The following is a 69,791-nucleotide window of genomic DNA, read 5'->3' on the forward strand; positions in this document are numbered from 1 at the left end:
GGGCAGTGAAGGGGCTTGTCTAATGTGCAATGGGAGGTCATTCCACAGTTTAGGACCGGCAGTGGAAAAAGCTCTATCCCCCTTGAGCTTCCGTTTAGGCCTGGTACCTGCAGGAGCAGCTGATCAGCTGACCTCTGAGCAAAGACTGTAACACAGGAACAGAGTGAGAAGGGCTAACACTGACTTCTCGTTTTCCCTTCTACATCAGTGTGAACTCCACAAGTTACCACAAACAAGGATTTTTTCAAGTTTCTATAGATACTGTAGCCTCAACACACAAGAACCAGTACACATGGGAAAGTCCATGCAGTGTAGACTTGATGCTTTTTTTGAGACTGTTATAGGAAATATGGCTTTAAAAGACCAAAATGTGTCACATAATGTTGTACAGCGTCCTCAAGGACTGGAGTCAAATAACCAAGGAATACCAAGGGGATTCACATCCTACTGTAAATGCCATATTTGTAGATTAGTCACAGTCAATGACTTGATGAGTAACATGAGTAGTATTTGAAGGCTATTATGGGTATGACTCAGCGCTAGCCTAGGAAATTGCCAAGAAATGAAAGGAATAGGACAATTATTGAACATGTGAATGGCAATAACATAAATATTTAGAGGATCATTGACTCACACATCTTCTGAGGCAAAATGCAAAGATATCAGCCTTCTTGTCAAAGCATAAGTTACACAACAAGATATTTTGCTGAAACAAAATACAGGTCTTAAGGCTCAAATGAACAAACATCCGCATGTTGAACGCCGGTCATTCAAAGTCAATGACCAATTTTATAGGGAATAGATGTCCTTAGTATAAGGATAAATGTCGGAGGGCAGATGCAGAAATATCAAGTTAGCTGAAATCGTTTCGGCTGCGATGACATTATACTTGCTGGCTTCCTAAATATAGCAACACAGTCGATGAATAATTTAGCACAGGAGGGCTAAAGGACACGAGATCTTCAAACTGCATCAACAACAACTTCTTCAAACAGTCAATTATCACTAAAGTTAACCTTTTCTTGAACGAACAACTACATAGTTCAGTGCTAATACTAAAATCTCTCATTTTAATATTTGATTTTATATTTGGCAATATTTCTATTTAGCCTACCTCTTTGTTTAAGTGCCTCGTGATTCACTGTTACTGCAGAGCATAAGCTATCATAACTAAATTAATCTTACCATCGCATCCAAACAAGTTGAATTCACACCTGTAATAGCTCATTGGAGAAATGTCATGTATTGTTCAACACACACAAGGTGAAACAAATCTGAATGTTTTCAAATGATTTCCCTCATGATATAACACAGCTCTCGTACACTGACGCTGCTGCTGATGCATGTCAGAGAGCTCGCCATCAAAGGCGCTGGAAATAGGCAAAGGCCTGGATTCACTACTGTTTCTGTCAGATTGAATTGTATGACTACTTAAAGAACAAAAAAGAAATCCTCTCAAATGACCTCATGCAGTCTGTCAGTCATGGGGAATATTGTTTGTCTCTGGAACTGCCAAATATGATGTAAGTATTAGTTTAAATTGAGCTAATTGAAACAGTATAACGACACATTTTAATGTATAAACCAGCCTACAACTCATAAGAAGTGGAAGATAAATTCAGTCTCCCCCATTAAAGCCCCATCAAAATGTCCTTGAATATGAAATATCAGAGTCTGCCTGTGGTCAGACATGCTGTCTGTCTTCCTGTCACAATCACGACCCTGCACTGTACAATTGTGAACAATCAGCCATACTCCTTACATTGCATTCTTAGTTTGGAGTCGCAGACTTTCTTTATAGCAATACTAAAAGATCCAAAATAGTCAAAGCGAGTAAGGCATGATAATAACAGACTCACAAACCTCACATTTCATTCAGCAAAAGTCAAGACGACTAGTAGGTCATCTATGCAAGCCCATAGATCTCAGGACAGGGCAAAGATTCTGCTTTTCGATCATCACTCCTGTCTCAAAACTAAAGGTTAGTTAACAAGGATTAGCTGCGTAATCACCAGATCGTAGAACAAACGGAGAAACAGATATCTGATACGCTCCAGGATTTTGGTTGCAACAGCTATTTATAAATCCATTTCTAAGTCCTTCCTACATTCTTGATGGTTCTTTCATTCAAGGGATTTACTAAATTGGTTTGCACCAGTAGAAATATAAAAAGACTTTTGTTATAATGTGTAAATGGGTGGACGTTGCTAACAAATCAAGATGACGGTTATGATTAATACCAATGTGATATGTGTCCAGTAAATATAAAGCTCACGTCAACATTGGGTTAGCTTGCAGCTAGCATTGCTCTGTTTGAACACAATTCACCTCTCAGCCCCTTTAAGGCTCATAATTTAACACGCTTTTATCTTGTTTACCGAAGAGAAGCCTCCAGTTGAAATTTAGATAAGCTGACAGCCAGTTGGTGGAGTGTGAGCCTTATATTTCCGTGAGAAATATGAGATTGGTATTCTTTGAAATCTCACTCTCCTTCAGAAAACAAATGGGCATTTTCCCCCAACATGTCTAACTATCCCTTTAATGGATAAGAGGTGGTAAGCTACGCAACCTTCAGCGGGAAACCAAAAAGACAGAGCGATCGAAATGCATTCATTCAATCATTGAGATTCTCATTAAGGACTGGATCATATCCCAGCATGCTTTGGTCAAAAGGCATGCAATTATATTCTGTCCGTGTACTGTGGGGTAAAGTGTACAACTATAAGAACACCACAAGAGCATGCAAAGTCCACAAGGATAAGAAAAGAAGTAGAATCTATTTAGAAAAGGATTTTGGACTCACTGTTTTATACTGAAGACGTCACATTTTCTCATCCATGATTAGCCAATAAGCCTCTCACATGGCTTCACTGTGATCCATACATGTGTACTAATAGAAAAATGTGTTTACCGGTGCAATGTTTACATAACAAAAGTAACACAAAACTCATTCAAAAGGGTTATGAATCTGACTAGACTCATAGCTAGACATGTTTTCCTCTGTAGACGACTGTTAGCAGCGTACAAGCTTCTGTCATGCAAAGCACTGAACCCTTTATCATGTGTCTGAAGTAGATTAGGTTGTTGGTATGATATGTACTCTTTCACCCAAAAATGCTCTGGGGATTTGTTTTTATATTTAAATGATTTTCAAGACAGTGGGGCAGGGTTTGTACTGTAAATAAAATATGAAAGTGTCGATAGGGATCTTAGCTGAATGTGTGGCACACTTAGTGGTTACAGAAGCAGGGACATTTTTAATGCTCAGATGTAGAATGGTAGGTTTGTTGGGTCAAACAATGGCAATACAATCCGCTGTAAAAATGATTCAGGCAACATTTGCTATTTGAAGGTTTGTTTCCCTTTAATCCCATTTTTAAAATCAGATTTCATAGACCTTGTGTCAGAACTATTTGACTGGTTTACGATCACAACAACATATTTTTGAAGGAAAATGATTGGGTTATTATTATTGATAGTCTTTTATCCTATGTGGGTTTTTCTGTGTGCTAGTCCACCATTACAAAATAGCTTTACCTCTCTTGGTACGATTCTAGAAGAAAATTCCTTATTTTGCACGATTAAGATGTTTTGTTGCCACCTATATCTATAAGTCAGTAGATATGGGTTTAAAAAAGTAAAGACAACAAGAGAGTGTATGTATTCCAACACCACCACAACGTGGCCTTGATGTTACATAAGGACTGAAAACCAAATGTGTGTATCAAAATGACAAAAAGGCTCCTCAATAAACTGAAATGCTCACAAAAACGTGTGTCAAGAATTCATTCATGTAAGAAAATGTCAGAATGTGATTTAAGGCTGAACCGAAAGTCTTTTGTTTTTACACTCAAAACCTTTTTCAGTTTTATTTGAACTTGCCCTAGAATAAGATGTATATCCCTGACTCAAACCAGATGAATAGACAGGGAAAAAATAATAATGAATAATGTCAGGTTTAAGCGTCTTTGAGCATTAGGAAAAGGGCTATATAAATCTTATGTATTATTATTATTATTAAGAACAACTCCAGATATTTCGTATTACCTTAGTGTGATACTTCCCATTTTGTAAACTGTATATATGGTCTATGTTTTAATATGTGCTAGTGAGTCATAATATGACTGTCTTATGGTTCTTACACATGTTTAAGTGCTGAGTACAACAAGTAACAAGATAAGAGAGACCTCCTGGTTTCAGATTACTCCTTTATATTGTTCCAATTATCTGAGTATGTAGGATATACACCATCAAATCTCAAATAGGCACATCAAAGAAAAGCTGACAACGTTGAGTATCCAAAGGTAGATAGATATCAGTGGCTTAATGAATACTGGACAACAGGAATTAAATACTACTAAAGATTTGTAATTTAAAAACAAGCTGTTGATGTTTTTTTGGCTTTACTTTCCCGAGCATGTCTCTTTTTTTCTAAACACTGGTTGGTCCACACCACCTGGTCGATGAAGGAGGCGCTCTTCTCGTCGACCTCCGTCAGACGGATGTCACACTCTGTCAGGCTGGTGTTGTTGGACATGGCCTCCTCCAGAGCTTTACCTCCATCCTGCACAAAGAGTCAGAGACGGAGAGGACAAACACATTTGATGCATGTCCCCCTCCGGGCAACTCTTGCTGTCTGAAATAGCCCACACTTTGTAAACTGCTTATTGTGAGTGTCACCAATGTTTTATTGTTATGTCTGAAACAGGCCTTCTATTTTTGTGAACCAAGGTCACGGATATTGATGGTGAGGCACATCGCATTTCTGCTATGCGTGGGATTTTTGATCTTCCGCACTGTATTCCAGTCAGACACACACTTTATGAAGAGGAAAGAGCATGAGAAGAGGAACACCTGACCCACCTCTCACCGTGATACACTGACTGTAACTTTCCATTATTTTGTGTTTTCCACACATACAGTATCTGTGAATAATTCATGGGACTGATTCTTTCAAGCTATTCTGTCTGTTTCCTTCAATGCGGGCTGTGTGTGCAGGCACCAGCATGCCTTAGGACGGAAATACAGTACTTAAAAAAACCAGTGTTTCATAAGATCTGGTACAGAGAGCCACGTGCTGTGCACATTCTTAAAGAAACACAGTTTAAAAGATAACAGTTTAAAACATATTTGATGTATCTTTTTTATAGTATATTCTGTACATTTTTACTTTATTTTATTTCCCTTTTTGAAGATTTTTCATTTATTTTTTGTGTAATATTTTTTTTTATGTTCCAATCCCAAAATAATAAAAACAAATACACATATTATGGTTCTTTGTTGTAAATATAAATAAGCATTGACACAACATTGTGCTGAATAAATAATGTTCTAAAAATAATTGAAACAAATGAATCTTGCCAATCTATGTCACCCTTCTGATATGGATGATTGACAACCACGCCTTTTCTCTGGCCCCGCCCTCAGGTAAACATTAATTTTTTTAATAACCCCCCCATGGTCATAAGGTGTAGTAAAAGCAATTTACTTACCACTCCCAGGTTATTGCAGGAGAGATTGAGGCTCTTCAGGGTGCTTCTCTGATCCAGCACTTTTGACAGTACGATGGCAGTTGGCCTTGTCAGCTCGTTGCCCCCCAGGTGCAGGTGAAGCAGGGTGTTGTTGCTCAGCAAGGCCTTGCCCATCGCCTGCCCCCCCTCATCTCTCAAACGGTTGAGACGCAGGTTGAGCGACAACAGGGTAGAGTTCACGGACAAGGCATGAGCTATAGCTTTGGCCCCGGGGCCTCCAATATTGTTGTCGCACAGGTTCAGGGTCTCCAGGTTGCTCATGGTGAGCAGCTTTCCGATGGCCCTGGCTCCTTTGTCTCCGATCAGGTTGTGAGAGAAGTCGAGTTCCCTCAGGGACGGGTGGTCCAGAAGGTATTTCACCAGCAGACGGCACTTCTTATCCTCCATGTGGCTTAGATGGAGCCTTAGGAGCTGTGGAAACAAGATATTATGAAGATTGTGTGATGAGTAGCACAAAAACTGAATCACCAGAGCACAGGTAAGACGTCATAGGGCGTAGAACAGGAGAATAGCAGATGCTAATTTTCCTTTGAACACTCCACAAAAACACAAGGCACTGTTTCGCAAATGCTTCTATACATGAGGTTAGCCTATTGCACAATAACATACATTAAGTATATAACAGAAAAGAAAAGATTTGCAGCTTTTCTCTGTTTTATCACTGTGACTTCTGATTCAACAAGAAGTCAGAATTGTAATCTAGGAAATTGTGGTGGGCTGTATTTATTCTAGTATATTTTAATCTTAACTATTTAGTGAAAATGTAATTGACTCATAAGCTCCAGGCCTGATACCAGGTCCAATAATATATTGTACGGTTTCCATGTCAGACACAGAAATCAGTAGTGGATACATTCCCTGTTCTCACATAGTAGCAAAATAAATGTGACAAAGCTTTTGTCAAATTGTGACTTATTTAGGCTGCAGCCAGACGCTCTGGAGTATTTTATTTGACACAAATAGAGCAGATTTACTGTGCAGCTCCAACAACAACTTTCCTGTTTCACACATCAGGGATAGTAAAATGTGTAAATGATGCTTTGCAGCTGGCAAAAATACTCCAGATATTTAGGCAAAGGAGCTTCAAAAGGCAGCACGCTTTAAGTAAAGAGGAATCATTATTTACCTTTAAAGTCTTACAGGACTTGACAGCTTTGGCGAGGGACTCACAATCTCTGTCGGTCATCTCAAACATCTTCGACTCAAAGTTCAGACCACATTGTTTGACCCTGTACACCAAATGGAGCTCTTCCAGGTTTGGCAGCTTGTCGAGCAGGATGTTAAAATCAAAGTGGTCCATAGACGGTCCGTTGTACTCATCTTCACTTGCCAACTCGGAGCCATATTCCTCCTCTTCCTTCTGCTGCTCCTTGATAGGCGGCAGGAGCTGGGAGATGTTTAGCCTCTTGATGTAGTTCTTACAAAGAGGAACCATTTCTACTACCTTTTTTGTCTCTGTTACGTCTGGGATAAAATGCTCAATCATGTTCTCCATTTGCCTCTCAAAGAACATTTGTTTCCAGCTGTTGCCATAATGAGTTAAGTCATAAAGGCCCCCCTGCGCCTCGCAGCACCGCTTCCAATACACACCATCAATGATCAGGTTGGCTGTCACATGAAGGGGCACGGAGGTGGACAGTGTTTCCTGCACAAAGTCTTTCTGGATGGGGGAAAGGGCTTCCCATATGGGCTTTTCTGTGAAAGGAAAGCTTGGGTAAAGTCCGGTTTTATAAAAGGTAAAGTGTGTTTATTATCATCAATTTGGGTAGTAACGGTTTACATGTAATGTGAATTATGCAATACTATATTTGACTACATTCAACCCAGATTACATTACAAAATGCAATAGGATTATAGAAACATCGGCAAAGATAAGTTGAAAACATTTTTTTGTCTTGAAAATATAGCAATTTTAATTTTAATTTCATGATAATTAATGTTAATAACTTGATAAAAAATGTCTCTACTTGCAAACTACTTTTTATTTGCTAATTAAATGTTAAATTAAGTTAGAAATGTTTAAAGAGTGAACAATTTGTGTCCATTTTTCCAATTTGAAATAATAAAAGCTATTTAGATTTCATTAGAACATTTGTGGTCCATTAGATTGTGTCACCTTATACAAAATGATGTCGTTTCTATTCAATTCTGTTTATAGTTCAATGTAATCTGACCCAAACCTGATGAAACTATATTAAAAACAACAGCATACCCTCAAAGTTCCTCACAATAGATTGCAGACAGAGGTTGGATAAAAAAGGTACTGTGTTCAGGAACCAGTGAGCATCTTCGGCGATGATCCTCCTCAGCTGTCTGAAGTCTGCAGCTGTGGGGGGATCAGGAGACTTGGACATGGTTGCAGGATTTCGAAACCCTTAAAGAAACATTCAATCACACATTAAAAGTTGCACATCACACCAAGTGTACATAGTATGTAAACTATACGCATACTTTAATCACAACTAATTATACAAGTTTGAGCTAACGTGTGCTATCATACTGTTGCTAGCACAAACTCCAAAATAAGTTATGAGCTAGCAGACCCCCAAAGCTAATGTTAGCAAAAACGCGATTATTTTTCCTACTATGGTTATTCAGTAACAGTAAAAAAAATAAAAACGTGTAAAAACGATACAGCTTCATTTTGTTTTAAAGTATTCATTTACTACAGACATCTCAAAGTGGTGCGTTCAAACGTTACCTGCAGTGCACTGGAATGGGCTATACTTGTCTCCTTGGTAACAAGACGCACTGTGTTGACTTTTTGAAACCTCGGAAATTTGAGCGCTCAGCCCTGACCGTTACCTTAAGGCCAGTCAATGCTTAGCTCTACGGTAAGTGTTTTTTTTAATTATAATTATTTTTAAAACATGCTGTAACTACACTTTTAGTATTTCACATTGTGCCACTATTTAAAGAATGTCAGATAAGAGAACTTGTGAAAACACAGGGTGGAGAAATTGGAACTGTGAGTCAACAATAGCACTGCATTAATAAAATTGTCATAAAAGCTGATTTTCCGATTTTCAACGAATGCAACACATTAAGTGCAACGGTAGTTTTAAAGCAGCCCACTTCATGCAATTATGAATCCAAAAGAGGTTAACAAAAAATTGATAAGACTTATGATTGAGTGCGTTTTCAGATTTACAGGATGCTGTGTCTTGGAGCTGCAGCAGTGTTTGGCCTGATCACGCTGTGAGGAACATTTGGATTCTACAAAGCAGGCAGATGGAGCATGGGCTTTTTGGATAAGAGAATACTGGAGTGAATCCATCCTTCTTACAAACAACAACACTGAGCAGGTGGAAAGCTCTGTGGGCACGTAAATATCACTGACTATCAACTTAAGAGAATCCTGGTTGTTATCCAAAAAAAAGATATCAGCGAAAACACTGTAAATATGGTTTATTCTGACCCCACAATCACTTCTGCTGCTGAGCAATACTATGATAAATTGGTTTTCTCCTTCCTTCCTCAAACACTACGTTAATACTTAAATGAAATTCAGTGGAAGTTGAATGAAGAAGTCAAAGCAATAATATACCAAAGAATATGAATAGCCTCAAAATTTTCAACCACAAAGGCTCTCCAAATGTCTACCCAGTGATGCATAACAACAACCAAAAGAGAAATAAAAGAAGTAGAATGCAATTTAAAATGACCAAAAGGACAAGAGAGATGGTGCTGTTGCTGACTTCAGGTTGCTCCCAGAGTCTGTTGTAGGGTTGAATGGAGGACTGAGAGGCTCCGACTGTAGCCCCGAGGCACCATCACTGTCATCCTCATGTAATACAGACTGACAGACACACGCTCCCCTCGTACTCCGGCTTTAATGGACTGCCGTGACATCCTCAGCATGGGAGGCCGGCTCTCTCTGTGAGGGGGGAGTCAGTGTGGGATGAAACACGGTGTTAAGTGTGCTCCTGAATCCAAACCAAGAAGTGTCACGGGAAGGTTCACTGATCAGGGAGGCAATTCATTGTCCTAAAAAAGACAGCATGATTCAGCTGTCAACAAACATAAATCAATGGGGAGTTTCTCAGAGAGGATTATGCAATTTTTAACTGATAATACACGAGGCGAAATCCAGCAATAGAAATGTTCTTTCCAGAAATTGGTATGATATATTTTAGATGAATTGCAAAATGCTTGATTTTATGTTTGCAGTTGGCTTAAAGTAGTCAAAATGAAAATATATTTGGCCTAAATATAGTGGAATTCACTTAAAAACACCCACATTGGCAAGTTTCTAATGGACACACACACACACACACACACACACACACACACACACACACACACACACACACACACGCACACAGATCCCAAGGCGCTGTTGCATTAGTTGCTAGGTTACACAGCATGTGTGTTGCTGTCAAGAAAAGGGATAGTTTTGCAAAAATTGAAGTTTCTCTCCAAGATGTAAAACCTATTTTGCTCACGCGACTCTAAATGTTTAATATTTTGTAAAACATTTAAAGTTATTATATATTTAGCATCAGATCAGTGGCACAAGTCACAACCCCAGCTCTACTAAAACATTGGTTTTTAAACAGCTTAGCAATTTAACAACTTTGCTTTTGCTAAATGGTAGTGATGCGATATGAGCTTATCTCTGGAGCGTTGCCAGTGGGAGTGATTAACGCCCGGCCCAGGAGCCTTTCAGCAAAGCGCCATAGCTCGTGTCTCAAAAGGAGCACTTCCCAGAAGGGCATGGGGAAGAACAGAAAGCAGGAAATCCCTGAATGAAACAAAAAACAACAATAAAAAAAGGGAAACATCTCATAATTCTTCCAACATGATTGGTGTCATTTTAAAATAAATGGTATCATGTATCTCTGCAGGCTGTGCAGTGATAGTTAATGGGGATTCAAGAGTGTGTTCTGTGAGACTGTACTGTGGTGCTTCAGCCAAATGCTAGTTCAGTGTGTTAGCATGATAACAGAAAGTTCCTATTCAGGCTAAACACAAAGCAGAGCAAAGGCTGAGGAGAATTTCCCCAGTCTCGCAGGTGTTTGTCAAAAAGTACTGAGCATTTAAAAAGATAACGTTTCATATCTAGAAGTTATTGAAATAGTTTACAGTATAGAAGAAACCAGTGAGTACCTGGAGGCACAACACGAATTGCCTGAGGTTCCTGAGAATAACATCTAAACCCACCAAATGCTTCTCGAGATATTTGGCCTGGACAAAAATGGTTTGTTAGTAGTAGACGGGATTGGTGGAAACTATGCTTGGACAAAGTCAACATGTGACTTCAGAAATGCATAAGAAGAAACATTTTTATTCCTTTTTTTTTCAAAAACAAAGAAAAAGAGACAACAGATCATTTTACAAAAAGACAAACGTAAACCTCATCTGAATCAGGTAAGTGGACTCACCAACAGACCAAAACGTAATGTACTATCTGGGGACAATCCAGGGAAATGCAAACATCAACACCAAAAAAGTCCAATTCACATTGCAGGCCCCGGGACAGAAGGGCTAATCGTCCAACACATCAAGGCTTCCGTCAGAGTCGCTGTAGGGCGTGCTGGAGTCTATGTGGACGCTGCTATACGTGTCCACAGAGACCACGGAGCTCAGGCTGCTGCCGATGGACACCATGCTGCTGTCGCTGCTGTCGCTGTTGCTGCTCCTGCTGCTGTCGTCATCGTGGATCACCATCACCTGAGCACCCGAGTCAGCTGCTGGAAAACACAGAAACAGATACAGTGAGAGTTTCTCTTTGGGGATGCACTTTCAATTCCTCTACATACAATTTTAGAAACATTATTCTAGAGGTTTTTCTGGTAAGACAACTAAATCCATGAAGGGATTTAACCCTACAATGCATCCGTTTGTCTCAGAGTACTTTCTGACTTCCCTAACCTGTTGCCCTCAGTCCAAAACCTATTGACTCAAAGTAAACATAAGCAGAATGAAATATAGGTTTTGTTCTTTTTATGGTCATTATTAAAAACATTTATAATATAGTTTTTAACATTTCTTAATTCTCATAGCCTTTGTTATTTCTGTTTTGTAGCACAAATGACAATGCTATGTTCTGTGAGTCCACATTTGTTGATCGAGAGAAAGTAAGCTCAGTTTCAGCACCATCACAAATGAATAGAAACAGGATTTCTTAATACATTCTGCCTTTTTTTGTCGGATACTTATACCCAATTGAATCTGTTATTTGACTGTTCCTAAAATACTATCATAACATACACAGAAACAAAGGAAGCGAATCAGGCTCGTTGTGCTGCCATCTTGTGTCTGAAACGTTAAAGGTGATCCACACTCAGGACTCCCTCGCTCAAGCAACAAGCACATTTAAAACCCACAGGATACAGGGTGAAGCAGCGAGTGTAAATTAAATACTCTTAAGAGGCTTTGCAATTTGCTCAAGGACACATTGGTGCGTATAGCTATGGGTGGGTGGGGGTGGGGGGGCGTAAGTCACTGAGCTCAGCCAGACATGTCAAGGCTCCCCAGTCATCTGATCTGATGAATGTGGCACTGCACACCTCTGCTCGTAAGTACAGCATCAGTTGGATATTTATGCTATATGGGTCAGCCATGTGGAAACTTGTGCACGAGTGTGATCCTGACGTGAAGTTCATCACAGCAGAACAAAAACTCCACCGAGAATAATGTAGCAGGGCAGGGATAGGAGCAGTTTGAAAAACTAGCAAAGCTTTATTTATCATATCTGTATCTGAAAACCGATTTAACTTAATATTATGTTACATCTCATATGTTAAAAAGTTGAAAAACTAGGTGTGCTGTGTAAGACGCCCTCTTACTCCAGCCAGCAGGTGGTGCTGCTGCTTTTTCTTTTATTTCTTCTGTGTTTCTTTCAGTTTTACTCTGTTGACTTGTGGAGGTAAAACGTCTTATTAAAGAGGATAAACGCTTGCCACTTGTCGAGGAGTTATCTGTCTGCATACAACAGTGAGGGCAGAACAGTAAAAAGACACATTTGTCTACATCATCAAAATATCAGGAGGATACACACGTCAGTCTTCCATAAGAAACTAAACATGTCTCAGCCACGAGATGATGAATCCACGTCAGTCCACACTCATGCATCAAAATTATCAAAGGGCTCCAGTAAGTCATCTGCCAGCATGGCTGCTGTCAATGCACGGGCTAGGGCGGAGGCAGCACGAGCCAGAGCGGCCTATGCTCAGAAGGAAATTCAAATGAGAGTAAAACAAGCAGAACTCAGAGTGGAAGAAACACGTCTGGAGGCTACATTGGAAGCACTTCATCAGGAACGAGATGCAGAAGCAGCTCTCGCTGAAGCCAATGTATACGAAGCTGCAGCAAGCGAAATAGAAGAAGACCGCATAAGCTTTCACCTCCCACAGACATTTCCCCCATTAGAACGCACAAGTGAGTATGTGAAAGACCAACTTCTCCAAAATGAGAAATTAACCCCACATGCATCCATGAAGCCTAACGAGGCCCCAGCGGGTTCAACATTTAACCAACTCAAGCAGGAAGTTGAAGCGCCTGATCCGAGATCTCCATACATGTTGCTGCCTTGCAAGAACAATGCAAATGACCGAGCATCCCAGCCATCTAGGAGCTTCGCAGTACATGAACAACCACAATGGTCAAGTCCTCGGATTCCCCCACAAGAAACCTCAAGTATTTATGACCTTCCCAGATTTCTAGCTAGACGTGAGTTGCTCACTGGAGGCCTTATAAGGTTTAGCGACAAGCCAGGTGACTACTGGGCGTGGAAATCCTCGTTTCAAAATGCCATCCAAGGTCTACATCTAACAGCCAGTGAAGAGCTTGACTTGTTGACAAAGTGGTTAGGAGACGAATCCTCACAACATGCAAAACGCCTCAGAGCAGTGCATATTAACCACCCTTCTTTCGGTCTGAACAAAGTGTGGGAGAGACTTCAAGAGTGTTATGGATCCCCTGAGGCCTTAGAAAAGGCTTGGTTTGATAAGATAGAGCAGTTCCCCAGAATTACCAACAAGGAGCCTCATCTGCTACGTGACCTTGGTGACCTTCTGTTAGAGATTGACTCTGCTAAGAGCGAAGGCCATATACCAGGATTGCTGTACCTTCGACTCGAGTGCTCAACACCACGGAGTGTCTTTAAATGATGTCCTTCTCACAGGCCCCAATCTCAACAACAGCCTGCTGGGTGTCCTTATGCGGTTCCGCGAAGAGCGAGTGGCAGTAACTACTGACATCAAGCAGATGTTCCATTGCTTCTTGGTGCGAAAAGATCACAGGAACTTCTTACGCTTCCTTTGGCACAAGAACAACGACTTGGAGCAACCGATAGCGGAGTACCGCATGAGGGTGCATGTCTTCGGGAACAGTGGCGATCTACGCGCTCAGAAGAGCATCCGAAGACCAAGAAAGAATCGACTTTCAATCAAAACACCTAGTTGAGCGCCATTTCTATGTTGATGAGGGTCTCATTTCATTTCCATCAGAAGACGAGGCTGTTGCGGCTCTCAAGGCGGCCCAAGATACGCTAGCTGCAACCAACTTAAAGTTGCACAAGATAGCTTCTAACAGCATCGACGTGATGAAAGCGTTTCCAAAAGAGGATCTTGCAAAAGGCTTAAAGGACCTTGATCTTGGAGCAGACTTCCCACCCATGTTACGAAGTCTAGGAATAAGCTGGGATGTTACCACTGACGAGTTTACCTCCAGGTTTCCAGGACAGAGAAACCTTACACTCGCAGAGGGGTGTTATCAACCATAAACAGCCTTTATGACCCGCTTGGTTTTGCAGCTCCAGTCAGTGCAGTGAGGTCAGCTGGCCTATGGGTTATTGGTGGAAAGCGGAGTATCAGCTCCATAATTCACAGCTGTGTGACCTGTCGCAAGCTTCGATGGAAAACCGAAACACAGAAGATGGCTGACCTCCCCACAGACCGCGTAAGCCCCAGTCCACCATTCTCCTATGTTGGAGTGGATGTTTTCGGGCCTTGGACAGTAACTGCTCGTCGAACTCGTGGAGGCTGTAGCAACAGTAAACGGTGGGCAGTCATTTTTAGCTGTATGAGTGTCAGAGCCATACACATTGAAGTGATCGAGTCAATGGAGTCATCCAGTTTCATGAATGCATTGCGGCGATTCATCTCTGTCCGTGGCCCAGTAAAACAGTTGAGGTCTGACTGTGGGACCAACTTTCTAGGCGCATGTAAAGAGCTTGGCATCAACTCAAGACACTGCAACAACCAGGTGGTACAGGACTTCTTGAGCGACAACGGATGCACATGGGTGTTTAACCCACCTCACGCTTCACACATGGGAGGTAGCTGGGAGCGCATGATTGGGGTGACAAGACGTATACTCGACTCAATGCTTTTGGGCATTTCATCCCGGCAACTGACCCATGAAGTGTTATCCACTTTCTTGGCAGAGGTGACAGCTATCGTGAACACAAGACCTCTCATCCCAGTGTCCACCGACCCAAGCTTCCCTGTCATCTTAACACCAGCTACCCTCCTAACCCAGAAGGTCGGCGTTTCATCAATACCTCTTGGTGACTTCAAAGACGGTGACCTCTACAAACGCCAGTGGAAGCAGGTACAACATCTCGCAAACGCCTTTTGGCATCGTTGGAAGAACCAATACCTCTCTACCCTACAAGGCCGCAGGAAATGGCAATCGGAGAGGCCTAATCTGCAAGAAGGGGACCTTGTGTTGAAGGACAGTCAAGCCCATGGGAGACCTTGTGTTGAAGGACAGTCAAGCCCATGGGAATCAATGGCCCATGGGAATCAATGGCCAATGGGCATGGTGGTCAAAACCTTCCCCAGCCACGACGGGAAGGTCAGGAAAGTAGAAGTCAAGGTTTCATCTGGAGGAAAATGCAAGGTTTTCTTGAGGCCCGTAACTGACACTGTCCTCCTCCTTCCTAACACTCATGATGGGGACAATCAAAATAAAATGTAATTGTGACATCTCATAGATGTCAAGCGGGGAGTGTGCTGTGTAAGATGCCCTCTTACTCCAGCCAGTAGGTGGTGCTGTTGCTTTTTGTTTTATTTCTCTGTGTTTGGTAGCAGCCAATGGGGAGGCCTCAGTGGTCGACAAGGACAGAGATAATTATCATGAAGTTTGAATCTGCATCCATCCTTCTTCGCTATGTTGTGGATAGCATTGTCTGTGAGCATTGTGGTTCCTTACATATTCACAAGTGGATATCTATGTTTATTTAGATGTTTCTATGTTAAGTGGATCGTTATTCATGTGGATATTTTGTGGTTTTTGTGACGTAATGAACCGTGGTGTGTATATTTTTGTATCACAGCTAAGGGTCTAATTTCTATGTATATTGTGTTTTCTTTCACTTTTACTCTGTTGACTTGTGGAGGTAAAACATCTTATTAAAGAGGATAAACGCTTGCCACTTGTCGAGGAGTTATCTGTCTGCATACAACAGTGAGGGCAGAACACTAGGGAAGCAAAACACATTCTTTTTGATTTTATTCTGTCACAGCGAACCTTCACATTCTTATGTTTTCAGAATAAAAGCATCATTTGTGTCACATATTTAAGACCTCCAATGGGGGCAGATTTTTATTGAATTTCACTTCCTTTAGACAAAAGAAGTGTAAACCAATGAGAACGTATTTTCAAATGAGAATTCTGTGCAACGTAATAAAATGAAGAGCCGATAAATAACATCAATGAACTAGAGCCAAAGCCAAGATACAGCCTGAAAAAACCCCCACTAAATCTAATAAGCAACAACACTGACTGTGAGGATGATTTGTGTTCAAAACACACCATTCCCAAAAGGCTGGTATATAATTCAACTTCTTCCTGTCGATTGAATCCTGTTCTCGATGAAGGACTCCCGTACTGAATTCAAGGCTGTCCACTGACCTGAGCTAATGACCCTTTTTGTCACAAGCTTACTTTGAGTAATTTGTGTTACACTTGTACTTTACTCTGTAAAAAGACTGTAAAGTAATCTTTAAAATACAGTTCACCGGCAACCATTATCTATGACTTCTATTCCCCACTGTTGTTGTTCTCTTCAATAAGAATGAGCAATAGTTTAATATTATCAACAGTTATAATGACACTGTCAATGACGCACCTCTCACCTTTCCTCTCAGCGATGAGGGTCTGTCGCCTCGACTTCATGTCCAGGCTCAGGTTCTCCACCATGCTGTCGATGCAGTTGTCCAGGGCCAGGCAGCGGGTCTGGGACTGGATGGCCCGCCGGCAGAAGGGACACTCGTCCTTCTTTTTGCGCCACTGCTTGATGCAGTGACTGCAGAAGCTGTGAGCGCAGTTCAGGATGACTGCCTGTAGAAGGGATCAATTCAGATCAAAAGGTTAAGGATAAAATCACCTCAAAAACTAGACGTTAAAAATGTGTTTTCAATACCACGCTTCTGTTAATCCTACCTCAATGAAGAGCTCGGAGCAGATGATGCACTGAAGCTCGTTCTCCAGAACTTCAGTTACTTGTGTAACTACTTCCTCTTTTTGGGCCCTCGCCTTTTCTTTCTCCTCCTGCAAAAACAAAAACATTAATGTATGAAGCTTTGAAGATAGAAAGCATGTGTAAATGACTTTGAATATTGTCATACCTTTGACACTTCTAGCTCTTTGTTTTTGGCCAGGAGAATCTCTTCGAAGCCCTCCCGAGAAAGCGCAAGTTCGTCTATTACTTTCTTTTGCTAAGGACAGAGAAATCAGTTTGAGAAGTTTACTTCAAAATACTAGTCAAATTAAACCATACAAGAGCCATCAAAGATATAATACATCCATTTATTGTAGACATAAATACTTTGTCTGGTGGCTATCTGTGGTGACAAAATACATAAAAGCTTTCGTTTTATGCAACATACCTCCTGCAAGGCCTCATCCAGCTGTTTCTTTAATAGCTCCTCTTGTTGCTGTGTTTTCTCTGCCTAAATACATTAAAAGGTACACTTTTTAAATGCATACAGAAATTGTGAAACAAAACAAATTGAGGGAGCTAGACAAGCACAAACAAACACGATGCACACTGTTGGGAATATCAATCTATAATAATATGAATTATATATGTTTTCAACACGGGAAAAACAACCACAATGAAACACAGCCATTTATGAAAAAAATAACGTTTAATCTGCACACTGGAGTTACAGATGTTGATTATGCTTATTACATGTATGAAAGACGGAGTTATTGTAGATCCCTCACCTCTAGCTTCCTCTTCGTTTCACTGAATGACTTTTCTAATGTCTCCATCCGGTGCATCTTGGCTCTGAGGGTCTCCAGCTGGCCCTGCAGCTCTCTGACCTGCTCCTCTTTGAGTGGGTCGGCCTGCTGCGGCTCTCCCCCAAGAGACGCCACCTGCCTCTGGGTGTCGTCCACCTGCTCCCTCAGTATCAGGATGTTCTGGCTGTACCTGCAAACAGAAATTAATAAAAAGAAAGACAAGACTCAGTCTAAAACAATAACTAGTCACAGAATAAGGTGGCGTTAATTATTAAATTACAGATTTCACTAGATTAAAATATTCTTTAGGAGGAAAATTACAGAAATATATTGGTCTAAATGTACTTTAAAGGGAGATGCAACTGTCTAGAAAAAGGCACAAGGTGTGGCTTACATTTGCAAATTGTCCAGGTCACAGAGAGTGCTGGAGCCATCTACGGCACCGTCTACTTTCTGGACTTGTCTGCTGGGTCCCGTTTCTTCCGGCTGGGTGCGACTGAGCCTCTGCTGCCGTTTCACTGCTGACACAGGGCAGGGCTTTGCGAACGACTTGTCACCAGAGGAGCAGCGATAGAGCTTGGGCTTTGAGGTAGAGGCCTCAACCTCTTCCACGTTCAACTTCCTCTTGGACTTCTTGGAAACCTGGGTTGATTTGGTGCCATCTCTGTGTCCCTTTGTCAGGTAAAGTTTAATGTCTTTCAGGGGCCGCTGGACCAGGATGTAGTCAAACTCCACATAGGTTCCAGTTATAGGAACTCCAAGTTGTATGGAGTCTCCGAGCCTCAACTGGTGTGGTTCGTGAGCGGATAGGCGGTTTCCATTCACCCATACACCGTTGAGGCTCTGATGGAAAAATCAACATGTCTTTAGTGGCTGAAGTTGAATACAACATTCAAGACAAAAAAAACTAATATAAAAAGTATTATAACAATAAACTAGAGAGAAATATTTTCATTAAATATGGATATGCCAAAAAGTAAAATAAAATATGTACGGTAGTGTAATAAAAAAGTACAATCAATGACCACTTGTTTTGTACTCCAAAACCAAAAGATATTCATTTTATGGTGATATAAAAGAGAGAAAATAAGGAAATACTATTTAGTATAAAAAGTCTGTATCGTTTTTTCCTGTATTTTCTACACCTTTAATGATTTGATCATTGAATATCATTTGTTTATGTAGCAATATCAATCAAATAAAAATCATAATAAAGACTGCAATATTACCTCCTTGTCTGTCACTATCCACTGTCCATCCTCCCTTTGCCTGAATGTGCAGTGCAGTCTGGAGATCATCAAAGGACAACTTGGAGACAACAGTTGGTATGTTACATCCAGACCCCGTCCTATGGTTATCTAGAGTAAAAAATACACGTACACAGCCAGTTACTCATATACTGTGCAGCTTATAGTTAACTTACATATAAATATACAAAGAAAACGACACAGATCAAGTAAACCAGGAACGAGGAATATATCTTATGTGAAAAATCCTGAACTTGATAAAGTTTTATTGAGTGGCAAATTAACTAGCGTTAGTTAGCTAGCATTAGCAAACTGCACCTCAGTGTTTGCGAACAAGCGAAGCCAGTCTGCATTTCTTCCGACTCTCCTCAAACAAAAAACCTCAGAGTCTGAACATTCATCCTCCTCAGTCGCAGACGAGTCTGTTGTTACAGTGTCCATCTTATTTCAGTCTGTCAGGGGCTAAAACAACCTGAAACGCATCGCTAACTGTATTTTCCTCCATAGATAACCTGTAGCTAACGTTAGCCACCACGGTGTCAAGCTGCAGAGTGACTGGGCCAAACCGGAAAAGGTTTTGTTGTTTTCAAAATAAGAGCAACTGAGTTTACCTGATTATTCAACCCTTTTAAACATTTAAATACTAATTAATACATTGATTCTTAATGTATGAACATTAAGTGATTGGGCCGTGGTATCCTTAAAACTTAAGGCAAATTGCACTATTTCACAAAGCTATTACAATAATAAAATGCTCAGAGGAAGACTTTAATTTCTCGACATTAAATCACCTGAACGGTAACTAGCTCGCCTTTGAAATGAAAAGTCATATTTAAAAGGCACTAAAGTATCCCAAAACAATATCATAAAAAATAAGATACATTTTTGAGCTAGTACTTTAAAAATAGTGTCTTAAATGATTTATTTTCCATCACTAGGTCGATTTTATCTTATTGTATTTTTCAAAAAGGTTCATCAGGGTCTTCCTTCTAGTGCAGTAGTTTTACATTGTGAAAGGATCAGAGTGTATCTTCCATCGCTGGTCTTATCAAATGTACAATCTGAAAAAAATAATACTGATTGCGCCTTTAAATTTAAAGCCCTTGCTTTTGCAGCAGTGTTTTCACCTCTTCTTTACAACCGACACACACATCCTGTTGCCGTCCACTCGGGGTACCGTGTGTCCCAAAACGAGTGCACCCCATTCGCCGGGCGGGACTTCCTTTCTCCTGCGGATGCGATACTGAAGTGTGTGAGCAGGCAATAAGGGCTTGGTCGGGTTGTCACTGGTGTAACTGTGCGGCTCCGGAGCAGCAGAGAACCGGCCTGAAGACGCTGCTGCAACCGCGACTGAAGCCCCGTAGATGAGCCTCCTCCCTGGCTATGCTGCCCTGAGAGAGCCGCCAGTATCAGCCCCGCCAACATGTCTGATGTCAACAAGACTATTCAGAAATGGCACGCCAGTTTTAGGAAAGGCACAGACTTTGACTCCTGGGGACAATTAGTGGAGGCTATAGATGAGTACCAAATGTAAGTTGCATTCAACATGTGTATCCTGCCTCTCCATACTGCTGTTTTATTCTGCAGGGCATGCTTTTTCTTCCTTCACTTTTCCACCTCCATTACATGTGCAGGGTGATATCAGCATGTACACAGGAGACAGTGGGTGCAATAGTCTTCACAAGAAGTTCAGTCAGCTCCTCTCAGCAGTAAACAAACCCTTCCCATCTATGACGTGATGTGGCAGTTGTTGCAGAGGCAGCACAAGAGTGTGTGTGTGTGTGTGTCTGAGTGTGTGGAGGATGTTGCACCCCAGATTCATTCACCAGCATTATGTGTGCATGGTAAACCCTTTCATAAAGCCTATCTGTGGTGAAAAAAACCCTCCATCCATATCTGCGTACAATGTGTTTCATTATAAGTCATGCAGTACAGAAATGGGGCCAAAATCCCCTCTGAGTATTGAGAAATAGTCAGCCACACCCTCTCATTGTTATGGGTGGGTTTTCCTCTGTTTAGACAGGAATGTTCCCTGCTTTCAGACAATATATATATATATATGTGGTTGTAGTTTAAACACGTTTTTTAAAAGATATGTCAACACATTAATGTTTTGTTTTTCTGAAATTGCTTTAATATGATCAAATCTAACCATATTTCTGAACAGAAGAGGGCGCAAAAATACATAATTTAGCCACCTTTTACTGCAAAGCATTAACAAACTTCTGTGTTGTTCAGTTTAGCAAGACAACTGCAAAAAGAGGTCCAGTCAACAAATTCATCAGACTTCACAGAGGAGCAGAAGGTAATCACTACTTCTCTTTTTACTTTTGGACCGTCCATTCAAGGATCCCGCATTAACCGACCATTACTTTCCTTTTTTAGAAAACTTTGGGAAAAATTGCATCATGCCTGGAAATGAGAAGCGGCAGTTTGCAGGTTTGTGTCATTGTTTTTGTGTCTGTATGAAATGGCACTAAACAGGTTAATATATAACATTTTAGAAGTACGTTTGATAGTAAGTATTGATAGTAAGGTCAATTTATTTAAAGTACTTTATGGAGAGATGAAAATAACACAAAAACATAATTATGTGGATCCAGTAGTAAAATACTACGTTTTTGGACAGCAGATTTCAATCTATTAAACCTTCATCATCCTAAATCTGTAAAGTTAAATTGTCTGTAAACGTATATCTCCCTGTGTGGTTTTCTAAACACTGAAACACATCCTAGTCCAAAACTAAATCCCATTTGATTATATAGAAACTGTAAATGATATTGGTATTAATTTTGCTACAAACATATCAAATTGTAAGATTTAAAAGAGCAAACTCATCAGCCTTAAAGGAACATTTGCTTTTCTTCAGGAGGTAATTTAAGTCAGCAAATACCCAGAGATTAAAATGATAATTCACTGTTTTAGAAAGTGTTCATAAAATAAATGTGTCTGCTCTTCTGTAGTGTACACAGTCCAAGGAGGACTTCAAGTTAGAAGATCTGAAGAAGCTGGAAACAAGTAAGTGAAACGAATGGGATTAAAGAATCTGCTTGTTACTCCTCCTGTCGTTTCCAGCAATACTGATCTTCCTCTTTTTCTCAACAGTAATTCAAAATATTCTGACGTACAACAAAGAGTTTCCCTTTGACGTGCAGCCAGTGCCCTTAAGGTAAATGTCCACCACAAAACATCTCATATGCATTTTACAGAATACCCTGCATGAGTATTTCCTAATGAATTCCTCTACCGTCAGGAAAATCCTCGCTCCAGGTGAGGAGGAGAGCCTGGAGTTGGAGGAGGAGGAGGATGCTGCAGCAGGAGCAGGAAGCACGGAGGCTTTTCCCCCGCGAGCCCCCGGTACTGTTCCACTTGATAAAACGCACCCGCTGTCTGAGGGATGTTTGACTTGTTGTGTTGTCCTGTTCAGAGGGATGTTTGTTTGACCGTTTGTCTCTTTGATTCTTTCTGTCGGGGCTGTGCATGGCTTCATCGCTCATTCCTGCCTGCTTCATTTGCAGCTTCGCAAGGTATGGCTTTTATCGACAACATCTGAATGTGTTCAGTCCTGCATGAGGGAGCGGATATCATCAGTTAAATTCACAGCGTGTTGCTGAATTGACAAAATGTGAATAAAGTAGAGTACCAGAGTTGACTTGAGCATAAAAATGAAAATGAGCGTAATAGGGGCCTTTTTTAAACATTGAGTTTAATTTGACTGAACTATACAGTCTATAGAGCTGTTCTAACTTTGAATATTTAGATGTTTTTTAACAAAAAATCCCGTAAAATAATCTTATAAAGCAAAGCTACTGAAAGCGTTTTCTGCTATCGGCTACTCTGTGGTCCACAGTGATGTCACCACCTGTTGTTATGACACCTTTTAATGTCCGTTACCTTTGTCCCCGGCAGGTACCTTGTTGCCACGGTTACCATCAGAGCCTGGGATGACACTACTCACTCTAAAGATTGAAAAAATTGGGTTGAAGGACGCCGGGCAGTGCATCGACCCGTACATGACCATCAGTGTCAAAGGTCACCGTTCACTCACTTCACCCTGAAAATAATCTGAGTATAACATTTGTGAAAGTGCCAGAAACAATAAACGTGTTTCTCTCTCCTGCAGATTTGAACGGCGTAGATGTAAACCCAGTGCAGGACACACCCGTGGCCTCCAGGAAGGAAGATACCTACATCCACTTCAGTGTGGACGTGGAGATCCAGAGACACGTGGAGAAAATTCCAAAAGGTACCTGACAGTTCAACCAAAGTGACATCCTTAGAGTCAACAAAGATCAAACCCAACAATGAACGGATCCTAGCAGTCACTCTCTGGGAGGCCAGAGCCTGATTTATCCCCATGTTGTCCAGAAACTATAAGAATCATCAATGAGCCAAACTGCTACACTCCAACATACATAGATGAACAGCTTTCCCCCAATTTCTGTTAATCTGTGTCTGAAAATAGTCAGTAATTATAGTAATAGAAGTTAAGGGTTTTTTTCAAGGGGTTTTTCGTTAGATGCCTGAAATAAGGTAAGAGGTTAACACAAGCTTATGAGATTGGCATGTTTTGCTCTACATGTGTGTCTTTACAAAGGGGGTTGCTAAAAAAAAGGTGCCTGAATGAGATTGGAGAGGTTGTGAGGGACACAGATCTGAAGTAATATGACTGTGATGTAGTTTGTTTATAGTCTTACCCTAGCTTTTTATTTCCGGCAATTTCATAAATTCAGTTGTGGGAAGATTATCTTGATGACAAAAACGTGCATTTGTTCATAATCCAATGAAGTATGTTATTCTCTCTTCCAGGAGCAGCTATCTTCTTTGAATTCAAGCACTACAAACCCAAAAAGGGTTTTACCAGCACTAAGTGTTTTGCCTTCATGGAAATGGATGAGATCAAACCCGGCCCAATCGTCATCGAACTGTGAGTCAACAAACTTTACAGATTTAAAGGATGCATTTGTATTTTGTTACATTCAATATATACGGTTCTTTTTCCAGGTACAAGAAGCCCACGGACTTCAAGAGGAAGAAACTGCAGCTCCTAACAAAGAAACAACTCTATCTCCATCTCCATCAGACGTTACACAAGGACAGCTAAGATCGCAGCGCGTCCTGAACTTTAAACCAACTTTTTTTAATCATTCTCTCACACACACATCCAACTAAATGTGGAAGTTCACCTCATCTCATCCTGCAATACTAAATCAAGCTTGTATTCATGTGTTTTCTCAAGAGAATAGGAAGAAAGTAAAGGGAGACAAACCCATCAGATCAGCCTTGACTTTTGTATTCTTTGATTTTGTCTTCAAGTATGATGGGTTATCAGAGATATGGTAGATTTTCTTTGAATGGAGCCAGGTGAGAGGGGTAACTATCAGAGAAAAACTCATATTTCATAGGTAAAAGTGGTACATTTATGAGAAGAATACACATTTACTAGGTTGGATCAGCCTCATGAGACAACAGCCGCACAACACAGGTTCCTGACAGTCTTCCTAGAGTTGTTGCCGGTGCTTAATTTGAGTCAATATTCAATGTTGGTGCTTTTTGTTTTCTGGAAGCTGAAAGCAGCAAAACATTCAAAGCAGCTAAAGTTACAAATCTATGGTGAACCTGTTGGTGAATTATTGGCAGAGTGTTTAAGCCACTCCCTGAACAAACCACAGACATCAATGTTTGCTTCACTAAGCCACCATAAAACCTTAAATCCTGTCCTAACACCCATTGGTTTGTGTTGGCCATAACTAAATATGTGGTTCCACTCAATGATTATAACTACTGTAGTAAACACAAAACAAGTGTTCAATTGGCCTGCACGGCACACTAAAATGGTTATTAAGTCACAGACGGTGTTGAATTCAGTTATTTTAACTGGAATAATACATTTTGAACTGTGTGTTTGCTTTGTTTTTATCACACTAATGATGTTTATGCTCAGCAAGTAATTGTTTCAGCCCAGAATTCAACTTGGTAGCAATGCACATTTCAGGTCCAGTTTAAGTTTATTTGGATATGGTTTTCTACTGGTGGATGCAGCATTGTGTGACGTATACTGGTTTCTGTTTGCAGGAAGCAGATTTCTTTGGCAGTTCAAGGACAGCTCTTGAAATGTATTTTGAGGAAATGGCCATTCTAACATTACTACCTTTATTTTGAAATTCTATGTTAACCCATAATAAGCAAAACCGTCTCGAAGATGTTCAGACGTTATTTCCATTCTGACTACCGTTGTAAGTGTTCATCTACATTGTCATATCTTATTTTTGTAATGTCATCAAGTTCAGGACTAATTTAACTGTAAACATTAACTGATGTAATGTGTGTGTACAGAGCATTATGAGACCTGTTGACAGACTGAAGGGAAATGTATGAACCATTTACAATGCTTTTAATTTCCAATAAACTACAAATGAGCATGTCATTGGAAAATTCCATCCAAAGCAGAAGACAGTGAGCAGATGGGTTTGAACTGTGGTTTATGCAAATATTGATAAGCAACTGAATTTAAATAGGCATCACATCAACCAGAGCATGCGTGTAAGGCCTCAGACTACAGAAGAGAGAATGTACTAGTGCCAGGTGTAAGGGGGAAAAAAAGGAAAACAGATGATTTTATTTGAAAATGTCCCAGGTAGAAAGTTTGTATACTGTACTTTACAGTTGGACTTTACTCTCAAAATGCAATACACTTAAATCTTCAAATGTTTCCCCCTGATGAATGACCCTTACACTACCAGACACAGGAATTCTGTTTTCATGCTCTTTAAAATGCTCTCCATGTTAGTAAAAAACCTAAACAGTGGACAGAAACGCAGCGTCTCTCCACACACTTAGCTGAACATGTTGCATGCGGGTTTTGGACGTGAACATGTCGCTGGATTGAAATGAACAGAACTAAAAATAGTGCTGCTGTGTCAGCCGCTTCAACACAGATGTATGCCTCATTTTATTCCCAATAAAGCATGAAGACACAGGTTGAAAAATATATAAAGCTTGTGTAAAATGAAGGAACTATAACCTGTTAGTAAAATAACACTGACAGCTTTTGGATTCTTTATTATTAAAATTTCTACCAACATAGTAAAATAAGTTATACATCTGGCCATCAAATTTCACATTTCCTTAACAGTCGGCTCTGAAGCAACAGCTCTGGGAAATTATGGTTGTTCCTGAAACGCTAGACGCTTAACTTCCTCCTTTCGTCCGTTCTTAAAATAATTTCCACAGGAAATGACATTTAAAAAAATTGACCCTTAAAAATCATCGTTATTTATAGATTTTAAAAGAACAAAAATGAAAATAATCTGGCATATAATGAATTATTATTGCACAAAAAGCAGTTTAGAAAAGTGGCAACCCTTTTTAAATCATTGATTTCAGACACAGAATTATTGATGCTTTAATTTAGGGACCATATTCTTATTTTTTTAATAAACAAAATTGCAGCTTTCATTTTATAATTGAAATATGAAAAATACCATGACCTTCGTTCAGACTGGATCTTGTTGTTAAAGTGATGCATTCTGGGTAAATTCAAGTCCTCCGCCATGGCCGGTGGCGTGTTTAAGGCTTGACCATCGGCGGTCTGGAGTCCTGAGGGGCCTCCTGCTTCGCATGCAGGTCCTGTCGGGGGCCGCTTTGCGAGTTGTGGAGGGCATCGGGGGGAGCGTGGCCGTACGTGTCGCCATGTGCAGGGTGGGAGGCGGCTCCGGGGGGCAGGTTCATGGGTTGGCCTGTGTGGTCACGCGGTCCTGGGTAACGCATGTCAGGATGGAGGGGCGGACGTGGTCCCATCGGTCCACGGAGACCTGCACAGGAAAATGATAAGAGATGATGTCATCAGGAGAGACGGGCCGAAAGACATCACAAGTGATCGGTTCATTTGTAAAAAGGTCTGCTCCTACTGATTTCAGGAAATAGTTATATAAATGAAACGGTATTAAGTAAAGACACTACCTGATTTCTAAATGATCCTTTTAAATGTACACAACTTACTTAATATCTTGGAAATAGTTATTTATTACTCAATTCCCATTTAAAACCAGCCCTTCCAGTTAGTGTGTCCTGGTTTAAGGGTCAAGTCCATCTTCATACCAACAACAACTCCAAACTCCCAGCCCTTCAGATAACAACAATAAATAAATATTAAAATAAAAGTCAAAGCATACCAGGGGGCATCGGTCCATAGTGATGAGGGGGAAGGGGACGGAAGTGTGGCGGTGGTGGGCCCCGGGGGTCCATCACATGTCCAGGGCCTGGCCGTGGGGGGAACGCATGTCCGTTTGCGGGTCGAGGTCCAAACTCTCCCCCCATTGGTCCAGGCAGAGGCATACCTAGGTGCCCATTGGCTGGGAGTGGAGGCCCATGAAGGTGAGGCGGTACATTGGGAGGAAGGGGACCGTGAGGACCTGGAGGGAGGTGGTAGGGGCCGGGCCGGGGGCCTCTGTAAGGGCCAGGAGGCGGCAGGCGGCCGTGGAGGCCAGGAGGGAGGAGTGGGTCATGGGGTCCGGGGGGGCCTCCTTGGACCATGGGCCCTGGAGAGTCTCTGATTGGAGACGCAAGGAAGGATCCAGGTCCCTGAAGAAGAAGAGGATAATGAGAAGGAGTTTCAGATGCAGTCAGTGAGACTCTGCTGGTCCTTGTGAGGGAGGGCATGTCTGTTAGGATTTCAGTCATGCAGTGAGCAGATCCACAAACCATACATTCAGCCACGGCTCAGATCACATGACCCTAACCTCTAGGGCTGCACCGAATCATCTGAAGCTTCAGTTACCACGCTGATACTCGGACTCAAATTCAACATTCATGCTGCGCTGGTCCTTCATTCTGATATTTCTGCACGGTTGCAGACAAAGATCCGGCTACAGTAATATCTCATTAGCATAACAGCATTTGTAGAAATAGATTCCAGTTTCTGCTGCTTAGAAAGGTACATCATTTCTGAAACACGTTATTAGCTAATGAAATATTCTGACAAAACTAACAAGTGATACTTAAATAAAGAGTGATGATGGCAAACCTCAATAGAAGCTTCATATGTGAATAACATATATATTCGGCACAGCTCTAGAAACCTCACACCATGATTATTTGGATTAAAAATCAAACCACTTTCACAGAAACCCGACCTCTGACACAACTTTCCCAAATATTAGACTTGATTAAGCACTCTGTTCCACTGAGTGCTGTGAGAACAGGGGAAACCACACTCAGCCCAAAAGGTTAGGCCAGCCCCAGTGAAACACAACGCCGTCAATGTCCCCAAATGCAGGAGGCGGGGGGGGGGGGCTGCAAATGACAGCCTCTATACTCACTGGCTCTGGGCTTTCTGTGGAGGCCTCTGCCTCCGCCTCTGCTTTAATCTGTGGATCTACTGCCTGTGTCTGTTTTAGAGCAAGGACACACACATGTAGGTAGGAGCTTCAGCCCTTCAGAGGGAGTGAGGGAAGGTAACACGTAACAATGATCAGGTCTAATTAGGAATAAAATACTTACAGATGCATCCATGTTGGTAGGGGATGAGCTGCGGGGGCCCATCATGTCTGAAGAGGAGGAACAGGAAAGAGAGTTAGTGGGGAGGTTCAGAGAGGAAGGTGAAACATTTGAAATACAAAGGCTGTAGACGCCTCACCCATCCCGGGGATGTGTTTGTTTTCAGCGTAGCGGCCGTGCGGGTCTGAGGGAGGTCGTGGACCTGAGGGGAGAAGAAAACAAAACGCGATGATTAACTCCATCCCTCAAGGCTGTCCCTGTAGCTCATGTCCAGGGAGGACACAGTGACAAATGAGGAGGAACTAAACATAACCTGGGCAACGATTGGTCCTCTCTGCCTCATGAGGACAAAAGACAGAGGAGGAAGCATTCTTGATGAGTTTAAAGCCCCTAAAAACGTGGTTTGTAATTGAAGCATCTGTAATTAATGACTCGATCTCCATTAACGATCAAAGTTAACATTTGCAAGAACACAGCACTTAGTTTTTTCACATTGAGAAATTGTGTTTTAAAAGGCTTTAAAGATCAGAAAGGTGAAGAACATTTTAACAGCAACACAAAAAGGAATCCACAAAAGAAATGACTCAACTTAAAGAAACAGAACAGAGAACAGGAAGAAAGGGGTTGAAGACAGAGGAACCAGGAAGTAACACAGTGGCATAAGAAAAAAGAGGAAATCAAGAAGGTGCAAAATGAAGTCAGGGGTGTGAAAGGAGAAAGACTTCAGGAAAAAGCCGTGGCGAGGAAAGAGGGTGAAGTAATCCACTGGACTCACCATACGGGTCAATTCTTCGCCCAACTGGAGCAGAAGGAGGGCGCCTGGGACCCTCTATCATTATAGGAGGGGAGGGTGCACCCCCACTCACAGGAGAGGGCCCGTATGAATCACCTGTTATGATCAAACCACCTATTTACTAATAGAAAAACAAACAGCTGACAATACATTCAATGTATGCAGAGACGAGGTCCTTCAGGCTGTCCGAGGGAGAGGAGCGCATTGAAACGACAACATCTCTTTCTCCTTTACATGCAGGATATTATTAGAAAGCAGCCTCCTCTTCTCAGAGCGACCTGATGGAGAGAAAACAGCAGGAGAAGTCGTGCGGCTTGTTTACCTTGGCGAGGACCGGAGGGCTGACCGGAGTTGGGTCTGAAGAGAGGAGCGCGGCGCTCGTTCAGCTGAGAGGTGAGGACAGCCAGTCTGTGCACGAGAAAACAGACAGAGGAGGGTTAGAGGCAAATTGGTAGTATACATCAGGTTGCTCTTTTGTCCAACAAACAGTCAATACAACAAACACTCAAAAACTAAGAGAAGACAAGAGGGACAAAAATGCAATGCTCTTATTTGAGGAGAGGAGCCAGTGGATGTTTGCCAATCCATTCATTTACTGATGTCATAATGATGCAAAAATGATCGACTGAGACTTAAAATACAAAACAAATACTTGGCAGGAAAATCAGAAAGTGCTTTTACTGAATACGCCAGTACTCACTTCTCCCGGAGCTTTGAGGACTCGAGCTTCTCTTGATTTAGAGCTCGCTCTGCATTACGGGCGTTTACCTGCAGACATATTCAAGGGTTAGAGAGCAATTCCTAACAGGGTGAAAACATCCATTTATAGTATGATGGCATTTGTGTATCAGTTGTGCCAACGTACCCAGTTTGAGTGAGTCTTGTTTTCCTGTTCTTTAACCTAAGAAATGAAGAAAGAAGTAAAGGAATTCAGTCAAGAGTTCAGGAAGATGTTTCTCTGTACTGTCCTTTCAGAATGAACACAGACCTGCTCCTTGTAGACCTCCTCCGTCTTCTTCATCTGCTCCTCCATCTCATTGATGCGCCGGCGTAGGATTTTCACCTGCTCCTCAGCCTCAACAGCTTTCCCCCCCACCTCGGTCAGCTGGCTCTCTTTGCTGCGTCGCTCCAACTCTTCCTTCGTTAGTCTCCTGTGAAGCCACAGAGACAGGGATTCTCAAAGTCTTCTCCATTCTGACTCGCGCTATTATTCATGAAACAGTTGTGCTGAAAAATACAGTAGAGTTTCTACACTGTGACGATGGGCTGTTTCACTTACTGCTGCAGAGCGTTTTCCTTCTGCTGGTACATCTCTACCATGATTTCATTTTTCTGCTGGAGGATCTTGAACTGGTTTTCAACATGACTCTTCTCGCTTTTGAGGGTTGCAATTGAATGCTCCAGCTCCTGGTGTTGTTCTGTTGGACAAAACAAGAGAGGCAGAAAGAAGTGAGAGTTGTTAAATGACCTAAACCAGTGTTGGAAATGAGCCATCTTGCTCCTTTCGCAAACTGTCAAACTAGATAAAGCAGTGAGTTCTGAGGCGTTCATTCTTTCAATGTATTTGGTAATGTTTTTAAAAGGCCATCAAATGACGGCAATCATGAATCATTCAATCAGAGACAGTTGTTAAGAACTGTAATAAAATCTAAATGTTTTAACACACTGGTATGAAGTTGGTTTCCAGAAAAGCGAAAAAAGCAGGAGGGTCTTATTCTAAGATGACAGCTGTATAATGCACTTTTCCCCCAAAACATTTCCTAAGAAACACGAACAACACACCTTCCAGGGACTTCCTCGTCTTTTCTTCACTCAGTAGTTTGGTCATGAAGCGATCTCGCTCTTCTTCGACTACAGTGAGAGTGGTCTGGACCTGGAGAGAACAGCAGGTTACGATCTTCATTATTATTCTTTTTCGTTTTCTATATCTTTGATTCACAACTACGGTTTATCATCTTACCCGGGAAACATCCATCATCTGCTTGATCCGGTTTGTTATGGCGGTCTTCTTGTCTGAAGAAGAACCTGAAAGAAAAAGTAAGTCAAGTAAAAAGCTAAACACAAGATCAGTTTTTAAAGAAACAACTGAATCTATATGCAAGTACATTATTCCTTAAGTAAAGACCAGAGTTGAACCAACCAGGTGCTACTTCCCCATTGGCTAAAACTTTTGTGTCACCTTTTTGTGAATCACAGGCATCTAGATCCGCCAGAAGTTCGGACAGCACCTGTGAGGAAGGCATATTTGCATGGGGTAAGTTGATGCAGTTTTAGGAATTACACATACAGCTGATATCAAAGGGAAAATTGTGAGGGTAGGAAAAAATCCTGACCTCCACATTGTGATCCTTAAGGACCACCGAGTCCTCCAGCTCTTTCTGAGACTTCTGGTAGACTTTAATCTTCTCGTTCAGCTCCTTGTGTTTGTCCTCCCAGCTCTTAATGGTAGTTTTCAGCTGTAAGAATGAATGGAAAACCTCAATACCTTTGACCAACAAAACAAAAGTTACCCATAACTACTTAAGCAACTTATTGTCTTACTGTTTTATTTTCTTCTTTTAGTGCTGTGTAATCTTTCTGGAGACATTTGTGCTGAACGTTTCGGGCGTCTTCACGGATCTTGGCCTCGTCCAGGAGAACGGTAGTCTGTGGAAAATACAGCGGTCATAATGAGCATACTAAACAACAAGCTTTGTATGATTCTGCAGGAGATTACGTGAGGACTTGCACCTTAGCGAGAGCTTCCTGAGCCTTCTTCCTGCTGAGCTGCAGCTTCTCGTTTGACTTCTCCAATTTCTCGATCTGATAAAGAAAACGTGAAGCGTCATGGTCTGAGATTACAGCAATATAACTGACAGGAAGGACAGAAGATTAAGCAAGTACCCTGGTGCTGTTTTGCAGAGAGTTTGTCCTCTCGTCTTCCAGTAGTTTGGCATATTTCATTTTTTCCTCAACCATCTGGTCATTCCGTGTTTCTGCCTCCAAAACTTTACTCTGAAAAAGGTAATGACAGAAACGTGACTGACAGTTCTAAAAATCAGAAGCTCAACACAGAATGCAAATATACAAACGCTTAAAGGAGCTCTTACCTGTAGGTTTTGCATCTTTTTCATAGTAGAACTAACTGTTTCCTTCGACTGTTTTTGAGTTTCTCTCAGGTGTTCAGTCTTCAAAAGAAAAAGTAAATACAAAAATTAGAAAGTTGAAGAATAAGTTGGCTCATAAATAATTGATCATATATTTTTCTGGAGGCTCACCTGTTTCTGAAGATCAGCCATATGGGCCAGGGCATCATTCTTCTCTTTTTTGAACACCAACATTTGCTCTGTCAGCTTCTTTTCATCCACTGTGTCAACAAAAGTGAAACCAAAAGTAAACAAACAGCTAGATTTGGCACTTCTGCCTTTTTATGTGATGTGACGTTAGAAAAGGTAGAAACTTACCAAGGTATTCCCTCTTCTTCACCTAAAATGTTGAGCAAAGCAACAAGTAAAAGATCAGTTTGATGTCTAACCAACACAGTTTGAAATCATTTCAAATGTATGTCATCTACATGCAGTAATGTAGCTTTATCAAGTCAGGATAAATGATCCAGATAAGATAAGATATTAAACACATGATTTGAGCAGAGATGAGAGCGGTAATGTGACACTTACTGCCAACACGGTCCTCCAGAAGAAGAGGGTGAAGGTCATTACTCCAATCAAAGCGGTGATGATGACAGCTTGCCAAGGACAGCCAAAAAAGGTTTCCCCTGGTTTCCACTCCTCTGGCAGTAAGGTGATCACCTGATGACCCACAAACACATTCAAGATTTTGAGGAAAGAAGTGGGACAGGGCCAGAAATAATGAAATTAAGCTGGATAAACATAACTCCTAAGGATTACACATCTGTGTCATAATACATGAGGGGGAGCATTCAGTGTGCCACTCTTGCTGTGTTTGGATGTGAATAGTGTGATGGCAAGCTAAAAATTGAGAGAAGGCAAGTAAATATTTTCACAAGACACTTCAGCAAATCTACATTAGGTTATGCCTCGAAGCAACTTCCAATATTTACCCCTAGACTGAGATTCATTAACTGCAATTTTATTTACAAAATAAATGAATGATTGATTAATCTTATCACGCCAGGAAGAGGAGTGCTAATCAAGACATCAGAGCATTACCATACAATAATAATAACACCAAGCCTAATGCTACAAACTACCCAGGAGCAGCAACAGGCATACGGTTGCAAAATTAATCAGCTTTTACAAGTTTTCTGTCGCTTACAAAACCACACACGTGTTTAATCCCGTAGAAAACATGTTTTTTGACACAAAAAAGGAGGAAATATTATTTTTTACACTTTTAATAAGGCAACAATGCAGTGCTTTATTCAGACACAATCTATTTACTACTACAAGCCTGGTGTCGATTACAATAAATCAACATAAAATGGTTGTTTGATGTCAAAATACCAACGTATTTATGAATTGTATCAGTAGTCAAAATGGGACATGATTTTGGTTTTCATTACAGTCTAGTCATGCCAAGAAGAACCCTGTATATTGGTTTAACAGCAAAGAAACCTTTGAACTGAGCATGTGGCAGCTCAGAGGGGAACAAACACACACAGTATGGCTTCAATGAAACAAAGGGATTGCCAATAAATCCCCAAACGACACTGACTGGAAGGAAAACACAGGCTCCTTTAGCCAGAGAGAAACACATTCAGGACTACAACAATATTATGATTCATTCAAATCTAATCTACAGATAAAACAATTAAAACTCATGTGGGAGTTAAAGATCTTCTGTCAAAATCGAAGAGGAGAATCATACGGTGAGTACGATGTTTGGGGAGTTAATTCAGGAGTAGTTAGCGTTCAGGTCAACGAGCATCAGCCATATGCTCATTAACACGTCAGCAGGCCATGATGGCATAATAAAGACACACAGCAGTTTTTCACTTACATGTTGCAGCTCCTTAAGAAACATCATGTAAACATGCTCCGGTTCTATTGCAGGTCGGGTTAACAGATCACTCTCCATGCTAGCTTTTGAAAACAAAACGGATCTAGCACCAGCAACGTTATGCTAGTTTGACAGATATTAGCTTGCTAGCACGTAAGCTAAGTGAACCGTGCAGTTAAGCTGACGTTAGCCGTCAACGGTAAACCCCTTTGCGTGTGGATGAAATAAATAAACGCCAGCACAAACACCGACAACGTTAGGAAGATATTTGAGAAGGTTACTTGGCCACAACGGTTGGCTAACTGTTATAACAGATGAGTCGTATTCCATTCGCTATCAACAACCAACCGACAAGCAGGAGACGTTAGCTGAGCAGGAGCTTTAAACACGGATTAAATTAAAAGAATAATCAGAACAAAAAGAGATTAATAACCGACGTTCATTTCGAAGGCACAGAGTTCAATTTGTGTCTGCCTTTTTGTGCCAAAATAAGGCAGGCCTGTTGTAATAGTAGCCAGCTGAACACCGGCTGTGTTGAACTTCAGCCTACACCGCGACAGTCAACAAGACAGGGGGAGGGCCGTGCGACGTTCAGGGAGAATGGGAAATGTGACGCTTTACTTGATTCGCACGCATGATGTGTAAATGCTGGAGGATGCCAGTAAAAATGATTTAGAGGACAGTGATGGACAGTGGCGTAATGATGTTAACTACATTTAATTAAGTACTGTACTTAATTTAGATTTTGGACGATTTCACTTCATATATTTCTATTTTAAGCGCCTTTCTACTTCACTACATTTCTGCAGCCAATGTTGTTGTTTTTTACTTCAAAATGAGTCACTAGTTACTTTAGATATTCAGATTATGAACTAACACAACATATAAATAAACAAATAAATAAACAAACTGTGATATATTATTGTAGGTTATGATATCTAGCAGCAGAATATAAAGAAATAAAATGAGCTTCCCGTTATCAGCTGGGGTGGGCACATTGATGCATTAATAAGCTTAATCCAAGTATTTATTAAGTAGTATTTCTAAAATGGAACATGACACACAATAAGTACTTAGATACCAGTTGGGGTATATCATAGGCTTTTTCAAAATTTGTTTCTACTTTGAGAAAGTAATGTTCGTAAAAGCGTTATCATTAAACCCACTCATAACATTTTCAATAATACACGTGGATATGGAGAGCTAAACATACTTATGTTCAATAGGCTGTGTTCATGTATGTATAGTGCGATCTTTTTTTAAAAATCGCATTTCATTGTCTCATGTTTCATACATTTCTCTTATTATATATCAATAGATTACAATTCTTAGTCTTACCTCAATAGTCCACTCTGCGATTTTGGTCTTGGTTATAGAAAGAATGCAGCCCATGTAAACAATCCCCGTTGAGAATAATCCCACTTCTTCTTCTTGTTCTTTATGAATTTCAGGCACTGGTTCCATGGGGTCCAAAGATGCTGATAAAAGAAAATGTTGTCATTGTATGAGTATTGTGGGCAGACAAAGTGAAAGATACTACATTACAGTTAGTCAGCTCATGCAATTAAAGTAATTAAAGTATCATGAGATTGTGAAAACAATTCTGCAAAAATCCAGGTGAAGAAAAACTGAATTGGGACTTATTTATGAACAAGTTTACTTTTTTGATAAGGCCACAACAATTGATGATCTTAAAAAGAAATGGGGGGGAGGTATTGGCCAAAACAAGTCAAATATATATTTAAATGTATGTAGAAAAACCTCCACCATGGAAAGAAAGTGAGCATTTTTTGTTTTCTAGATCTTAAAGACTTGCATTCAGTAAGCAACATTTTGCAGACATGACAGATCATGAACTTAATATAAATAAGAAAAGATTTATCAATTACGTCATTTAGATTACCAACCTGAGGGCGAGTGCTCAACCTCAACACTGAGGCCCATGTCCAAGGGGTTTTCCAGAGTGGCTTGAGGAACTTTAGGCAGCTCGTCTGATGCACTGAAGCTCGGCTGATTGTCTTTGTTTTTGTTAAAGTGTCCGCCATCCTCCTCTACACTGAGCTCCTCTACACTGAGCTCCGGTCCGCTGTGCAACTCTTCCAAAACAATCGGCTCTTCTTCCTTCACTGGTGGCTGTTCCTCCTGATCTGTTACTGTGAGGTTGTTATCACTCTCGGCCTCAGGGACGCTGACAACCTTCTCCTCTTCAACAATGACAGGTTGGTCATCTTTTACCTTTACTGTGTGCTCATCTACAACAGAACCTTGAAACAAAAGCATTTAGGGATTAGTGAAGGAGGTCATATCGAGGCACATCTTAAGGTTAAAAAGGATCATATACTTTTTCTATTGTGAGGAGTGTACTTGCTAACAACTCATTAAACACATTTGATCAAATAAAAACAGGTGTGGTCCTTTGCTTTTTAAGGAGCAGGGTATTTGTTTAGTAGGTTAGTGGGACTCTCTTTAATGGAAGAGAACACATTGAGCTGTAAGGTGAGCAGAGTGAGGGACTGCACAATCACAAAGCGGAGTAAAATTATTTTTACATCATTGCTTTAAGCTCGACATTTCACACATTACTTTTTTTAAATTAAGGAAGAGCATTTTTGTCTTGACATTTACAGACAAAGGTCCTTGTGGATTAAAAGTACATACTATTTACCACACAGAGTCCACTTTTACAACACGGCAGAGTGCACTTTGTAGGACATAAGCAGGGGGGGGGAAATCGATTGTAATACCGAAAGCATGTATTTTATGTTTTTGGTTCTGTTGAGCATTGGCTACAATTCACTGTTGTGTGCAGTGTGAAAAAAAATCACAATTGTTCACTTTTGATGTTAGGTGTTAAATGCAATCCCTTTAAATAGGACGAAGGTGATATATCTCACAACAAGACACTGGTCTGAATGGTGCATAAAAGGAATGCTCAGTGCTGCATTTGTGCCATGCCACAGTATCAAATTCTGAATGTCTCGTCCACTTTATCTGTGAATCATAAACTGACAACACCCTTTACCTGTGTATGAAAAGCCCAACTCAAGAGATTTAGAATATAAAAAAAAAAGCTTACCTTGATTATTATCTGATGAAGCCAGAGGCGTGCTGTCACTGACTGTTGAATACTTGTGTCGTATGGCGAATGCGAGCTCCTGGAAGTCATCCAGGATTTCAGTTTCTTCATCGGTACTATTTGTCTCTGTATGTTCCACATAGTTGCGTTTTGCTTGTTGACCATCCAGCATTTTCTCAATCTCGTCCAGGATGGTGTTCTCAGAGGCTTCCAGGATGCCCTCGAGGGCACTTTCAATATCTTCTGATGCGGTTCCTGTTTGTGAGAGACGACTGACCTTCATCTCCGTGTCCAAGTCAGAGAACATGGATTCCACTTTGAATAGATTCCTGAGGCCGAGCAGCTTTTGGAACACCTCCATTTTCTCTTCTGTGAAATGGTCTCTGAGCAGAGTCAGTCTCATGATGCTGTCGCTGTATTCTGGCTCTGAAGTTGACTGTGTGGGCAGAGCAGCTTCAGGTGAAGGTTCGTCAGAGTGATCCGATTGTGAGAATGAAAGAGCATTCTCATCTTCAAGCAATTCTTGGTTTCCCTCCTCTTTCTGCTCCTCTATCTCTTTCTCTTCTTCATCACCATCATTCAACTCCTCTGCAAGATCTTCCTCTTGAATCTCCAGTTCCTCCACAGATAATTCTGGTTCAGTGTCATTACTGTGTGACTCAGTCAATAACTGCTCATGAGGTAGAGTGTCATCTATTGTCTTGCCATCATCTTTGATATCTGAATGATTTGATTGCATCTCCTCAGTGATCGTGTCCTGATGCGTTTCGATATCAGCTGATTCATGATTCGTCACAGTTGTGTTTTCAACCATTTCATTCTCTGCATTTTCCTCAACCTCATCATCATAAACCTCTTCCTCTTCTTCCACTTTGTGCTCAATGGGTTCTTCTGTTGTTTTGTTCTCAGAATTTTGGGTCTCAGGAATGGCAGCGGTTTCCTCTTCTGTTAACAGATCTACGGATATTGTTTCTATTTGATGGTGTATCGGCTCATCAGTTGGTTTTAAGGTTTCCTCCGGAGCATCCTCAGGTCCGATCACTTCTCCCTCATCATCATCATCATCATCATCCACCAAGTCTTCTTCAATGTTTTCTGGCTCTTGTTGTGGTTCTACTGATAGCAGTTGTTCTTCTACAGCTTTTTCTCCTGCTTCAAGGGGTTTTGGAGCAGTTTCTTCTACCTCATCCTCATCATCATCATCGTCGTCGTCTTCTTCTGAGGTCAAATCTGCTGCTGTCCTCTCTCCACCGGTGACAACTGAAAAAACGGCATCACCGATAGATGTCCACATGTTCTTCTCCTCTGCAGCCTCTGGTTTATCTTCCTGTGTTGTAGGAGGAGTGTCATGCTTTTTAAAGGATTCCGATGCTGGTGTGTTTACGTTTTCTTCAGAGAAAGACAGCAATGGAATTTCTTCTTTTACAACAATGTCATCTTTGGGATGACTCTCAACAAATTCACTCTCTTCCTCTTTATATGGGGTTACATTCCGGGTGATTTCGTCATCAGAGATAACAGCATCGAAAGTTGTTCCAAGAGTAGTTTTTAACTTAGGGATCTGCACTCCTTCAGAAATCGTGACTGGTTCGTTTTCTGGAACAATATCACCTTTGGGCACAGATTCCTCTTCTGATTTGGTGGCAGTATCTTTGGTGTCACTGCTTTGAGACACAACCTTTTCGAGAACTGGCTTTAATGTGCTTTCTTTCTTAACTTCTGTGTCTTCTGCATTGCTTTCAGAAGCATCAGGAGTAGATTCAGTTTCAGAGTCTACTTCTTCAGTAGAAGGGGATTCAGTTACCACGTCAAGTTCAGGCAAAGAGGCGCTTTCATCATCTGGGACTATATCAAGATCCTCAGAGTTATCAGGATTCTCAGTTTGTTTTTCACTCTCAGTTGCCTCCTCTTCTGATGGCTGTGTTTCTTTCGGGGCCTCGTCTGCAACTACGATTTGGTCAGATGTTCCCTTACTTTCACCGTCATTGTCCTCCGGTAAAGAGCCCAACAGGTAATCTACATCGTAATTGTCAAACTTATCAAATCCGGTGTCAAAACAGACAAAATCTGTTTCCTGAAAAGAAAAAGAAAGAAAATGTAAATGACCAAATATACATGGGTTTGTAGGTTTATATTGAATGTTTAAAAATCCATTTTATTTTTGGCAAAATGTTTATACCTCTGCTGGAACTTCAATTTCTTTCTCAGTATAAATGTGGTTTACTGCAATAAGGTTGTCTGGGAAATAGCCAAAGTTACTTCCAACCTATTAAATATATAAGAAAAGAACATGTTGAGGATCATAAGCAAAACCTATGTTATCCAATTCTGAAAAAAAGAATAACCAGAGTATACATACACTTCCGGCCCATATACCGGGCTTTTTACCCGACAGTTTGTAGTATACATAGACTGTTTCTGATTTCTTCACCGCCAGGAACCGACAGTCTGGGCCCGAGAAATCTTTCAGAGCTTTTCCCCGAACCAGGAGCACTGCAAAAATAAATGTAAATGTCAATCTTAAACCAAGTTTGACAAATGCATATGGCTTGTTTTGTCAATCTAATAAACCAAAATGTTATTCCGTCTTTAATAGAGTTTGTTATGGTTTTAAAACTGTGAGTAGAAAAGTAACTTCTCTTCTTGTTGCATGTCTCTTATCTTTATGGTTTTATGACTCAAAACTAGCTTCTCCTCCAATTCAATTAGCCAATATAACAGTTCTTATCACCTACATCAGACCTCTTTACCCCTTTGATGACAATTACAGGTAAATATTGTCTATAACAACAACTGCTCTCTAAATGTCCCCTCTGGCTTTACATACTGTAGGTTGGCTTACATTTAGTCAGGAATGCAACATGTGATTTAAAGACCACTTCACTTAACATAAGATAATAAGAGATACCCAACCATATTTTCAATTTAAGTGTTATGATAGAAGAGGCTTATTGAGAACCAACAATGACAACAATGCTATTTCAAAAGAGAATAGCAGTTCCTCTTTTTTTGGCTTTTCTGTCATGCTAGGAACCATAACAACAATTGAAAACTAGCCTTTTACTGTAGCTTACTTTCGAACATGTACATTTGATTGAATGGTTATTAATTAATCATTTTCACTATACTATTCAAAAGACATTGAACAGATATTACCTATAGCTAACGTTACATATAATGTAAAGGGTGTGCTAGTTCAGCTACGCAGTCTGAAGCAACATAAGTCTGCGTTCAAGCAACAAAACATAAGAGGAGAGAAGATACAGCTAACAATAGAATAGAGCTAGCTGTATGTGGTTAGCTGATGTTAACCATTGTTTGACCAGCGTTAACAAACATTAGCTTTTGCCCAAAGCCGGCCGGTGGCTAACTAGCTGCTAACATTAGCCTCCACTATGCACCCAGCAGGGCAGGCCGGAGCTCCCAGACAACCGTCCAATACAACGGGCTACGTTTGAACTATCAACCCCCTCCAAAGCTATCAACTAATGTTAACACACTGATTTCAATGAGCAGCACACGTTTACACTCCACCTGAACTACTACAGGAGGTTACATAGGTCGCGAATATCGACTGGCAACAGGTCGAGAGATAAGGCGCAGTTTATGGCTAGCTGCAGGGATTTGGGAAGATTGCATCCTTGATGTAGTAACAACAAGCCAGCAAACTTACTGCTGCACTCCTCATCGGCGCATCTTTTCAGGTCGGAGAACCTCTTTTCCAAGGCCGCAGTTGAAATAAAATTAAATAAAAGTAATAAAAAGCCCTGTCGATAAAAGTGTTTTGCTGCCATGCTGGCAGTTTCTATTGCCTGGCTGGACTCCGCTGCTGCTGGAGCATGAGCACTGAAGGAGCCGACACGTCAGCAGATCAGATCCGGCTGGGTGTAGCACGGATAGGTTTACACAGGATATAAGGTTTGGATCTGGCTGCTTCATGTGACTGGGAAATAATCTCAAACCGATGCACGGATAGAAAGAGACATAAACTGCACACCAAATCAGATTCATCATTTGGTATATGCAGTTTGTTCAGGAATCATCATCATATAGCTACATCAACAAGGAAAACAAAACAGAAACAAAAATAAAAATATTCACTCAGAGGATTATGCGGTCCATTGTAATGCCATTTAATCTCCCCAGGGCCATCTCTAAGCACATATAGTTAAGCTCTATGGCCCAAAATTAGGATACAAGAAAGACAATTTGTAGAAAATGTCTAAATGATCTTGCCGCAGACAGAAACCCATTCTGCTATGTGATGTCAATAAAACAATGTAGCCAACAATTCTTATTTAATATAATGAAACATAGATTAATAAGATCAGAATCAGAAGTCCTTTATTTATGCCAAACTGGGAAATGTTTGCATTGCAGCAGCGAAATACAAAGAGAAGCAAAACAAATACAAATAATTAGAACTAAAAAATAAAGTAAAAATAAAAATTAATGAAAATGAATAGGAAGAAATATACAAATGTACAAAAAGGCTATAATAATATTGTGTAAATGTACAATGTTAAGTGTGAAGGTATACATAAAATAGGTATTGGATACTTGCTCATATGTGGACAATAAAGAGGCAAAAAATAAGGAAATCTCAAAACAAAAGACACTTATTACAATTAAGTATTGTTGTTTTTATTTTTATTTTTTACCATATTCCAAATATTTAGCATGAAAAAGAACGAGTCTTCAACTGTCTGTGTACATGCTTTACTCCTGTAAACAGGGAGTAAAAGAGACCTCACTTGACCTTATGTTTGCAGAAGAAATAAAGAGAAGCATAGAAGAAGATCTTTGCCCCGCCTCTTCCGGGCACAGCAGCCAATTAGCGTGCAGCGTTGTTCTTTCACTTCCTTTGCTATAGTTCTAAAACATCCTGGAAGCATTTGTTAAGAACATGTGGAAGACACAATAACAAAAAGTAAAAACAACGTATAAAATCATTTTTCAGAGACTCAAACTCGGAATAGAAGCTGTACATTGGATTACATCGTAAACTCGCCGATGCATGTTACCGTAGCTTTGTTTACCTTCACAAACATCGTTACTGCACATCAGGTAAGAGCTGATCTAGCTTTGTATTTCAAGAGAATAAGCCTGCCTCTTCTTACTAAATGTATTTCACATTCATATATTTATTTAACAGTAATGTGGCTTTGCCGGTGAACATTTTTCTTTTAAATCTATGCTGAGAGAGCTAACCTTAGCTGAGCCTCAAATTACAGTGACACATTGTTATACAGCTGTACAATTAAACTAATTGAAGACTTAAAGGTCGTAAAACATTAGCTAAAACAATCAGGTGATCAAGCGATTAATCTGCAGCTATTGTATTGTAATATAATTATTAAAGTTATCAAGCATAAAATGGAAATACATTGATGCTTTTACTTGTCTCGCACTATGGTAAATTGAATATCTTTGGGATTAAGATTATTGGTCACACCAAAAGACGTTTCGAATACATTAAATGGGAGTTATGATTATGATGTTTTCCACTTTTCTGATATTTTATGAGATAAAATTATTATTTGATATATTGAGAAAATATATAAATTGTTCAAACATGCCTAAGGATATTTGCCAATCTTAATGTTTTGCAACTTTTATTCTCCCTGCAGGTGGACACCGTACAGTGAGCATCAGAGAAAGGGATAAAAGACAGCTGTGCCTGAGTCTGACTGCTGTGCTCATTATGGATGACTTGGAAAGAGAACTAATGTCTTTCAAAGACTTGGAGGATGACAATGACTCCTTTGATGACAATTCTTCAAAAGCATCAACAAAATCAAAGCTCCCGCTACCTAATTACGGCATGCATGCAGGTGAGAATATATCTACCAAAATTGAACCTATAAGAGATAAACTGATAAACTGTGTGAGTTATTTTATTTGCCCATATGTTTGTATTGCTCACATATTGTCTTCAGTATATGTTAACAGTTGCTGATTAATAACATAAAAGCCAAAGATATGTGTGATTTCATTTAGAAGTAATATAATTTAATGGATTGTGTCAGCCTCCAAAAATCCTGTATATCGGTTGAGCTGTAGAACCAGAGTTAATTATGTTTACTACAAGTGCATTTATGTCATTAAATTAAAAACATCTTTTTTATCTTAAGAGCCACCTAGGGAAAGTGGGTTTCACCGGAGTACCAGAGTCTGTCTGGAGCACATCAGAGACGCCCTGCTGCATCATAGATGGCAAGAAGCAGCAGAATATATGGCGTGTTACCCCCAGATTTTAGAAGATACAACCAATGGCTCTGCTCAGTCATATAAGGAGGTAGGTTTGGTTTTGTCTGGATGTTTCAGAATCAGATAACCTTTATTTACCCCACACTGGGGACATTTACAATGTCACAGGAGCAAAATACAGAGGGCAGACAAAAGGAAAAGTCATACAGATAGTTTTTCTGCAGGACAACATGACTCTTCCTCCATGTTTCCACTAAAGCCCTGTTTCTAGTGACGGGGAGATGACCTTTAAGAAGCATTGATGCCTTCCAGCTAATTTTCCAGCAAGTGTTAATTTTTTCAGGCTTCATTTGCACACAAACGTTGTTCAAAGACCGTAAAACTGACGGATATGTTAGTCATGTTCTGCCAGTATAGTCTCAGTAATAATGAAAGTAAAAAAAAGTGGAAGGTGGCAGTTACCGGGCAGAGGGCAGTCAGCTGTTTGTGGAATAGTTAAATGTTGTAGAGGGTCGATTTTTGTGTTGTTGTCAAGAAAAATGTTACAGCTATGGGCTTCATCAATGGTTTCATCTAAACAATACAAGCATTGACACACACTCGATAGCTTTTGACAGATTATCATCATAAGTATAAGTTAAGTAAACAATTATAAATGTTTCCACATCCTTGACATTAACACTCTTTTACCACCCCAGCTTACATGGAGAATCAGCGCTGAGATACTTCACCATCACCCCAAATCAAAGTTGGAAGACTACAACAACATCTATGAAAGAATGAAACACTCAGGAGTTAGACACTACCTGATGGTACGTGAGCTGTTAGGCCTGACTGCAAAATGCACACACGTGTATTTTCAAAACATTTATCGACCTTCTTCCTGTGTGTCTCTAGATCTGCCTGGAACATTCGTTCCACCTGCTGCTGAATGGCCATATCGAGGAAGCAAAGCGCCAGTTGTCTGTCTCTGAGAGTTGGAGGTATGGGAAGGAGTCAGCCGCTCAGGATCAGAAGACCAAACTGATCCAGGCCTACAGGAGTTTACTGGATTATATCATCTGGGTTGACAAAAAGTTTACTAACTCCAACACTGGTAAGGTGATACACAGTTAACACCCAAAGCATCTCTTATTTACTCGTCTCAGTTATGCAGACATGCAGCAAGCTCTTGTGTGATGTCACACTGCCACCTACAGGCCAGCCTTAGTAACTACTGCGATACGAAAGGTTGTAGCAACCTATTTGTTCCTGAAAAATCTCTTTATTGTTGCTGTAAACTGATCCTACTGTTTCAGAATATCCAGAATCCAATGAAAACCAAGACATACGCAACTACTTCAGAACGGCCTCTGTGAATCTAAAGGAGATTTTGAAAAATCCTGGCGTCTGGGATCCCTTCATACTAAGTTATGTTGAGGTAAGAACATTCCCAACTGCCTTTCTTCATCAAATAAATATATATTAAATATCACAAGGTGAAACACAATTAGTCAGGAACAATCTTATGATAATTGATTAAACATTTAAGCAATTCTTTCTTAAAAAAAATGTCAAACATAACTGCCCTTGAATGTACTATACTTACTATCTTAAGTTTCAGGCCAAGTGCAACAAAAATGTCCAAACATCTTGTTTTATTTTGGCAGATGTTGGAGTTCTACGAGGATCACGAGGAGGCTTTGAAAGTCCTGAATGATTACGCGTATGACAACAGTTTTCCACCTAATCCCAACGCGCATGTCTATCTGTATCAGTACTTAAAGCGATGTGATACTCCAGAGAAGAATCAGATGAAAGTATTGAAGGTATATTAACATTATTTATAATGATGTTAAAATGAAAGACATTAAACTGTGAATATCCATGCAACAGCTTCCAATAATAACTTTGTAAAACTGGAATTGTTAGAGTCACAGTAAGCCCACAAACATCCCGCATCCTAAAGACTTATCTTCCTCACATCACAGATCCTCCATGTGTCAGTCCCAAGCCACGAGTTGATGTTGGAGTACAGCTCTTTCCTGCTTAAGTCAGGTAAAATCAGATTGGATCTTACATTTTTAACTAAGTGATGCCTTATTTGAAACTTTAGGATGCTTGTTATGTTTTGTTTGTTTTTCCAGTTCTCTGGATAATGATATTTTTTTCCTCCAGAAAAAAGCAGTGACATCGAGAAAGCTTTGAGAGTTGTTCTGGAGATGCTGGATTTTGCCTGCTGGAGGAGCAGCCTGGACGTGTGGAAGCGTCTGGAGGCCATTATTCAAAAGCTACAGCAACAGTACGTTTAAAATGTTTGGGAAATTGGAGGCTCTTTTTTTTTAAAGACTGGTATTTTTGTATCTGTCACATATTGTTGTTAAAGACAGTTTTCCTGTATTTATTTGCGCATTAAAACAGAGAAAACTGGAAGTACGTTGTCCGCACAAACATGGCTGAAAGACATGGCTGGTGGCCCGCGCTGCACTTCACGTGCTTCCACGCCAGTAAAGACTCAGAGGAGAACCCAGAGCTCATGCAAGTGAAGGCACCACTGACAAAAATCCTTTGCCCGGGTAAGTAGGTATTACTCACGTAGTTAGATCTGTACCGGTGCATACGTCCTCTGTGGCACCATTGTGAACACTCAAACGATCACACACTAACAGTTGAATTCTTGATAAATATTATATTTCTTTTCTTACAGACCTCACACTCAAGTACACAGATTGGCAGGCAACCAATGGAAAGTGACCTTCAGAGAAGAAGTCAAATAGAAAATGAAACGGTGTCTTTACGATTTCCCGATTCAGAACAGAGCTGACATATTGTCCAAGAAATGACTGAAAAATCATCCTCTGATGAAGAGCATGGGTCTTATTTTAGTATTTAAGCAAGATTTATTTTCTTCTGTATGATTACATATTTCTTTACTAAAGGTTAACTTACACACACGTGTGTGGTCAAAAATGTCCCTCCATATCTTCTTTTTCAAACAGTTTTCCTTCTATGCCCACTATGTGGAGCCCTTGCCATGTGTTTGTGCATCCAGTATCTGGAGGGCATGGCCACCTATTTTTGGTTCATGTTAGTTTCGTGGTTTCTGTGCAGATATTAATGGATTCTGACCTCAGCTGACCTATGGCGCTGTTGGAGGGGCTTTAAGGTCATAAATGTATGTTAATAATACACAACCTAAAGGGATTTTCTTTCTGTCAAGCCATGCTTGTGTCAGAAAAATTAAAACAGAGCTTTCAGCAACATAATGTGTAGAATTTAAGAAACACTGCAAAACATTGACATGTGATTAGCATCAGTATGAGTCTATTTTACTCAAATGTGAGAGGTGCTTTCACCAACAGATCATTATTGAATTGTGGTCAGCTTGTATATGTGCTTGTATTTTGCACACATATAGTACATGCAGTAGTGTCCAGATTCATTTTCACATTGCGGCTTGTACATGCTGATACCATCTATTTCTGTAACGATGAGAGGTTTTGTATGTTTGAGGATCCCTGTGTTTACTCTCCTTTAAACCGGACCATGAAATAAAGTCCTGCAGCCAGCAGCACGCCAATTTAATAAGGGAAAGTGTTTGTAATGATTCTGTTTCAGCTTGCCACAATGTTGGCCATGCAGCAACTCAGTGAGCCGTACTGGGTGTGTGTTTGTGTGTGTGTGTTGCTTTGCAGTCATTACATAAACCAAAGCCCAAAGCACTTGCCCGACCACAGGAGCAGCTGCAGAAGGGATCTGGGAATACATAACATGTCGTTTGAAAATTCAAAACTCGCGCAGCAGTGAAGAGGACGGCGTTAGGAGCTGATCACTGCTCTGGATTGTGTCCTGGTTGTGACCTTTTTTAAGCATTTTGTTCCTCCGGGCTTTGAATTGTTTAATCCCCTATGCAGATGCTCACAGTTCAGACGGTCTCTGCTCTGTTCTCTGTCATTGACTCGGCTGGGGGTTTGGTTTCCTCCTCAGGGGCATCTGGACAGCTTAGAGGTTGTTTGTTGACCCTCTTGTCTCAGGCCTTATAATGTACTGTAACCTACTCGAAGATTGTTCCTAGATGTCTCAACAAATAACTTCCATCACTTTAAATTTTAATACCTGCCATGTGCTCTTTCCAAATCTGTCAAAGAGGACCTGATTTGTTATAGTATATGTTATTTTAAGTCAAGATTAGGGATGCAACAAATGATTGTTCTAATGAATGAATGTAATAAGGGGCAAATTAATAGGGCATGTCTTTAAATGTCTTGTTTCGTCTGTCTAAAACCCAAAGATAATCAGTTGAATATGTAATAAAAGAGAAAAGCAGGACATCTCCACATTTGAGGGGCTGAAAACAGCATTCTTTAGCAATACAAATGATTTGCGTTTGATTTTCTGGCTATTATTTTAACAAGACGTCTTACCGTTGCCTTTCTGATCACGATATATTGATGTAGATTAAGAGATTTTCATGATGTCCAGTATCTTCATGCTGTAGATTTCCAGCTTACTTGTTTTTACTGTGACAGTTTGGGAGAATAAAGGCAGGTGGGGGGAGTGTTACACATTTACAATCTGCTGAGTTCATCCACTGGTGCTACTGGCCACTAAGCAGCTCCACCGGTTCTACCAGCGCGCTCAGTCTGAGATGAAAGGCTGAGGTGATTAATGTTCATCTGGGAAAGCACCCCAAGGATGTTGGGACATACTGTACTGTAAAACCTATCAGGTAAAAAATATCTGATGACTCTAACAGGCTGTTTCTTACCTCCTCTAGCTCAGGGAGGAATTTACTGATTAACCTCACTGTGAACTGACAGGTTTATAATTGTTGTGTAATTAATCACGGCGCAGGTTGCAGACTGAATCTATTTGCTTCCGGGAGAAAAAACAAATCATGTAGGGAGAGATGTTTTAGTTATATGCCTGGTGTAGAGAGACCCTGGATGTTGCCTTGTTGTGTGAGGCTGACATTAATTGAGTTTTCCCCTCTCTTGCAGCCTCACTCCCTCCTCTCCTCACACACACAGTGCAGTTGGTGACTCAGGGTCTCGCTTGGTTGGTCCGCTGGGCTCTGAGGATTTGTAACCTAAAATCCAGACTTGCACAGTGACAGTGTAACATCTCAGTAACTCTGCAAGACTTGTGAAGTCTGGAGAGTTTGAGAGTGGAGGGAAGAGAAGGAGAACGCTAGATAATTCAGCCGTGCAATTTTGACTTAACATACTGATGCGTTCGCCAGAGCTGCACGCTACAAGCAGGAAGGAGATAAAACAGCAAGACATGAAGTCTGAATTATGTAAAAAAAATGCAACAGAAGATCAAACTAAAAAGAAATGAAAGGGGAATGAATGAAAAGCCTACAGAAGCCAGCTTTAAATCTTATCATAATTACATTTGCTACGGAGCAAAGTAGCCAGCATATAATGGGTGAATTCCAAACCTATGATGGCCCTTTTGAAACAGCACGATAACAAAAGACTTTTTAGACACACTCATCATACTGGCAGATGCTAAGACAAAAAATGCTCGAGGGGAGTCAAGTCTTGGGGAACTTCAGGGAGAGAAAGAGGAAAAAAGAAAGGACTCCTAAAATATCCTCCCCATTCTGTCTGTAAAGTTAAAAATGACAACTGCAATACCTTTGTTCTTGGAGTGCAGCTGCAAAAAGCGTTCAATAATGTATTAGGGAGAATAAAGACTGAGCTGATTTCGTTCGGATCTGTGTAAGGCGCTAAGACCAGGAGCTTTCTCTGCTCTGCTCATACTGTGAGGACAGATCAGGCTGCTGAACACAAACCCATCCTCTTGACTTCTAAGATTGCTCTACTTATCCGGGAGGAATGAAATCCCGGCCTCGGAATAAACACTTTATCCTTTTACACATATTTGCGACTGCTCTCATAGCAGAGCGTTCAGCTCGCAAGCTCCCTTTCTTTGAAACCAACTTCCTGTGATCATTAGGGAGGCAGACGGTGTCCAAACTGTGTGAGTGTACTGAGGAGTTTATTTTAAAAAAAGCATATACTGTAGTTCAAGCTGGTTTAAGATCACCCTATGTTTGCCCTCCTGAGTCCTACAGGTTATGGTATTTTTTTATTGTATTTCTTGTGTATTTTATGTTTTTAAATTATTTTCTTGTAATTGTATTCATCTCTTAACACTGTTGATCAACTGTAATGTATATCGTTAGCCTCATAGCATAACTGCGTAAGTTGCAAGTCAAATCTTAAGTTTTCTTTAGAAAAACAACACACAAGAACTTTTTATTCATACTGTAATAGTAGGTATATGACAATGAGGGTAACGACTTATAATCCAATGCCAATCTGAGTCTGTAGTATATTTCTGTAGCATAGTGAGATTTTATATTATAGATCATTCAGTTATTTCTTTATATTGTGTCTTATTTAGATACTCTAGTGATATAGTCCTTTGTATTGTGAATTTTTGCTGCTAATGCTAAAGTTTCTACTCTATCTATCTGTAAAGCCCACTGAGACAAACGTGTGATATTGGGATGTATAAATAAACTTCCATTTGATTTGATCTCTTCACGGGGACTGGACAATCACTGATAATTACTGAGTCAGGTCTTGAAATGTTGCTCATGCACACAGTTTGCACGACCCCCCCCCCCCCCCCATTTTCCATCCTCCCTTCCCTCCCTCCTACTGTGCTGAGACTAGCAGTGCAGAACAGCAATGTAATGACTCTGAAATGCAAAGTGCCCTGACCAACGGAGCATTCACCTGAGGCTATGGAGGTTTTAATTTCTTGCGTGCCTGAGTGTGATAAGAGGAAATCCAAATGTTGTGACTTTACTTACAAGCTCTGTGGAGGCCGGCCAACTGAAGTGGGGAAAAGAAACCCAAAAAAAACCTGAATGAAGGCAAATCTGAAGGAAGAAGCACAACAGAAATCCAGGAAGGCATCAATTATTGAGACAAGCGAGACAGCAGTGACACAATCTACAGATGATAGGTCTTTTTTGTGGGTTTGCTTGACAGTCGGGTGGTTTGAAATATTGCATCTAGAAGACACAACAACAAAGACAAGCATTATCCTACTTTTCCTTCATATTTGTTGTGAACTTTCGCTGCCCTGACTCCCAGCTAAACACACTGTGAGTGTTTGAATCCTGTATAAAAAGATGACTACCTTATTTTTTAGTATCAAGAATGGATCAAATCTTGCTAACCTTTGTTTTATTCAAAGGTGGATGAAGTACTGAGATCCTGTACTTAAGTGAAAGTAAAAATATTATGGTTTTACGATATTCCATTACAGGTTACCATCCTGAATTCACACTTACTTGAGTAAAAATATAAAAGTATCAGCATCAAAATGTTCTTAAAGTAGTAAAAGTGCTCATTTTGCACAATGGCCCCTTCAAGTAGCATTAAGTGCAGAAGTATAAACAGTCAAATATACTTAATATCCAAAGTACACATTATGCAGAATGGCTCATTCAAAGTATTTATTGTTAAATATTATTGTAGTATTCTGATTTGTCACAAGCACATGCATTTGAATCTTGTAGTTTCTCAATGTGGAGACAATTTTAAGACACTTTATAGACTGCGTCATATCACATAAGCATTTAATGTGTTTAAGATATAAAAAAGTTAGGGACAAATAAATGTAGGGGCCTAAAAAGTACAATATTGCCCTATGTATTGTAGTGCAGTAGAAGTATAAAGTAGAATAACTTAAAGTAAACGAATGTTGTTACCCGAGGTTTCGTTGAGGTATTATCCACATTTCTTTCTTTAAATGTCCTCTTTTTCCCATTTTGCATGTTCTTTAATGATTATATTTGTATTGTGAAGCCACAGGTTATAAAAGGTGCCACACAAATAAAGTATTTGTTATGTAACCGAGTCATTATTATAGCCCTCTCCTGCAGGGGGCACTCCAGCCACCTGCAACCAGACTGGAGATGAACATGCTGCATGTACTGTATTGGATTTTTATCTCAGCCTTAAAAGGTTTTTATTTAAAGTGATGAAGAGTCTCTAAAACATGTGGGCCTCTTTTGTGTGTATTCACATGATGTCATCTTTTAATTTATGCCCTCTTCTTCTCTTGAAAAAGTGTTTTGACTAGAAGGAGAAGGATAATGACTCTGGTTTTCAGTGAACATGTAATCTTAGATTTTTTGGTGCCTGCTTTGATCCACTTTCTTTCAAAAATACCAAGAAAGTATAATGGCTATTTATACAATTTGAGTGGTGATATCATCCTCTGATTGCACCCACACACTCACTTATCAAACCTGCAGTCTGCAAATGAGTTTCACACTTTGTTCAATCCTCCGAAACTCCGCAGGTATAATACTCTGATTCTTAGAAACGGTTTTCCTGAAACCCACCTGTTCACTGCACTGACTCATGTAGTTCCTACTTATCTGTAATTCCGAGTCAGTACAGTGAGCCATGAAACAAACAAGACCTGAGCCCAAAGATGCCTTCTTTGTCAGTGTCTCCATGGTAGGGGAGTTGTGTGGTTGGAAAATACAACAAAGCTGAGTGTTTCATGAATGAACTTTGGAGCTCAAGAGTGTTTTCTGTCTGTTTCTACATTACTCATACTTCTTCATTCACTTCCTCTTGCCCCCTGAATGGCTGTTAGTAAAGATAACATTATAATGTAGATTTAACATCAGTTATGATTTGGTTATTCAAGAGTGGTAGGTTAATAAATACATAAGTGTAAAAGCATTTTCATGTCGTGGTTGCGGTATGAGGGCTCTGGTGACGGCATCGTTGGTCCACCACTTTGGTCCAAACTGAAACTTTGTACAGACATTCATGGTCCCTGGAGGATAAACCTCAATGACTTTGTTATTTACCAATAGAGCCACCATGAGGTTCATATTTGTGGAGTTGTGACAAAAGCCTCGCACACTATTGGATGGACATTGGTGTTGAACTTTGACTGATTTTGGTAAGCAACTGTTATTATCTAGCGTCCAATGTTTAGGTTTAAAATTGTCAACAAGTGTAACTGTGTGTGTCATTGATGTGTGATTTTAATAGCTTTTGGACAACAATGGAAGTCTGTCAGGCTTTGGCCACACAGACAATCATTGTTAGAAGAATAAGGTCATTGTTGCTTTGGGACTTTTCATAGGCTTTGTTTACAATAGGGAATACAAATAATATCACCTGACTTATCCTCTGATGAATCTATACCAGGAAAGCAACTAATAACTATTTTGATTATTGAAGGACCTGTAATTTGTTATTTCAAAATGAATAAAGATATTGTTTGTTGTTCATTTAAATATCAGACATTTTTGGAAAAATGCCCATCGTAGTGTCTCGAAGTCCAAAGCGATGTCTTGTTTTGTGTGTCCAAAACCCAAATATACTTAGTTTAATATTGAATGAAAATATTATACTACAGCATTTTCTGCTTTTCCTAATAAAAAAATAATAGATTCATTATGTCTTATTGATTGATGAAACCATTACCTGAATGGAGCACTAATATATGTTTTATACACTTCTAATTAAACATAAATCTACATGGCAAAGAAGTAAAACTCTAAGCTGAACAGTCTGTTTGCTGGTAGATGTTTATTGCCTGACCTCACTCAAAACTGTGTGCTCCTTCTTTTGTTTTCTAAAAGCTGTGATGGTGTATTACAGACTGACATTTCGCCGCTGGCCCTTTTTTTCTGTGCTGGCCTTTAAATTTGCTGTTTGTGTGTCTTTGTCCTGTGTTTAACTGTGTGTTAGGTCAGATTAACAAATGGTAAGGCCGGTGGCAGGCTGAATAACAGCATTAAACCAGAGGACAATGGGAGTGTGGGACTAAGCCCTTTCACAACCTGTCTGACAGCTTGTTGCGTTGATGTCACCCTCTGACTCAGGCCGCTGCCACCGCCGCTGTCACCCTGCATGACATCACCAAATCAAACATATCGCTCTCCACTACAACATCTAATTTCTCTACCTTTGTCCCCCTATATGTCTCAAGAGATTTGCATACTCATCGGCTTTCCTGGATTGTAGCTTTTCCACTCTGTCATTCTGCATACAAGGAAGAGAAACGCGTAAAAGGACATCATTAGTTTTCCAAGGAGACTCAGATAACGGAAGAGAAATCTGAGAACAAAGACTGGGGGGGTCAGGTGACTCGCTTTCAGGAGGGTTTATTTAATACAGAAGGGCTGCAGCTAACGAGTATTGTCATGATGGATTAAACTGCAATTCGTTCTCTAAATTAGCCAATGAATCATTCTGTTTATAAAATGTAGGAAAATACCGAACAACGGCCAATCCTAGTTTCTCAAAGTCCAAGGTTATGTTTTTAAATGTCTTGTTTTGTTGGTGCAGAACTCAAATATTATACCATATTAAACCAGATAGGAAGGAAACTACTCGTACTTGCGAGGCCATTTTTGCACAACATAGGTTTTTAGAGCATGTTTACATTCACATCGGCAAACACGTCGTTGCATTTCAGTGAATTTAACTTCTGTACATTTTAATTATTTGAGTAAAACTGAAGAATCACGGGTTTCTTTATGGGATGCCTTTAGACAATTCTTGTACTAAAACCAATGTGGAAACAATTTCAGATTCAGACTCTCTGTACTGTAGATCATTTCACTCTATAAGCATATCTATCACATGATGGTTTTACTATAAAAAGTAACAATAAATACAAGCAATAAATAAAAGTTGTGCAGTAAAAAGTACAGGATTTTCATCAGAATTGTTGTAGAGTAGAAGTTAGTGTAAGATAAAATGGATATACTCAAGTAAAAGTATGTTGTCGTTGTACTTTACTTGAATAACAAAGACACACCATTATAATTGAGGCAAATAAGGTGAACCTTCAGTACACTGCCACCTTCTACGTCATTCAGGGTGATATTGACGGGTTTATTTCCACATTATCTTTACGAGTAAACTACGCATCGAATGTAAAGCGTATGTAAAGCAGCTTCAACGATATCAGTCTGACGTTATCATGCTTAGCTATTTTACAGTGTGGATTAAAGGAGGAAATTCCCTTGCATTAAAACACACATATTAACACGAAGCAGGAAAATAGTATTACATGTAATACATACCAGATGGATTTCGTTTTTGGTTTAAGATTACAAGCTTTATAATGTGTGAAAGATCTTAAACTCTCAGTAAGTTCCTCAAAAAATGGTGTGTGTCTAATCGCGTAGAATGGGCAGATGTCAAAAGGTCAGCCTTCAAGGGTCATCGTGAAATATTTGTTTAGTGTTTACTGAATAACTCAGCACATACAGTGGGGCAAAAAAGTATTTAGTCAGCCACCAATTGTGCAAGTTCTCCCATTTAAAAAGATGAGAGAGGCCTGTAATTTTTATCATAGGTATACCTCAACTATGAGAGACAAAATGAGAAAAAAAATCCAGGAAATCACATTGTAGGATTTTTAAAGAATTGATTTTCAAATTATTGTGGAAAATAAGTATTTGGTCAATAACAAAAGTTCATCTCAATACTTTGTTATATACCCTTTGTTGGCAATGACAGAGGTCAAACGTTTTCTGTAAGTCTTCACAAGGTTTTCACACACTGTTGCTGGTATTTTGGCCCATTCCTCCATGCAGATCTCCTCTAAAGCAGTGATGTTTTGGGGCTGTCGCTGGGCAACACGGACTTTCAACTCCCTCCAAAGATTTTCTATGGGGTTGAGATCTGGAGACTGGCTAGGCCACTCCAGGACCTTGAAATGCTTCTTACGAAGCCACTCCTTCGTTGCCCTGGCGGTGTGTTTGGGATCATTGTCATGCTGAAAGACCCAGCCACGCTTCATCTTCAGTGCCCTTGCTGATGGAAGGAGGTTTTCACTCAAAATCTCACGATACATGGCCCCATTCATTCTTTCCTTTACACGGATCAGTCATCCTGGTCCCTTTGCAGAAAAACAGCCCCAAAGCATGATGTTTCCACCCCCATGCTTCACAGTAGGTATGGTGTTCTTTGGATGCAACTCTGCATTCTTTCTCCTCCAAACACGACGAGTTGAGTTTTTACCAAAAAGTTCTATTTTGGTTTCATCTGACCATATGACATTCTCCCAATCCTCTTCTGGATCATCCAAATGCCCTCTAGCAAACTTCAGACGGGCCTGGACATGTACTGGCTTAAGCAGGGGGACACGTCTGGAACTGCAGGATTTAAGTCCCTGGCGGCGTAGTGTGTTACTGATGGTAGCCTCTGTTACTTTGGTCCCAGCTCTCTGCAGGTCATTCACTAGGTCCCCCCGTGTGGTTCTGGGATTTTTGCTCACCGTTCTTGTGATCATTTTGACCCCACGGGGTGAGATCTTGCGTGGAGCCCCAGATGGAGGGAGATTAGCAGTGGTCTTGTATGTCTTCCATTTTCTAATAATTGCTCCCACAGTTGATTTCTTCACACCAAGCTGCTTACCTATTGCAGATTCAGTTTTCCCAGCCTGGTGCAGGTCTACAATTTTGTCTCTGGTCTCCTTTGACAGCTCTTTGGTCTTGGCCATAGTGGTTTGGAGTATGACTGTTTGAGGTTGTGGACAGGTGTCTTTTATACTGATAACGAGTTCAAAAAGGTGCCATTAATACAGGTAACGAGTAGAGGACAGAGGAGCCTCTTAAAGAAGAAGTTACAGGTCTGTGAGAGCCAGAAATCTTGCTTGTTTGTAGGTGACCAAATACTTATTTTACCGAGGAATTTACCAATTAATTCATTAAAAATCCTACAATGTGATTTCCTGAATTGTTTCCCCCATTCTGTCTCTCATAGTTGAAGTGTACCTATGATGAAAATTACAGGCCTCTCTCATCTTTTTAAATGGGAGAACTTGCACAATTGGTGGCTGACTAAATACTTTTTTGCCCCACTGTATTATTCAATATTCGAATCAGGAAAGTTTTAAATCTGTTATTCTATAAACCTGCTGTCTGGTAAGTTTTTCCCTGCAAAATCATGCTCTGTCATACAGGAAGTGAAGCGTTTTACATTGCTGACTGCTGCAACAGCTTGTGCAGAATAATGTAGGGAAACTAAGGAGCATTATTAGCAACTGAAGAGGCTGAAGAGACGAGAACACCAACTATAGAAAGTCAGGCTTCATTTTAAAAACGTCTTCATGAGAGACACACAATCTCAGAGTCAAAGACAGAAGAAGAAGAAGAAGAAGAAGACATACTTTTATTAATCCCTTACAGGGAAATTGCTTTCTCTACTCTGTTGTGTTGACACACATTAAACACACAGAGGATATACATGCACACACAACCACATGCAGAGGAGAGGTGGCAGAGCAGAGAGGCAGCCAGGTACCCGGCACCAAGGGAGCAGATAGAGGTTAGGTGCCTTGCTCAAGGGCATCTCGGCAGTGGCCTAGGAGGAGAACTGGCACCTCTCCAGCTACCAGCTCACTTTTTTGGTCCGATCGGGACGTGAGACCAAGTCCCTACTGACTGAGCCACTGCCGCCCCCAACAGGTCAATCAGTCCTGTAATTATGGAGTCGTTTTACACTGGGCCCAAAGCAGAGGCATTTATTTTGTAAGGCCTATTCTTTAGTATTTGCACGGGTGACGCCCCCTGCACACGATATAATGTATGCAACTGTGACGCATGCCAAAGAGTTATAGAGATGCGAACAATGAAAAGCTATAAGAGAAACTTCAGTGGAAGTGAGGTTCAAGAGCTTACACACAGCTAGTAATATTCAAGAGATTACACACAGCTAGTCGCCATTGGGATCAATTGATCATGAATTTAATCATACAATCACTCTAAATACTGTCAAACACATAATATTCATCATGTGATATTAGACATAAGTGAACATTTTAAACCCATTTTTTCTACTAATATCGGTAATCGTGCTCTTGACCACTCATAAACCTTTCTCTCACCTTTATGCAATAAATACAAATTACAATAAATGCCTTTATCAATCGATATGCAAAATGTAATTTCTGTATTTGTTTATTTATTGTCATTTGTATTTACCTGATGCAATTACTACTCAGGGATTCCATTGTATGACCCCAGAAATCAATGGGTAGGTGGATACGAACAAAAACTAAATCTTATAGCTCTTCCTGCTTGAGACCCAATGTCTCCCATTAATTTAGAGTGTTATTATTGCAGATACAGTCCAGGGCAGTTAATTCCCAGAGCACAGAGGCAGCTGCCAGCAGAGGCTAAACCTCGTCCCCCGGTGGGACACGGAGCTGAAAGGCCCTGGCTCCCACTCAGCCATGCAGCAGGTGACCCCCCCGTCCTAGAAACAGTTGCTATTTAGACGTGATTAGCGACGAGTGCAGAGAGAGTCATTGTTATTTATATTGTGTCATCCCTGTGTTTGCTTCAAAGGTTGAGGGCAGCGGGTATTTCTGATAAGTTGCTCCACTCGAGGGTCACGGCGCAGAAGTTTGATTTATAACCTCAAAGAAGACATTTAATAAACAGACACTCACTGGGGGCGAGGGGTATAAATATCACAAGACATCATCCAATACCCTCAGAAGAGTAAATCCATCCATGTGTGTGATGTGCTTCCATTCTGGGATAAGGTCAGAAGTAAATTGGGCTCCCACTGCAGGGAGAATGACAATATTTGCTATTCTTGAGATCATTATCTCAGATTTCATCAGAGCATGAGGTAAACCAAAACTCCAAGAGAACACGGTGTCACTCTGCGCATACATCGACCAAGATTAGTGTCGCTCCATCACTGACTCTATGCACCATAAGAGTATACGTGAGCAAGTGAGAGCGAATGTTTAAATTTTCTGATGGTTAACTAAACAATATTTGGTTGTTGCTAAGTGACCGTGAGGATGATTCAACCTTCCTCAGGCGGAGGGACATGCCAACGTGAATGAATAATACTGAGCAGACTGGCCCAACTCAGAAGAAAACAGGGTTGTTATGAGTTCAGTGATGTAGCTGTTATTGTTCGCTGTAAACTGAACTTCTCCCGGTAATCAGTCACAGCCGCTGGCCTCCAACACAGGCCACACTTAAAGGAGACATGTGTCCTTTTAGCACATGATTATTTTAGTTTAATTTCCACATGACAACAACCATCAGCTAGTCTCAGTCGTTCTCAATCTTCAGCTGGAACTGCCCAGGGGGTGGTGAGTGGGCATCACAAGATGAAATGTTAAAAATGGTGTGTTTTGTTTAACACATAGATAGTACATTGATGATTGATCTAATTTATATTTTTTCTGTGATTTTAGACAGCTTTGGTGTGTCTTAAGGTGTCATTAAAGGTTAAAGTGTTGAAAATAATGTGAAAATGTCAGCTGTGGTAAAAACCTGAGTTGTAATTTGAAGTGTCAAGCAACCATGTTTTTTCCCTTTGCGATCAACTCGGATCAACTCAATCACACCACATTGTAAATTAACATGGTTTTTTTTCAGAATATTACCTTTCCCTGGCGTACCATGGGGTAACAGCGTCATAATATTCCTTGTTAAATAAAGGTCAACTTTTAATCTCTTGTATAATGCGTTTTTAAAGTAATTTCATCGACAAAGTTCTTAATTAAGGCTATGTTGTCCAGTATCAACGCATGTAACAACAACTAACATATGATCTCTTATTGCAATCTTATTTCATACAGTATGTTTTTGAAATGGAGATAAAATTACTTCTCTGTTTACATGTCAGGTTCAGTCACAGATGCTATCAGATCTTATGTCACAGAGTATTTTGTTTTCTCACCATGTGCTTGCCTACAAGCTCCAAGTGCTTACACGAATTCAGACAAGAAATGGTATTTCGATCCAGTAAATCGCAAAACAAACGAAGACATGGTGCGACAGTTTTTCAGAGGGAGGCACCATAATGCTTCGACAGAATGGGCCAACATTATTTTTATATCTTTTCTTGGGCTCTGAAACCTTGGACTGTTTGTACAGAGAAAATGAAACAGCCTGAGCACTACTGATGAAAAGAACGTTACTTTCCAAAACCGTGTCGGTCCTCGGTTAAGGTCTTGCTTTAAGTAGCCTAATTAAAATGATTTTTAAAAGAGCAACCAAGCAGGTTTCAAAAGGTGAGACATGTTTGAAGCTGTGTGTTTTTGTGCTACGGATTAACAGAGTGGTGACTGATAAATATTCAGAAAGTAAAGGGGAATAGGTCGACAGGCTGTTGAATATTTGGCAGCGTCCCTCCTCGCCATCGCTGGACATGTTGCTTTTCAAGCTGTTGAGTCTGCAGTTGGCCCATCTGTGCCATTCCCTTAGAAACCATCAGTAGCAACATTTGTCCATTTCTGAAATCCTCAGCATTGAATAAGAAATGAAGTTAATGCCAGATGGGAAAGACTGCGCAAGGGGGCCGTTTTTGCATATTAAAAACTGAAAAGAGCGATTAGTAAATGGGCTACTTAGTATGTCAAACACCCATCTCCAGGGTGTATGACACCTTGTTTTCAAGGTTACATGAGGTTGAGATCTTCCTGTGCTGCTCTGAATGTAGCATTGAGTGTTCAACTCGCTGTAGAAAGGAAGTGGTTTGAGTCTTTCATCTGGGCCAGCGAACACCACACCATCAGTCATATTTTCCATATAGAACAAGTTAAAAACCCCACTTGACTGTTTTACATCAAAGTTTGACATTATCTCATATCATGTGTGTGATCTTTAAGCAGATACACAAAACCGCACTTTGTCATGGTTTCCATGAGCTGACATTTATAAAGAAACAGAGGCGGCTCAGTTCAAGACCTCGTAAAATGGTGAGAATGGTTGTAAAACAAGTTTTTCTACTCAAATTCAGCATTACAAATTAAATTAAGAAAGGCTTATAAACATCTGTTCACCTTTCATCAGCAATTTAAAATACACCTGCTGCCAGCTTCCTGTGACAACAGAGGTGAATGATTACTGGTAATAATGTAATTTTGGCATCATTCCATTTAAAAGAAAAAGGAAATAAGGATGAAATAATCAAAACAACAACAAATAAAGAATATTCCACTTCAAAATGCATTCAGGGCTCCATGTACAGTCTGATGGCGAACTAGAGGATGATAGATTTATGGATGGATGGATGGATGTTAGACATTGTGGCTAATTTAACTTAATAATCAAAAGATAAAACGTTCATATTTACTCGTATGTTTCAACGCTAGTTCTCTCCAGCAATTAGAAGTAATTCTGTCCCCTAAAAAAGGACTTTTTTATAACAATATTTTGTATCAGTAAATGCGTTCAATATAATATATTTGAGATACTTGCCCACAATATTAAAACATTTTTTGGGAGAAACTCTCACACTTAGAGACCCTTGATAAAAGCAAAGAGGCATGGCAGAAAGATCTGGAGGAACATTTCACAGAGCATGAGTGGTCCTCAACATCAACAGCTCATCACACAATCTCATTCAACGCAAAATATTAAAATAAAAACATAAGAAGTTAAAGTTAAAATGTGCTACAATATACCATGTCGGCTATGTTACAAAATATACAGTGGTGTAATAAGATATTCACGGTGGACTGCACAGTTTAAAGTCCTAGTGCCAGTCTGTTGACTCAGAGGGCCGGACGCTCTGAGGGAGGAGATGAACAGTCTGATGGCCACAGGCAGGAACGACTTCCTGTGGCTTTTTAATAATCAAACCAAATACCCTAATCTGTCCCTAATCTTTGAATAAGTGGTTATTTGTTTTGAAAAACCTAACAACAACAACACACTTTGTATGCCACAATTGCCCCCAAAACTTTCCCAAAGAAATATACAAATATAGCACTTCCTAATTCTGAGCAATGAACATAATTCAGGCTGAATTTATCTCATGACTGTAGAAAAGCTCATTCTTTTCAAAGTCATTTCCAGGAGATGGTGTTCACATAATGCTGTTTTAGTTTGGAAACAGCATGGCTTCTGGGTAACCTTTTATCCTTAAACTGTTCCTGGTTCGAAACATGTCATCAAGATAACTCCTTATCCAAACACCAATCTGTTATGAAATCATTTAAAGAAAATTGGTTCTGGGTAATACCTCATGTCTTTGATGTAGCTATTAATGCGCCTTGTACTTAGAAAATAACTCCTTATTACTCGATTCTGAGAGATGGTTAAAGTGTCAGCCTGATAAACAGTTGGCCAAATGAAACCAACCACACAGGCAGAACTGGTTGAATTTACACAGCTGCTCAGGTCCTGCTGCAGTGTTTAAACTCCACTCAGATCTCTTTAAGTTGTTCCAAGCATCTGCGTCTCATTTAAAAGATTCTTCACTACCTCACATTTCTACTGTTACTACTGTATGACAATATCTAAACTACAACTTCAGTTTTTGTTGTGTTTTTATACTTTTATGTGGGAGAATATAAGGATGTCTTCAAATTGAAAGTCAGTGGTGGTAGATGTACTGAAATTAAGCCCCAATACAACAATCCAAAAAGTACTCCATTACATGTACCAGTCCCACATTCAAATCTAAATGTCAAAGTTCAAAAGTATGAGAAGCAAAATACAAAGAAACACCCTTCTTCTGCCACATGTTCCATGTCATATATGAGATTCAAATTTGTAATACTGTTGTGTCCCTGTGTAACTAGCAGAGGTGTGGACTCACGTCACATGACTCTGAGTCAGAGTAAGGCAATAACTTACAGTAGATAAACTTTGACTTGAGAATATTACAGAAGGCCTGGAACTGCAACTTGAGCCTTTTGTCTTGTAAACACTTGATACCTTCCCCTATTTAGAGATTAAACGTGTTGTTTTTAAATGTGCCACAAATCAATGTGTTTCTTTGAATTAAACACAGTTAGCGCTACTCATTACAAACTGAATTCCTTATATGCGCTTTGTTTGCTCGTTTCAACAAGACATACTAATGTACAGTTTTAAGGGAGATAGATTCCAAAATGTTTTTCAATTTGTACAAAAACGATGCAGTGGTCAACAAAGAAATACTTGCAGAATGGAAATTGTTGAAGACACAATATGACTCGTGGAAGAATGGTAACTCAGTATTTGGGTCTTGCCTGTCTGGACTTAACCTCATAGACTTAAGGATTACGTGTGAGTTGCGAAACAATGACGTCCCTCTTTTAGTAAACAGTATCTTACTGTTGCAGATGGTCAAGGAGGAGCTATTTCTAACTGCTATTATAGTTTAGTTTATTAATTCCAGTAGAGGACGGGGAGAATGGGTCTGATAAACACATGACTTATCACCAAGGAGACCTCCGTTTGTGTCGCGTGTGAAACCAAAGCCAACGTTGACTTACTTGTGTATGTAACTTAATTTACCAAACATAAATACTTATTTTAACAGAAAACATGATATTTCCCTTAAACTAACCAAGTAGTTTTGTTGCCTAAACAGAAGCAAGTATTGATTTAAAACTTTAACCTTGTGTATAAAGCTGCATTCGGGTGAGACGACTTAAAATGTGTATAAATGACATTCAGTCCTTAAAAGTGTAGTGCTATTTACACGCTTTCACATGTGATCACGTTGTTACTTTCCACCCCTGTAAAGAAGGATCCGTGGTTTTATCAGAACATATTAAGATCAGCAAATTAGGAGTAACACATTTGACTATTACAGGCCAATATAACAAATGTAACTCTTATGATTGTATACCTCTTTAAAAGCATCCACGTCTCATTCATGTGCTTTGTTTCACATGATTCAAGACTTGACCTTTTGGCCAAAACCACACAAAACCAAGACGTGTGAAATTGTGTGAAACAGTGTTGAAATTATTCAAAGGTTGTGGTGCTGAAAGGTCTTCTCTAAAGGTGCTTGCCCATTTACCCTTTATCACAAGTGGAACAGAAGTAGCCGGGCATCCAATCTAAAAGGGCTTTGATCAGCTGTGTCCATTTATAAATAACTGTAAAGAGGGCTAAGAATAGAAGCAATAATAAATGCCCTGCATTGTTTCAGGTTGCCAGAGAGGATAAATAGAGAGCTCAGATTATATTTGGGGTTTTAAGCCAACGAGACCCTTTCACCGCAACATGGGTCCCGTCATATGGGACTGTGCAGTCAGCCAACTTGGCATTGGCTTAAAAACACTTCTGCCAAACACACCTACTTAATACCACCCCTGTTTCCTCCATATCTCACACACAGATAGGGATGTAACATTATTGAGGGTTAGAAGTAGTTATTTCAAAACACAGTCACAGAAATGTCATTCAAAGAGGGAGAGTTTTTTAAAATGAAAGGTCAATTGATGTTTTTAAATGGATAAAATGTGAGAAAATTAAGCAAAATCAGACGTATTTTTTCCTTAAACGGGATTGAGTACAATATGTGCACTCGGTGCAAGCGATTGAAGAAGTAACTGTAACCTGAAGAAAAGTATAAAAAGATAAAGAACCAATGGCAGCAAAATGAGGAGATTTTTCTGAAGGAAAATGAAAATGTAGAAGCAGTCTGTTTGTTCAGGAAGGCACAGATATTGTCTAGTGAGCACAGCAGGCCTTCAGATGATTCATTTGGAAAAAAACTGACCAAAAAGATGAATGAGGACAAAATAAAACGCAATGAAAAGATAAAGGAGATGGAAGTATGTCAGTAGAAAGACTAAACTAAACCTATCATATACAGGTATGTTGAAGCATTGCCTGTTTATTTATCTATTAGTCAGCAGAATATTTTAAAAGCAAATCAGATTTAGATTGTTGTGGGTGGAAGGTAAGGTTATTTGGGTTATTTCAAAGAACAAGTCATTCATTGATTTGTCATAGCAGCAAAAGCACAGGTGTCACTTATATCATTACCAATGACGCCCTTGTATGCCAGCATAAACACCCAGACGCCGAAACTAAAGCAGTGAAATGGAATACACCCACCATTAATCATATTGTTTACACCTCCAATTTTCTTACAGTCACATATCACAATGTATGCAGTATCATGTGATTTATGTTAAGGCATGATTTCAACAATGGACAATGATCATTTCATGGGATTCAGTAGCACATACTCTCATAAGTCCTGCTGATGTGAAACAAATAAAAAAGTGATGCCAAAAAGTCATATCATAGCTTACTTTTTATTTAGCCTCCTCAAACAATGCAACATAAATACTACACACAACTTCAAAACAATATCTAGTGCAAGAGACAAATAGTGTTGGTGGATGTTGCAAGTGACCTGATGTGTGTATAATTATCTGACTCGTCAATGAACACTTTATTTACGTGTCTAATTGGCTTTTAGTTAACATATTTCCTCCCCAGCAGCACACAGTCGCTCTATTATAATACAGCTCAATTTGACTGTGCGTTAAAAAAATTACGAGCAGCACGTGAAGGCACCGTGTCTTCCTCCTCGAGCCTCCCGGAGAGACTTTTGATTGGCTGCCAGTGACATCATCCCTGCCTTGTTCGTGGGACTGAAGGCAGTTCAGGCGACATCCCCCTCCCCTCCTCTCCCCTCCCCTCCCCTCTCCTCCTCTCCACGCAGCCACAGAGGCAGACATCTCAGCCAAACCCCTCCCCTCGCAGGGCCGGACCTCACTGTACAGAAAGCATCACATTTAATATTAATGAAGCCGCGCATTGGCTCACAGTCGCGTCAATCCCGCTGCGCAACTTCTGTAGGCTGGCACACTTCCTTCAATATTATTTCTGGGGGAGCGGGGGTAAAAGTACTAAAAAATGTTGCCGATCCACAACACAGGGACGGACTGAATGGAGGCAACGTTGTCAGGGAGCGGGGATAATAAATCCGTCTACAGTGCACCGCGACACACACACCGGTAAGCAGAAATAAAAGGCAAGTTTGGGAATTAGTGTCCAAAGCAGAAGTTGTTTTGTGATGCACCGTCATAGGGATTTTATTCTATAATTAATGAAGAGGAATAGCAAATTGCTGCAACCATTTTGAGCGGATTAGTTGTTTATTATAGGTGTATTATTATTATTATTATTATTATAATGACATTAATCTTTTTAATTTTTTTACAGCTGTTATGTTTATTACAACCCACCATTGCGACAAAGTTACAATCCTTACCTTTTAAAACGCAACCATCGCATGTATATGTTTTATTTTTTCATTTAGTACGCCGGTGTGAGATTGAATTTTCTCCGGTGTGTTCAGCTCATCTGATCAGTTCGTCTCGTCCTAAAAAGCCATATCACATTCTCGGCACGTTCTCATGCCGGTTTCTTCAATGAATTTGGCCATGAATGATTTCTGCTGAAGCTGAAAGTGCACCGTGCCTAAAGCACGGCAATGGCCGGGACAGGCAGAGCTCCGCGGGTGTCTTTACATAATATTCCGGGATGACATGCTTTTAAAATGCTCAGGCTGGTGATCAAAAGGAATTGCCACCCCTCTTTTTTTTTACCCTGACTTGTCCAGTTGGGGGAGAGACCGAACTGCGGCGTAGCGTTGATGCAGTATTTTATCTTTTTTTCTCTCTTGTTATAAAAGCTTTGGATCAGACAGACCAGAGTTGGGATGAAATATTCAAACATCAATCACACACACACACACACACACACACACACACACACACACACACACACACACACACACACACACACACACACACACACACACACACACACACACACAGAGAGAGTACAGTATCTGGAGGGTGATTCATATTAATTACCCTCAAAGTGATTCAGTTACACGAGACTCTCTGATGATTTCACTGTTTATTCTTAGTGGCCAGTCTGTCTCGCCTACATTTTCCCACCAAGTTGGGTGTTGCCCTGCAGGTGTTGACACTACTAATATTTGGTTCAGCGGCAGTTTAATAGTTTGCATGTTGATCAAACAGACAGGAGCCCGGCCTATGTGCACTCAGCACCTTCATTCATAGCTTTGATCTGAATCAGTGGATGCATCCATTGAGCCAAACTGTTCATTTGCCAGGATTTCCTTCCTCGCCTGACCTGTTGTGTCTTCTCTGTCTCCACAGAGCGGCTTGTTGACTTCTCCGTAAACGTCCAGCCCTCGGCCTCCCCATGCCTCCATCTCCTCTTGACGACAGAATTGTGGTGGCGCTGCCAAGGCCGATCCGACCTCAGGAACTCCAACTGCGCCTGGACACCAGCTACGTGGACTCCATTGCCACCAGCAGCAGCGACAACACCGTTATTAGCACCACCGTGGTGAAGATCCGGGCGACGGCCAATCTTGTAACGTATATGCCCTCATCCAAGGGCTCCACGCGCTCGTTGTCGTGTGGATGCAGCAGTGCCAGCTGCTGCTCAGTGACTACCTATGAGAAGGACAACCAGAGCCTCAACCACAGCCAGGTGAGCGCCAGCAGCCCCAACCTCAGCTATGCCGGGCCCCCCACCCCTATGGTCAGCAGCCATGAAGCAATTAGCACCCCCAGTCTCGCCTCGGGCACCCCGAGGGCCCAGTCCACCGTGAGGGTCATCCACCCCAATGAGCTGGCCAAACGGGTGACCCGCTGCCCCATGGGACACCCTGTGGGGCCCATGCCCGTCATCATCGACTGCCGGCCCTTCATGGAGTACAACAAGAGCCACATCCGGGGGGCCGTGCACATTAACTGCTCCGACAAGATCAGTCGGCGGAGACTGCAGCAGGGCAAGATCACGGTGCTAGACCTCATCTCCTGCCGCGAGGGCAAGGACTCTTACAAGGGCATCTTCTCCAAAGAGATTGTGGTTTACGATGAGAGCACCATCGAACCCAACCGGCTGACGTTCTCCCAGCCGTTGCACGTGGTCCTGGATTCACTGAGGAGGGAGGGCAAGGACCCCATCATCCTCAAAGGTAACACCTCAGTTGGTTTGTCAAGACTTGGAAGGGTTTATAGCATAACAAATAAGGGATAGGGCTTTAGTTTGACTCTGGAGGGTGTAAAGACATCCAGTCCAGACATCTGAAGTACCAATGTGGTAGTATAATAACTGTTAACTTTGAACTTTATTGTGTTGGTCAACTGATTAGGACAGCCCCCTCCTAATCATGGGTCGATGTATTTGTTGTTTTGGTCTTTGTTTACTAAGCATTCAAGGATTTAAAAAGTTTGTTCACGTGAAATACATTATTTTAAGGAACTTAACGTCACGTCTCTGCTAAACACAAGATTGAATCTGTAGATTAAATACAAAATTCGAAAAGGGGAATACAAATATCTTTGGTTGAGGACAGCTCTGCAGATGATATTGCCTGTAAACACTAGTTGTAGTTTTAACACCCTTGGTGCTTTGTACTGAAGTATTACAGTAGATACCACATACAGCAGCTTTTGCATAATTAAGGCAATGCACGCTCTGTCTAAATCACCCGCATACATAAACATATGCACACGCTCCTCACCAGCTTTCTATATGACACTCATTAAGCATTTCGCAGGAAGCCAGAAGCAGCTGTTAGTAAATAAGGCATAAGTCTATTGAGATAGCTGGGTCACAGCCATGTTTTCTATCTTTGGTGTGTGCGTGTTTGAAGCTGGAGCAGTAAGTCGTGTTGGGGGCTGGGCTGTGAGTGTTTTCCAAATGCCTCCCAGACAACATCTAACCGTAAGATCACAACACCTTGATCTCTTCTTCTTCTTCTTCTTCTTCTTCACTTCATCCTCTGGTCCTCCTGAGTGCTTTGATGGATGCTCGTCTTTATTCACTGATCCTGTAGCTGTGTTCGTGTGAAGCCCGCCTCAGTGGGAGAAAGAGGCAGACTGGCTTTCTCTTTTGTACCCTGATTTGATTCTTGCAAAATTCAAGACATCCTATCCGCTGTGTGACTCAAATGACTCAGCCTGACTGTTATGTACATTAGAAGTTCTATTTCACATCAGGAATGGCCGCTATTTGCTGTGTGTCCCCATTTAAATGTCTGATTGTGGCCTAAATAATCCAAACAGTTGGATGTGTAATTCATAATGTACAATAATGAGCATTTTCTGCATTAAATGGTCCAAAAAACTTGTAGAACAGACCTAATGTTTGCAACAATTAGTTACATTTGGAGAGATCTGTGATTTTGATCAAGGTGACGATCCGATTTTCCATTTTGTCGACTTTGATGGCGATTTATTACATGGACGGACAATTTTTCATGGTACAATCGTAATATTTGGTTTGTTTTTAACTATAAATGTAAACCTTTTGAAGGGCTTAAGACCGAAGCCGAACTTAAAGACGCAAGCTGAATACATGTAACCATTTAGCTAGCAGCCCCTTTGTACTATGACCACTGGGATTTCTCACTTGTAAATGCTTTATTCAGTGTTTTTTTATCAGTCTTAACAGCCATGTGTATTTGTTTTGGAGACCTACCAATAATTTGGCTCCTCCTAAAATCTGAAAACTGAAGGATTTCTAAGTGGAAGAAATTCAAAGCCAATGATAGCGAAGACAACTCCCATTATGCCAACCTCCTTCATGATGCCACAACAATCCATCTTTTGTTTTGATTGAGAGAACCCCTATGGCAGAATAATTACATATTGTGCATTTAATGGTGAAATTCTTTCCAAAATTTGAAAAAGAAAGCCCAGAGCACATGATGTATGCGTTGAACGAATGCTTTTGATATACTTTACATTTCTTTTAAATGAAGTGATGATTCATTTATTTCCCTTTGATCTATGAGAGCTCTCTAACTAGGTGAAGTAGGTCAGGAATTGTTATTATTTCAAGCTGTTCTATCTGTTATATAATAGGAACATGCTTTTATGAATGCTGCTGAATAATTGACTCCATTATTTGCTCAGTTACCAGCATGCCTTAGTCATGCTTTATCGTAACACTGTTTTGGGTGCTACACTGGAAACACACAATCCTCCAACAGAGAGCAGTTATAGGTTACCTTTAATCCGTCACAATTGCCATAAACAACATGTCAGTGGTGCTGGAAGGCTTAGTGTAAGCATTGGAAACATCAGGTCTGTGGTGTTGAGAGGCCTTTGCGAGGCAGAGGCGGTAATTTCTTAGCAGGAACTGAGCATGTGGTTTATGAAAGTGATAGACAAGTTATCATGTTTTTCTCTTCGAGTTTGGACAGGCGTTAAAGACAGACGGTCACACTCAACAGATTCCATCCCACAGCAATATGTGCCTTCTGGAGAATCTTTGAATCTCAGTTTAGTATGAAAACTGTTATTTATGAGCCTGAAAAGACAAAACCAGTTTCTATACAGGAAGTTAGATGTGTTGCTAGCAGTCGCTTTGTCGAGGCTGGACTTGGTTCACCTGGTTTTTCCATTTTGTGGAGGTTGTTCGACTCATTGGTTTGGTTTAAGGGCTTGCAAAGTTATTGTATTGCAAGTATTTATTTATAAAACACCCCCCACACTAAATGACAGACAAAGATAGTTGCTAT

The 69,791-nt window shown here is 40.4% G+C and overlaps 6 protein-coding genes across 15 annotated transcripts in view; 3 read left to right on the plus strand and 3 right to left on the minus strand.

Moving 5' to 3' along the window:
- Window positions 1-4,270: 4,270 nt before the first annotated feature.
- Window positions 4,271-8,263, minus strand: tcte1 (t-complex-associated-testis-expressed 1). The gene is made up of 5 exons (XM_063902539.1): window positions 8,233-8,263; window positions 7,744-7,905; window positions 6,658-7,226; window positions 5,493-5,942; window positions 4,271-4,564 (listed from the first exon to the last, which is right to left on the minus strand). Exons 2-5 carry the CDS (start codon window positions 7,883-7,885, stop codon window positions 4,373-4,375), a joined length of 1,353 nt encoding a protein of 450 aa, XP_063758609.1. The 5' UTR covers window positions 7,886-7,905; window positions 8,233-8,263; the 3' UTR covers window positions 4,271-4,372.
- Window positions 8,264-10,798: 2,535 nt separating this feature from the next.
- Window positions 10,799-19,540, minus strand: rnf8 (ring finger protein 8, E3 ubiquitin protein ligase). 4 transcript variants are annotated; one of them, XM_063901491.1, is made up of 9 exons: window positions 19,295-19,540; window positions 18,959-19,087; window positions 18,124-18,572; window positions 17,712-17,919; window positions 17,372-17,434; window positions 17,111-17,200; window positions 16,926-17,033; window positions 16,619-16,823; window positions 10,799-11,221 (listed from the first exon to the last, which is right to left on the minus strand). In XM_063901491.1, exons 1-9 carry the CDS (start codon window positions 19,415-19,417, stop codon window positions 11,019-11,021), a joined length of 1,578 nt encoding a protein of 525 aa, XP_063757561.1. In that variant the 5' UTR covers window positions 19,418-19,540; the 3' UTR covers window positions 10,799-11,018. The 4 variants fall into 4 exon arrangements, with proteins under 4 accessions (XP_063757561.1, XP_063757560.1, XP_063757563.1 ...); XM_063901490.1 differs by having other exon boundaries at window positions 10,799-11,224; XM_063901493.1 differs by having other exon boundaries at window positions 11,017-11,221; window positions 16,612-16,823.
- A 586-nt stretch (window positions 19,541-20,126) lies between these two features.
- On the plus strand, window positions 20,127-25,973 carry aida (axin interactor, dorsalization associated). The gene is made up of 10 exons (XM_063901463.1): window positions 20,127-20,506; window positions 21,215-21,281; window positions 21,362-21,415; window positions 21,940-21,994; window positions 22,082-22,145; window positions 22,230-22,333; window positions 22,886-23,008; window positions 23,100-23,222; window positions 23,786-23,903; window positions 23,981-25,973. The coding sequence occupies exons 1-10, from the start codon at window positions 20,400-20,402 to the stop codon at window positions 24,078-24,080; spliced, it is 915 nt and encodes a 304-aa protein (XP_063757533.1). The 5' UTR covers window positions 20,127-20,399; the 3' UTR covers window positions 24,081-25,973.
- Window positions 25,974-26,022: 49 nt separating this feature from the next.
- On the minus strand, window positions 26,023-41,182 carry mia3 (MIA SH3 domain ER export factor 3). 3 transcript variants are annotated; one of them, XM_063901457.1, is made up of 28 exons: window positions 40,976-41,182; window positions 39,662-39,795; window positions 39,482-39,568; window positions 37,303-39,376; window positions 36,134-36,490; window positions 35,565-35,704; window positions 32,924-33,055; window positions 32,711-32,732; window positions 32,525-32,613; window positions 32,357-32,434; window positions 32,151-32,261; window positions 31,998-32,069; window positions 31,809-31,913; window positions 31,601-31,723; window positions 31,447-31,495; window positions 31,228-31,292; window positions 31,050-31,140; window positions 30,547-30,685; window positions 30,256-30,418; window positions 30,133-30,168; window positions 29,968-30,035; window positions 29,590-29,675; window positions 29,250-29,363; window positions 28,614-28,676; window positions 28,478-28,524; window positions 28,297-28,365; window positions 27,151-27,559; window positions 26,023-26,790 (listed from the first exon to the last, which is right to left on the minus strand). In XM_063901457.1, the coding sequence occupies exons 1-28, from the start codon at window positions 41,094-41,096 to the stop codon at window positions 26,546-26,548; spliced, it is 5,289 nt and encodes a 1,762-aa protein (XP_063757527.1). In that variant the 5' UTR covers window positions 41,097-41,182; the 3' UTR covers window positions 26,023-26,545. The 3 variants fall into 3 exon arrangements, with proteins under 3 accessions (XP_063757527.1, XP_063757529.1, XP_063757528.1); XM_063901459.1 differs by lacking the exon at window positions 29,250-29,363; XM_063901458.1 differs by lacking the exon at window positions 28,297-28,365.
- Window positions 33,661-47,364, plus strand: taf1a (TATA box binding protein (TBP)-associated factor, RNA polymerase I, A). 3 transcript variants are annotated; one of them, XM_063901460.1, is made up of 12 exons: window positions 33,661-34,095; window positions 36,262-36,445; window positions 42,933-43,136; window positions 43,437-43,600; window positions 44,211-44,324; window positions 44,410-44,608; window positions 44,811-44,932; window positions 45,162-45,320; window positions 45,483-45,549; window positions 45,670-45,793; window positions 45,913-46,067; window positions 46,199-47,364. In XM_063901460.1, exons 2-12 carry the CDS (start codon window positions 36,439-36,441, stop codon window positions 46,243-46,245), a joined length of 1,362 nt encoding a protein of 453 aa, XP_063757530.1. In that variant the 5' UTR covers window positions 33,661-34,095; window positions 36,262-36,438; the 3' UTR covers window positions 46,246-47,364. The 3 variants fall into 3 exon arrangements, with proteins under 3 accessions (XP_063757530.1, XP_063757531.1, XP_063757532.1); XM_063901461.1 differs by lacking the exon at window positions 33,661-34,095 and having other exon boundaries at window positions 35,849-36,445; XM_063901462.1 differs by lacking the exons at window positions 33,661-34,095; window positions 36,262-36,445 and adding an exon at window positions 42,142-42,369 and having other exon boundaries at window positions 46,199-47,357.
- Window positions 47,365-65,042: 17,678 nt separating this feature from the next.
- The window catches only part of dusp10 (dual specificity phosphatase 10), an 11,609-nt gene continuing 6,860 nt past the window's right edge, over window positions 65,043-69,791 (plus strand). Inside the window, exons 1-2 of one of the 3 annotated variants that reach the window (XM_063902482.1) lie at window positions 65,043-65,249; window positions 66,409-67,238. In XM_063902482.1, the coding sequence (XP_063758552.1) occupies window positions 66,455-67,238 (784 nt within the window). In that variant the 5' untranslated portion in view covers window positions 65,043-65,249; window positions 66,409-66,454. The remainder of the gene's footprint in view (window positions 65,250-66,408; window positions 67,239-69,791) is intronic. The other 2 variants (XM_063902481.1, XM_063902483.1) reach the window with 2 other exon arrangements.

Source organism: Eleginops maclovinus, chromosome 15 (genome assembly GCF_036324505.1).
Source record: "Eleginops maclovinus isolate JMC-PN-2008 ecotype Puerto Natales chromosome 15, JC_Emac_rtc_rv5, whole genome shotgun sequence".
NCBI classification, from domain to species: domain Eukaryota; kingdom Metazoa; phylum Chordata; class Actinopteri; order Perciformes; family Eleginopidae; genus Eleginops; species Eleginops maclovinus.

Excerpts from the sequence above, each read along its gene's own strand:
- aida (XM_063901463.1), top strand. The coding sequence starts at position 20,400 with ATGTCTGATGTCAACAAGACTATTCAGAAATGGCACGCCAGTTTTAGG. Across the intron at positions 21,416-21,939 it reads TGAGAAGCGGCAGTTTGCAG|TGTACACAGTCCAAGGAGGA; the intron begins GTTTGTGTCATT and ends GCTCTTCTGTAG. Across the intron at positions 23,223-23,785 it reads CGTGGAGAAAATTCCAAAAG|GAGCAGCTATCTTCTTTGAA; the intron begins GTACCTGACAGT and ends TCTCTCTTCCAG.
- mia3 (XM_063901457.1), bottom strand. The coding sequence starts at position 41,096 with ATGGCAGCAAAACACTTTTATCGACAGGGCTTTTTATTACTTTTATTT. Across the intron at positions 32,733-32,923 it reads TCTGGAGGACCGTGTTGGCA|GTGAAGAAGAGGGAATACCT; the intron begins GTAAGTGTCACA and ends TCAACATTTTAG. Across the intron at positions 28,677-29,249 it reads GCGAAGAATTGACCCGTATG|GTCCACGACCTCCCTCAGAC; the intron begins GTGAGTCCAGTG and ends TTCTCCCCTCAG.
- taf1a (XM_063901460.1), top strand. Across the intron at positions 44,933-45,161 it reads TCATACTAAGTTATGTTGAG|ATGTTGGAGTTCTACGAGGA; the intron begins GTAAGAACATTC and ends TTATTTTGGCAG. Across the intron at positions 45,794-45,912 it reads ATTCAAAAGCTACAGCAACA|AGAAAACTGGAAGTACGTTG; the intron begins GTACGTTTAAAA and ends GCATTAAAACAG.
- tcte1 (XM_063902539.1), bottom strand. The coding sequence starts at position 7,885 with ATGTCCAAGTCTCCTGATCCCCCCACAGCTGCAGACTTCAGACAGCTG. Across the intron at positions 7,227-7,743 it reads TATTGTGAGGAACTTTGAGG|AAAAGCCCATATGGGAAGCC; the intron begins GTATGCTGTTGT and ends TTCCTTTCACAG. Across the intron at positions 5,943-6,657 it reads AGTCCTGTAAGACTTTAAAG|CTCCTAAGGCTCCATCTAAG; the intron begins GTAAATAATGAT and ends TTGTTTCCACAG.
- rnf8 (XM_063901490.1), bottom strand. The coding sequence starts at position 19,417 with ATGGACACTGTAACAACAGACTCGTCTGCGACTGAGGAGGATGAATGT. Across the intron at positions 17,201-17,371 it reads TGGATGAGGCCTTGCAGGAG|CAAAAGAAAGTAATAGACGA; the intron begins GTATGTTGCATA and ends CTCTGTCCTTAG. Across the intron at positions 16,824-16,925 it reads GCTCCGAGCTCTTCATTGAG|GCAGTCATCCTGAACTGCGC; the intron begins GTAGGATTAACA and ends TCCCTTCTACAG.